Source organism: Gossypium raimondii, chromosome 9, assembly GCF_025698545.1.
Source record: "Gossypium raimondii isolate GPD5lz chromosome 9, ASM2569854v1, whole genome shotgun sequence".
NCBI lineage: Eukaryota > Viridiplantae > Streptophyta > Magnoliopsida > Malvales > Malvaceae > Gossypium > Gossypium raimondii.
In genome coordinates, this window is record NC_068573.1 from 10,810,908 (window position 1) to 10,882,996 (window position 72,089).

Genomic DNA, 72,089 nt, shown 5'->3' on the forward strand with positions numbered 1-72,089 from the left:
GCACTACCGAACCGGACGGGCCGTCACTGACTTGGATCGAACCGGCAATAGTCAAACTGGCTAGGGTTGTCGTGAGGGTGTCGCACCTGCGATGGCACCACTAGACACGACGATGCCGATGGCGGTGATGGCGGCATTCTGATGGCCGATGGCTGGTCCTTCGACGGTCGAGCAGTGAAGGAATCACACTCCTACTAGGACTCTACCGGATAATTTGATTTCATATTAACTATTCCAAAATAATATTATTTTAATATATTTAATATTTAATTTAATTTAATACTTATCTTAATAGTATTATATTTAATATTAAAGTGATTATCTTAATATTAAATTTAATCTAATATTTATCTTTATCAGTATTATATTAATTTAATATTAAAGTAATTAAGTTTAATCATAGTTGAATTCTCTAAACTCTCTCTATATAAAGAGAGTCTTAGGTCATTATTTTTCACATACTTGAATTCAAGAGAAAGTTGTAGAGATTCTGAAATAATTCTCTGAAAAAATTATTTTAGAAAATTTATAGAGATATTTGTCATATTTACAACTTGAAAGTTTAGAGAAATTGTAAAATTGCCCCATTGGTAATTTTTGTGAAAAAATTTTTGATTCGAAATGAGACTACACTCAGCAGATGTGAGCTTGAGGATAGAAGAAAAGACTACTCAGTCAAAGCGTTCATCCTAAATGAATCGAAAAAGTACAATTTTAATTAAATGTTTATTACTTTAGATACCACAATCAAGTTATTGTTTTGAAAAAAAATTTAAAACTTTGGTTTTCCCTATAATATATCTTCGGCTACGTTTTCCAAACCCAATTTTCTAACAATTGGTATCATGAGCTAGATTGTGCACTATCTATAAGTATAAACAGGTAACCAAAATAAATTTCTCTTCTTCTTGAATGATTCGATTACATAGAACGTGACATTATTTAGATCTTATGTATGTTTTGAGTTATATATGAGAATGAATGTTATATTCTATATTTATTATATAATTGTTATTTTTTGCCAAGGTTGTGGTTCTTAGGAAATAGAATGTGGGCTATCATCTCCACATAGAACTATTTTTTTAAAATTCATAGAATTCTTGCGAGCCGAAAACGGACATAAGACTTAAATGTAAATTTTCCAAAAGGAGTCCATGACGAGGAGAAGATAAAGCGATGATGATTGAAAACCCAATGAATGCCTCGTGGTGAAAAATTGTGTAATTTTTTTATTTATTTTCTAGAAATAGAACCATAGAAACATTGGTTGATAATGTTATTTTAATTACACATCTCCATATATATATATATGTTTTTATAATTTTTATAATATTTATATTATGTTATATTATAATTTTGATATATATGTATGGGATGATCCACAATTGATTGATTAAAAAATAAGAAGTGTGGTAATGAGAAAATACACATGTTATATTGTTTTATTCACTTCTTTAGGTTATTTGATTGCTGTGAAAAGTGTGGTAATGAGAATATGCATGTCTAGAATTGACTTTGGCAAGGAAAAACTTGGTTTTTAAGTGGTCAAATATTACTCACCTTCATTTCCTGATACCTTACCTAGTGCACAGTTCACATTCACTTCTTCAGTCTGTAAAGAATCAAAATTGTTTGCTTTTATGATTGATTGATTCTTGTGAATAAATAAATGTGAATATTATAAAATTGTCATACAATGTCATTCATATATTGGAAGCATGTCATATAAATTAGGTAAGAATGCCACTAGGACTATTGTATGATCATTCTTGAAATCTAGGATAAAAACCTTGCATGTTTTTAAAATATTGAGTGGGAGAAGGTCCTTGAACAAGACCTACAACCTACATTGATGGTTCTTAAGTTGATAGCATGATGAATTTTCGAGCTAGTTCCTACCCTGACTGCACCCTAAGGTAAACTTTATCATGTGGGCTCACTAGATGAGATTTTCTTTTAAAGACAACTAGTCATGCATGACTTTCAGTAAGATTGTCCCAAGATAACTCACAAATGAAAGCATGTTCATGATGGGTGTTGAGTCAATGGTTCTACACTCAAGATCATCTCTTATTAAATAGTTTCTTAAGAAATGATATTTAAGCTAGAGATGATGGCTAAACATTAAACGGTCATTGGTTCGTGTGGAGTCTTTAGAATTAAGATCACGAACTAATTGGATGTAATCCATGTTTTTGTTAGTTAATCACGGGACCCTCAGGAGACATGATTGATGGGTGTGAGAAAAATCGTAGCAACGGAAAAATGTTTTTCAAGGTTTTAATACATGACGCATACATCATACTACATTCTTGATATGCTGCTAAAATGAAAATGTTTGCTTAATACAAATAAAATAATTAGTGAATCTTTATTGTTTTTCAGTTCAAATATGTCTTCTACTCCTCTTATTAGCATTCTTACTGATAATAAATTGAATGGGGATAACTTTCGAGAATAGAAACGGAACTTGCTAATAATTCTTAGTTATGAGAAACACAAATTCATTTTTGACGGACCTTGCCCACTTGAAATTCAGCCCAAAACGAGAAATCACTGGAGAGATTTTGACTCGATTGCTCGATGTTATATGTTAGCAAGCATGAGTAGTGTGTTGCAAAAGTAACACGAGAATTTTCATACTGCTGAAGAGATCATGACAAATTTGGAGGATTTGCTCAAAGGCCAAGATGCATTGACTCGACAATCCGCTATTATAAATTTGATGAACTCTCAACAGAAACTTAACACTTCGATCAAAGAACATATGCTTAACCTAATGAGATTCTTTGTAGAACTGGAGGACAATGAGGCTGAACTAGATGTGAATACTCAGATTGAAATGGTGTTCAAATCCTTGACCAAGGAGTTCATTGGCTTTAGTGTCGTTTACAACTTGGGGAACAATGCACTTACCTTGAGTCAACTCATAAACGAATTACAATCTTATGAGTTGATGTTGAATGGTGGTAAGCCGATTCAGGAGAAACCTAAGGCAAACTTAGCTGTATGCCCTTCGTCCTCTAAGGGGAAACAAAAAGCTAAGGGAAAGAAAAAATCGAATAAGTCTTCGATTCCACCTCGTGTGGATAGGAAAAACACTAAGGGGTTGAAGGATCCTAAAAAGATCAAATGCTTCTTCTACAACAAGAAATGTCACTTCAGATGAAACTGTAAGGAGTATTTAGATTACCTATCCGAAAAAGGAAAAGGTATGAAATTTTTTTGTGGTTGAAAATTGCTTAGTGGAAGAATCAATTGACAATTGTGTTATTGATTCTAGAGCCACTAACCATGTGTGTGTTTCTTTATAAGGGTTTAGCGAAACGAGAAGTTTACGTGGCAGGTGCCTCTCATTGCAAACCAGAGATGTGAGCTATGTTTCAACCAAAGGAACAGGAAAAGTTATTTTACATTTTGATAATTTTAGGAATTTTTTTTTAAAGTATGTGTTTTATGTACCTCATTTTAAGAGAAACTTAATTTTTGTAGCATGTTTGTTTAATGACGGTTATTCTGTAACATTCAATAAAGGGATTGTTATTCACAAAAATTATTTTTTGATCTGTAATGGATGGATGGAAAACAATCTCTACTTTATCAAACCAAATAACTACTTGATACTTCAAACTGAAATGGTGAATAATAAGCTTAAAAATTCTCACTCTAATAAGGGGTACCTATGAAACTTAAGACTTGGTCATATTAACCAAGAAAGAATCACTAGACTCGTGAAAGATGATCCCTTAAGTATACTTAAGGAACTTAATCTTCCACAATGTGAATCTTGCTTAGAAGGTCAAATGACTAAGAGGTCTTTTAATGCGAAAGGTATAAGGGACAACCAACTTTTAGAACTTGTGCACACTAATGTATGTGGTCTCATGAGTATCGGTGCCCTAAAAGGTCACGATTATTACATGACTTTCATCGATGACTTTCACCATTGGCTATGTTGTCAAAGGAAAGGAATAAAAAGTTTGCAAACTACTAAGATTCATTTTTGGACTTAAACAGGCGCTCATGGACTAAAAGATTTGATCAGACGATCAAGACTTTTGGACTTGAGAAAAATGCCAATGAACTTTGTGTTTATAAGCGTATAAAGGACAAAAATGTAGTCTTCCTCGTTTTGTATATCGATGATATTCCACTTGTCGGAAACGATGTAGGAGAATTATTATCAATTAAACTGTGGCTAGCTCGATAGTTTAGCGTGAAAGACTTGGGTGAAGTTGGTTATATTCTTGGAATTCAAATACCTAGGGATCGAAAGAATAAAATGATAGCTCTATCACAAGCTTCATACATCGATAAGCTTCATACATCGTTTTGGCCCCCGGGCTCGTTTCCAATTGATTTGCACATAAGGTTACTTGTTTTTATCTATCACAAATCATTTATGCACACAATTCATCTCATATCATTATAACATCTCATTTATATGCTATTTACCAAGTTTACCAATTATATATCCCTATTAATGTGACTTGGACGAATATATGGATCATCCAACCAATACACTAAACTAGCACTGAACTGCATTATCAGATAGACCGAAGTAGGATAACCTGGCATGTAAAGTGCATACTGGTGCTTGAAACGTATCACTAGCGCACAAAGAGCATAGTGGCAACGAAGTGCATCCTAGCACACGAAAAACATCCTGGAACACAAGTTGCATCCTGACGCATAAGCGCATAATCTTGTACACAATCAAATCCTATGGCATGCCAACTATATCTAACTCGATCTGACTAGTTAATAGGGTATCAATGTTCAAGTATATTATACAACATGATACATATATCATTTATCATTCATATACATAATCATAAGCCTATTTCATCATCAAGCACATATATTTCGTATCATATGACATACCTTATTTCAATTCTCATTTTACATATCACAATTCATGTATTTCATATCATTTTCCATTTTATTCATTTTAGTCCTCTATTTCGATAATCTATACCAAAACAAATCAAAACCAATCACAACATCACCATGTACTGACCTTGACATATATTCATCTAATTAACACATATAGGCAATCAATTAATCTATCCCGAATCATAAAAGTACAAACCGTGGTCTCTCATCACTTGTCGATAACTCTCGTTTTTTCTTTCATTCTCTAAGGTTTTGTGCTAATGTTAACTACAATTAGCCATAAACCATAACATACTATCAATTTCCAGCCAATTCATAATCAAATATCAGTTTACACATATTTTTCAATTTCTTTAATTTAATCCCTAAAATTGAGACAAGTATAACTTTCAATCTAAAGCTCTAGATTAAAATCCAATTTCACATATATTCATTAGGAACCTTCTAGTTCCTATTCCTACCGAAATTTTATGAAAATTTTTCATTTTATTCAATTTGATCCCTAATGTACTAAACTAACAATTAAGCTTTACAATTTAGTCTTTATCTCAATTTAAGCTTAATTTCTAATAATTTTACACCTAAATCATTCTATTATCAGCAATGTAAACTGACTAAAATTTCACCAATTGATCAAATTGATCCATGGGCTAGCTTAATCAAACTCTCATGATAAAAAGTACAAAAAATATAAAGAAAAATGGCTAAGGACTTACTTGGAATCAAAACTGAAAGCTCAAGGACTAAAAAATGGCATCCTCCCTTAGGTTTTCTTACTTTGGCTAGTTGGAGAAGATGAATTATCATCTATCATTTCACTAATTTCCTTTTTATATTATGATTAAGTTTTAGTTAATCTTATTTAACTTTTAATTAATCATTTTCTTATGTTTCTTTAACTATAATTAATTAGTTAAATTACGAACCATCATTACATTCCACTATCATATATTCTAAAATAGTTTATTTTCTATTCTAATCCTTTGGATAATTGCTATCTAAGTCTCTAAGTCTTTTCTTAATTAAAATCTATAACGATTAAAATTTTACAATATAGTCCCTAGGCCTGAATTAACACATTTTCAACTAAATTGCTTAACCAAATTTTAATTCATCAATATAATAACTCTGTAAATATCTCTATTTAATATTTACGGACTTGATTTACGAAAGCAATGTCCCAAAACCGCATTTTCCAACACCACTGGCTGAATATATGAAAAATTAGAAACATACTAGGTATGAATTTGATTAATACATTACTCATACGATGAAAAAGTATATATGAAAAATTCATGTGGCTGATTGGTTGAAGCCCATACTTATCTAAATTTTGTTCAGTCAAGAGCCAAAATCAATGTTGACATCAAATCTCTCACCATCCTCGAAAAGATAGAATAAAATAAGTCAATCAAATAAATCATAATTAATCATAAATTAACTAATTAAAAAAATTAATTCAATATAAAGCATTAAATAAAAGAAACTTCCTGAAAGATTTTGCATCTTGTTGTCTATGATCTCAAAGAATAAATTTGATATTCAGTACTTGATTGAACAAATCTAATCAAATATGGATAAAAGGTTTTTATAAATTTCGTGGCATGTATAGCCTCAAGGCTGGAGTAGCTGAGTGGTTGAAAGCAATGATGATATTCAGAGGGCGCAGGTTCGATAAAGATGGAATGTTTACAATATTTCTTCAAATTCTATATTTATTAACATAAGAAGTATACATAATATAAAACTCTACTTCTAATAAATATTCGAGTCCTAAAATACATCAAACTTATCTTAATCTTGATAAACATCGCTTAATAATATAATATTCACAAAACAATATGTTTTTATTTGTTGTTAATAGCTCTAGCTAAAATACAATTACAATTTTCAAATTAATATTTTTGTTTAAAGTTTTAAACTATCATTTTCTTTTACCTACTACTATAAAAATTTAAAGTTCAAATAAATAGTTATTTTTCTAAATAATTTTTCAATTTTTTATAGATTTTATAAGAAAAAGTAATTCAAACTTAAGATATGTTAATTTTGATATAGAAATTTGCAAGTAATATATATTATATGTTATAAGGTTTAAGACTCAAAATTGATATGAACAATTTACTTAATTTACTTAACTAGCATGTGGATAATTATTATTTTTAAGAATTTTAAATAAATAAAATTTGAAAGGATTAGGTAAATTTTGAAGATTTTACATAATAAAAGAATGAAAATTGTAATATTATCATAAATATAAATGTAAATATTATTTAATTATCATTAATATAATTAATATGTATTTCAATATTTAAATTTTTATCATTCGATTTTAAAATTACCATATAATTTAATTTAATTTAATTTAAAGTAATTTTGACATTGTTTAAAATTTATTTAAATTACTGTATTAAATTTAAAAACTATCATAAAATATGTATTATTTAATTTAAATTTAAATTTAAATTTAAGATAATTAGATATATAAATTTTAATTTTAAAAATTCTAAAAAATCTATATAAATATTTTCAATTATTGTACAAAATCATTTTAAAAATTAGTATTTTAATTTCTTTATTTTTAACATATCTTTTTATTTTTATGTTCTTACTTTCAATTTTCTTTTATGTGTCATCAATTCTTTTAAATTCTTTAGTATTAAATTTAAAATAAATTGTATTTTAATTAATACAATCAATATGTGCATCACATGCGAAAGAAACTAGTATATATAATATAAAAAGGTACTAAAGCATAATATTATGACAAGTGACAAATTTCTATTTTTCTTTTAAAAGATAATTAAATAAATAATTTATTTTAAAAATCAAATTAAATAGATAAATTAAAATTTCCAAATATTTTTAATTAACTATTTATCTTCAAAATAAAGTTTTAAAATATTTTAATTAACTAATATCTTAAAATAAAAATGTATTTATCCATTTAATCTATAACAATAAATAAAAGTGAGACGGGAGCACGGTAGATGTGCCTATCCATGTATCTTATCTTACACATGTTTTCAAGTGATTTTTTTTTGTCATCTCAAATTCTCAATTCATCTAAGCTAAAATTTCACCTACGTTATTAAAAGTTTAAATTTGTTAACATTTTTAAGAAATATTTATTACTTAATTGTTTTTATTTTATTTTTAATTACATTTTATTTTTAACTAAAAATGGATTTAGAATTCACAAGTGATCAGTTAAGGAAAAAGTTCAAAAATATTCAAAAATTAATTATTTTAAATTTGGATAATGTATTCAAAGATTTTTGAATATTTACTTAGGATAGTATAGAATTTTCTGTAGTTTATTTGCTTGCAAATTATTATTTTATTAAATAACATATTTAAATGATTTAATCTGTTTAGCCACATATTTGTTTAATGTTACGTGGAGTTTTTTTTTTAATTTCACGAGTATGATTGAAAAAGTGATATATGTTTTATTTGTTTCTATATTTAATATTTAAATTTTACTATACTTTTTAAGAGAGGAATTATTAAATAAACTCATCCTTCTAGACCAACCATGGTCACGACTAAATTTCTAATAAATAGTGAAAATTTTTGAAATTTATCAAAGAATTACAAGAATAGGTCGATTTTGTAAAAATACTTTTACGAAGATGCGTTTTCAGGTGAAATGCGAAAAAACACTTCCAGCTTTTCTACCACATCAACACTAAAAGTGACAACACCAATATTTTTTCTTATTTCCTAGTACCACTTATTAATGTGGAAATGAAATTTACAAAACAGGTCTTTATATAGACCCAAAGTCTCGTTTCTCTTATTTTCTTAAGTGATGTGGGATATGAGATGTGAGATATAGATATATATATAGACTCATAATCCATTTGTAACTTGTTACTAGACAATGTGAGATTACTTTCTCATATACCAACATCTTTTCCCATGTTTGGTGTTGTAAATAAAGGAGTGTGTGTGTGTGTGAGATATTATTAAATAATAATTTAATTTAATTTAATTTAATTTTTAATATTATTAAAATTGTCATGTATCAACTCTTAATTAGTTGAAAGAATTTTTCTAACAAATATAATAGTATAGGTCATAATAGAATTTTTAATATTATTAAAAATTTGCTTCAGTAGTTGGCAAAGCCACTGTAGTTTGAAATGTCGCTTTCCAACTAATGACACAATTCCCAAAAGAAAATAGGTAACCTGTGAGAGACCTTCTTCGATCTAAGTCTCTTGCATAATCAAAATCAACAAATCTTACTAGACCCTTTTGAGTTCTTCCAAACTCTAAGCACATGTTAGAAGCACCCCGTAAATATCTGAAAATCCACTTAACTGTATGTCAATGTAACTTACCAGGATTTGCCATGTATCGACTAACAACACTAACAACATTTGAAATATCTAGACGAGTGTATACCATTGCATACATCAAACTTCCAACTGCGCTTGAATATGGTACTTTTGACATATACCTTTCATCTTCTTTTTTCTGTGGGGAATCTGAAATTGAGAGTTTAAAGTGTGTAACTAAAGGAGTACTTACCAGTTTTGCATTTTGCATCTCAAATAGTTAAAGGATCTTCTTGATGTACCTTTGTTGCGATAAAAATAATTTCCTAAAATGTCTATCTCTCAAAACTTCGATCCCAAAATTTTCTTTGTTGTACCTAAATCTTTCATCTCAAACTTAGAGTTAAGCATGATTTTAATATGATCAATTTCAGATGGATTATTAGCCGCAATTAACATATAATTAACATAAAGCAGTAAATATATAAAAGAACCATCATCAAGACATTATAGATAAATACAACAGTTATACTTACTTTGAGAAAAACCAATACTCAACATGAAGGAGTCAAACTTTTTATACCATTGCCAAGGATACTGCTTCAAACCGTACAATGACTTTTGTAAGAGACAAACATGATCTTTTTTACCTTTAAATTTAAAGTGTTCTGGTTGTTGCATGTGGATGTCCTCCTCAAATTCACCGTGAAGGAAAGCATTCATTACATCTAACTACTTTAACTCAGGATTATTTGATGCAATAAGGGCCAAAAGTGCCCGAATGGACGTATGTTTCACAATGGGAGAGGAAACATCTTGAAAATCAACTCCCTCCATTTGGCTACAGCCCTTTGCAACCAGTCTTGCCTTGTACCTAGTGTCGTTAGGACCCGAACCTTCTTTCTTTTTAAACATTCATTTGCAACCAACGATTCTTTTACCAATGGGTGGTTTAACTAGCCTCAAAGTCTCATTCTTTTGAAGTGATTCCATCTCTTCTTCCATTATAATGAGCCATTTGCTAGAACCGGAGGCTTGAACTACCTTACAATAACATGAAAGATCAGTTGAATCAATGCTCTCGGTAACACTTAGAATATAAGCCACTAGGTTTCCTTCACTGTATTTCTGTGGTGGTCAAATTTCTTGCATTTTCCTGTCACGAGCCAACTTATAATTAGTTAACTGAGATGGTGAAGATACCTAAGGATTGGATGGAGCTCCAACTAGATTCGAAATGACTTCAAACAGGTAAGAATCAGAATTTTGTTGTGCTGTCGCGAAGTCGTGTGACTCTTCGTCGGGACAAGACCTTTTTTTGCCGCGTTGTTACGACGTTGAGATTTGCTCGTCAGGACATCACTCCCTATTTCAATTTTTGACTCTACCTTGCTTGAGACACTCTGATATATTGTGTCTTTAAAAGTAAAAGTCCTCTTTTCTAATCGAAACATGGTATATTCATCAAATGTAACATCTCTTCTAACAATTATTTTTCCAAATTCTGAACACCATAACTTAAAACATTTTGTACCGACAGAGTATCCCAGAAAGATGCATTTAATGACCATTGGTTCGATCTTTCCCTGTACAAATTTAGCATAAGTAGGACAACCGAAAATTCTAAGGTTAGCATAATTAGTAGGATTACCTGACCATATCTCCTTTGGAACTTTATCGTTCAATGCTTGATGGGCGTCGAAACCACCAAATATAAATTCCTACGACAAGATAACACTAAATAGTAGTATAGAGCAGTAGGGTCGAACCCACAGGGACTAGTTATCCAATTTCGCCTTTTCTCGTGACTAGAATTACTGTCACTGTCATAGTCGTGCCCACGACCTGTGCGTAGCAATACTAAAAAATGAAAAGGGGGTTTTAGTTTATAAAGATAATAAAATAAATATGTAATGTAATAAAATGAACACATATTCAAAATTGCAAAAATAAATCTTAAGAAAATAAAATAAATGGGAAAATAAAATATTTTAAAGCTTAGCCTTAGCCTCGATACACCCCGAACTTGAACCGATCCTTGAAAGAAGGTTTTTTACTTCCAACCGATAAGCTAGTTATAGCGATCGAGGATGCCTCAAACCACTCGCTTTTCCTCTTGTAGTCTATTCTGGTACAACCTGCAAATCGACCCTTGTCGAATTTCTAACCACGTGGCACATGCCCGTAATTTAAGACTTCGACAACCTTGCGATCTGAAAAGCCCAACTCAAATCAACAGTCTCAACTGTGTGGGTTGTTTAAATTCGATCACTATCTCCCTTGATGGAATCCAACTAGCTTTTCCTACCTGAACACGCCAACTTGTTCGCGAGATTTTGAATACAGCACGACCGACTTAACTTCCCAATTGTACGCCAAATGATTCCAACCCAACGCGCGCTTTTTGAGTTGAAATTGAATCAACTTTAAGGGACGAATTTGTACTATTCCATATATCGGAGGGATAATGAATATCGAATTACAAAGTATTTAGTGTAGGTTCCTATCTCACGATTACTTTGTCGGAGCGATAACTGGATTAAGTCTAAAAAGGTGATTAGTTAAGCATGAAATTAATCATGATAGATGGAGTATAGAAATAGCTTTTTAATGGAAATGGTGGAAAGTGAAAAAGGGAAAGGACTTGGAAGGCAATTTAGCCAAAATGCTAAAAATGGAAAAAGAATGGCAGAATGTCAAATTCACTTACACATGAATAAAGAAAATAAAGGAATTGTTTTTATTCAAAAAGCCAAGTCTGCCTAGTAGTTATAGCCACCAGGTATTCATACATACTTCTAAGGCTAAAACTTACTTAGATTTTTCCTAAACATTATCACTAGATAAATCAAAATTTAAAAATCAAATTTAAACTAAAGATCAAATTTAAACTAATTACGAATCTTAACAATATAAAAAAATAAGTTGATCTTTATCCAACCAATTTCAAATATTTAATCTTTATCCAGCCAATTTCAAATATTCAATCTTTCAATTTACCCCTTATCTTTGCTTTTTGTTCCAATTTAGCCCATTTTTATATGATTTTGAATTTCAGCACACCAATTTCATTTCTAATAAGAAAAACCAAATTTAGTAGCATCTTATTCAATAATTAGCCAAAAATAAATACATTAAAAAGAAAAAAATTATCTTGCTATCAATGCTCGATGAGGAGATCGATTTACCAAATAACTTTCCAGGTTTACGGCTTCAGCCCCAAATTCTTTCCCTAAGCCTGCATTAGAAAGTATGCATCGAGCCTTTTCCAACAATGTTCTGTTTATTTTTTCTGCAGCTTTATTCTACTACGAAGTTCCAACAACGGTTCGATGTCTTTCGATTCCTTCCTGTTTGCAAAAATCATTAAACCCTGAAGAACAAAACTCAAGACCATTATCCGTTCTCAACCGCTTCACGAATTTTTCGGTTTGTTTTTCTAATAGTGCCTTCCACTATTTGAAGATTCCAAAGACGTCGCTTTTTTGTTTCAAGAAACAAACCCAAATTTTTCTAGAATGATCACTAATAAAAGTTAGGAAATATTTATTACCTCCTTTTGAGATGTCAGAAGATGGACCCCATAGATCAGAATGAATGTAATCTAGAATCCCTTTTATTTTGTACACTGCTGAATCGAAATGACTCAGGTTTATTTCCCGAAAATGTAATGCTCGCAAAAACCTAACTTACCAAATCCAGCGTCTTTGAGAAGATCTCTATTGCACAAGATTGTCATACTTTCTCACTCATATGACCTAGTCGCATATGTCAAAGTTTGGTTGAATCAGAATGGATGGAGAAAGAGTCATGTTGTGTCATCGCGGCATCAGGTTGATTCTTGTCGCGACGTGATGGTGATTTTGGCTTTTCTTCGATAATCATAGTTGCATCAATAATCGTTGACCTTTGCAGAACGTATAGGCTACCATTTTTCTATCCTCTCATCACAAGAATAGCCCCACAAGAAACTTTTAACTCTTTTGATTCAATGCCTATCCTGTAATCGTTAGAATCCAAAATTCCTAATGAGATAAGATTTTTCTTTAAATCAGGAACATACCTGACATCTCACAGTGTCAGAATAATTTTGTTGTGCATCCTAATTTGTATTTTTCTAATTCTAGATATTTTACATGGAGAGTTATTCCCCATCAGCACAACTCTATCTTCAATTGAACGATACATGGAGAACCAGTCTCTGTTGGGACACATGTGATAGGAGCACTTTGAATCTAAGATCCATTCAAAAGTAAGATGAGAGCTTTCGCTCGTTGACACCAACAAGAAATCATCATATCTGTTCTCGGCTACACTAGCATTAGTAACTTCGGCTTTCTGCTTATCTTTCTCGTTGTTTTCGACATCCCTTTTGATTTTATTTTGAAGTTTCCAACATTCTTTCTTAACGTGACCTACCTTTTTACAATAGCCACAATATTTGTCATGATTTCTGGATTTGGACCTTGCTTTAAACTTGTTTCGATCTGTCTTTCTGGTTTGTTGTTTGCCTCTTGCAACTAGAACTGAGGCTTGCCTGTCTGATTTTTCATTTGGGCCTAACTCATTGTTGATTTTATCCTTGCTCAAAAGATTCCCCTCCACATCCTCAAACGAGAGATTATCTCTCCCATAAATCAGAGTTCTCCTGAAAGTTTTATAAAAAGAGGGTAAAGAGTATAACAACAATATAGCTTGATCCTCGTCACTAATCTTTACTTTAAGATTCTTTAAGTCATTAATAAGGGTAACAAACTCACTAATATGAGTTCTAATAGGCTCACATTCGGTCATTCTGAATATGTAAAGGCGTTGTTTTAATACAAACCTATTGACCAGATATTTCGTCATATATAAGGCTTCTAGTTTCTTCCATAACACAGACAGTATTTTCTCCATCAGAACCTCTTGTAACACATTATTCGTGAGGCATAATTGAATAACGGATAGAGCCTTCTCATCAAGCTCTTCCTATTCTGGCTGATCCATATCTAGGGGCTTCTTCCTTGTAACGACCTTTTTCAAACCGTTCTGAACTAGTATTGTCGTCACCTGAACTTGCCATAAACTACAATTTGTAATTCCATCGAACTTCTCAATATTGAACCTTGACGTTGCCATATCCGAACGGGTTGATTGCCAAAATTGAACTAGCTCTGATACCAGCCTGTAGGGAATAAACCCGATTAAACAACGAATAAAGTGAAGAAAATAAGAATTGAAAAAATTGAACATGCAAATTTTACATGGAAAAACTCCTTAAAAAAAAGATAAAAAACCACGCGTAAAAGGAGATTTCACTACAATAAAGAAGAGTACAAAAAATGGAGAGAATTAAAGGAAAAATTCGAAGCCCCACAAAAAAAAACCCTTCAAAACAAAGAACAAAATTCTCTTAATCTAAATATTTTTTGTGTAAAACCTAGAGTAAGTAAGGTCTATTTGTAGGCTGAAAATTCGAGCATCTATGACTACAACTCAAGGTTAATTAGAATTAGGTGGAAAACTAAAAACAGAGTTTAACTGGGAGAAAAAAGTCAAAATAAAAATTTGATCAAAATAAGAGGCATTCTCCCACATAATATATAGCAAAAAATAAAAAAATTAAAAAACTTTTTTAAATGATTGTAGTTGTAAAAACTTTTTACGTCAACTTTTACTTCAATTATAATTATTTTAACTAAATGTTTTTAAGTAATATTTTAAATTAAAATATAAATATTTTTAAATATGTAATTATCACAATTTTTATTAAATTATAATTTTTTAAATATTTAATTACCACATATTCTATTTTATGTTAATTTTTAATAAATAATAATTCTAAGTTAAACATTATAATTATTTTTAAATGTCAATTTAATAATATATTAAAAATAAAAGGTATTCTGGTCGGTTGAAATTTTTTTCAAACTCATACTTTTATATATATTATAGATATATAGATTTTAAAACATTACTTTTAAATACACTATTTTAATCATATTATTAATTTAACCAATAATTATTTAATATCTTCTTTTCATGTTCTATATATTTCCAAGAAAATGACCAGCAACTCATGGCACGGTAAATGTGATTTATATTTATGAAATAATTTTGTTAAATTATTTGTTTTGTTGTAGAAACTTTATGTTAAATAAACATATATAATGTCAGACGAAATATTACTACAAATTTTGTACAAACAAACAATATTCTAAGAATTATTTTTATGTATAGTAATTCATGTTAAAATTGATATTTTAGATATTAAATTCCTTTTATATTAATTTATATTGATCAAATATAAATAAAAGTTTAATAAATAATTTTGTATTTAAATTTGACATTTTTTCTAATGTGGTACTTATGTTTTTTGTTATCTAATTTAATACCTATATTTACAAAATTTATATATTTTGATATCCATTATCTAATTGACTATTATTTGCACTTTCTTTTAACTCTTATTAATTGACCCAAATTAGTCCTTATATTATTAAAAAAATTTCAACAGAATTAGTATTTATTGTTCAAATAAATGTTTAACATAGTTAATATTTTGAAAATTTTAATAATTTTACAAATGATATATTTCGTTTGAAATTAAACTACAAATGAAAAAATAATTTTCATCAGAAATTTTAATTAATAAATATTAACTCTACAATATAGTTTTATTTAAAAAATTTAAGACATAAATTTCACAGACTGATGAGGTTATTTGTTGACTACAAAGCCTTTGCATTTTGTTGAATTGTGACCAAGGAAGTGTCAATGGTTTCGCACCACCAATTCTAATTTATGTTCAAAAAATAAGATAAAGAATTAGGTGCATCATTCATTACATCATCCCAATAATAATGGTTACACAACTACCACTTAATTGGTAGCTATTTTTTTTTGTTTAAAATTGCAAAGACATGAAGTAGGGAAGGCCCACTTTTTATTTTGTGTCATAAAATAACGTAACATTTTAATGAAATTATTGAAATTGATATATTCAACCTCGTCTTAGCACCCACGATCTTAACTGGATTCATCAAATCAAGGCCGCTCATCACGTGGAAAAAATGTTCTGATCCGATCTTTGTTTTTTTGGACAGCGACGGTTAGAAAGGGGCGTCTCCTTTTTATTATCCGCAATTTTGTTTTTTCTTTTCTGTTTGGGGGTTCAGTTGATTCGCAATTTTGTTAGCGCCAATAGTAAATTGGATTTCTTTATAACGTCGTCACCGTATACTTTTCGTATTTACAATATACTCCTTTGACTTTTGGATTTTTTTGTTTCAGCCCAAAATGAAAAAGATATTACTAAAGTATGCAAAAACTATGAGCCCATTTTAGCTATATTTTAAATTTTCTGTTATAAATATATTACTCCAGTTTGAATCTTATAAAAAATGAGTTTTATAGACTTAAATCTAATAAATTTATAAATTTGTATTTCATATATTATTGATGTATGAATTTATACAAAGATAGTGAAACACACCATAATACCTCGTTAAAATTACCATATAGAATCGGTGTCACCAATTAATCAAATATTAATATAGTTGAGAAATTACAAACTTTTTTCACAAAATAAAAATATTACTATGAGAGTATTTTTGTTTTATTTTATGTTAAATTTATAAAAAAAATCTAATTTAAACCCATAATGAATCTAGAAAATATTTATTATCTGAGTCATTATAATTTATATAGCATCAACTTTACCATTTCAACAATAGCTATTTTTTATAAATATATTTTTATATAATTTTTTGTCACTTTCATCATGGGTGTGTAATATATAATAAATTGTATCACATTTGTTTTGTATAAAGTAGAAACAGAAATTTCTTGGCAAAATAAAAATGTAAACAAAGTTAGAGGGGCATGAACATAAATACGGAGAATGAAGGTGGAAAATATGGAAAGGAAAAGACAAGTTATCGTATAACTACGGCGGCTGGTAAGAAAAGGATCCCACACTTTGAGACAAGGAGAGTTGGTGACAGAACAACAAGGGCGATACAAAGACTGCAATATAACCTCGAGCTCTGACACCCACTTTTCAAACCTTAACACCAAACTCATACCAAACACTCTTGCTCAATATATCTGCCTCTCTTTCTTTCTTTACAATTCTCAGGTTTCTGTTCTTTGAATACTGCTTTCAAGGTTTGTTTCACTTCTTTATCTCAGGTTCTTCATTCTTTCTTCCCAAACATGTTTTTATTGATATGATTGGTTTTCTCATTTGATCTGGGTTTTGAGTTTTTAATGTAAAGTCTGTTTCTTTATGGGATCCATGCAATGGAAAGTTTGCATATTTTTTGTATGTTTCTTTTGCATGTTCTTCACAAACCTTTGATTTCGTTGTCTTTATTAAGCCAACTGTCATTTAGTTGAGCGAAAATGAACTCTTTATGTCAAGCTCTGTTTCAGTTTTGGCAGATTAATCCAAATCATTTAATAGATATATGGGCAAAACGTGATTTTATTGAGCTTAATTTCATTGGTTTTCTCCTTTGATTTGGATTCTGAATCGAGTTTCGAGTTTTTCATTTAGAATTTGTTTCTTTTGAAAAGTTTGCAATTTTCTTTAACCTTTCTTTTGCATGTTGTTGATAAAAGTTGAGCAAAAATGAAGTCTTTTTGTTTTGCTTACAGCTTACATTTCTTTGAATACAGGTCATAATAGAAACAAAGAAAGGCAAAGCTTAGAAGATGGGATCAGGTGAATGGTGCCTTCAAAAACGAGATAGTTTCAAGAGTGAAACGCTTGTAGGCAATGAGACTGTGCCAGAAATTGGGTGCCTTTCGATTATTGTTCTTGGTGCCTCTGGTGATCTTGCCAAGAAGAAGACTTTCCCTGCCCTCTTTCATCTTTATTGCCAGGTTTAAGTGTTTTAGATTCATTGATCAACTTTGGCTTCCCTGATAAGGCTAACCTTAGATGGTAATTGTGTGTATGCAGGGATTTCTGCCACCAAATGAGGTGCACATTTTCGGCTATGCAAGGACTAAGATTTCAGATGACGAATTGAGAAATCGCATAAGTGGGTGAGACGTCTCCACCTATTACTAATCGGTTTTAGTCCAATGCTTAACATGGTATCAGAGTCCAGAGTTTGTTATGTTATTCTTCCTATCTAACCCCATGTGTGGTTGACTGCCCCTACGTGAGGTTGAGTGTTAAGTAGTGGTATCCCACATCCGTTTAGTATTAAAGTCAACTCCTTCCGTTATTATTGCTTGGTTTTAGGTTGGATGCTTAATGAATAGTTGCTCACACTTTAGCCAAATTGCGTTAATTTATGAATAATTGAAATGGCAGATATCTTGTGAGTGAAAGGAGTGCTTCACCATCAAAAGATGTATCAAAGTTCTTACAGCTGGTCAGTACAAGCCTAGTTATATGTTCAACATGCTTCACTCCTATTGTTTTTGCTTCTTAGCTTTTTACTAGCGATTGTTATGATTTGCAGATTAAATATGTAAGCGGATCATATGATGCCGCAGAGGGCTTTCAAACGTTAGACAAGGAGATTTCAAAGCATGAAACCTCGAAAAATAGCCTAGAAGGGTCATCTCGGAGGCTCTTTTATCTCGCACTTCCACCATCAGTATATCCATCTGTTTGCAGGATGATCAGGAGATATTGCATGAATAAATGTACGTACTTTTGATCCTCGAAGTTCTCCTTCATGATTAGAAGACAATATCTTATGTATGTCTTGTTTTCCAGCTAATCTTGGCGGATGGACTCGGATTGTTGTTGAGAAACCATTTGGAAGAGATTTAGGCTCCGCCGAGGAACTAAGTTCCCAGATTGGCAAGTTGTTTGATGAACCACAAATTTACCGTATTGATCACTATTTGGGAAAGGAATTGGTCCAGAACCTGGTAATGAATGTGTAAACAGTCGCTTTGTATTTCTTGATTTCTTTATCAGCTCGGCTCAAATCTGGCTTTGTGGCACTTGCAGCTGGTTCTCCGTTTTGCAAATCGCTTCTTCTTACCCCTTTGGAATCGTGACAACATTGATAATGTACAGGTGAGTATCCTTTGTTTAGGATATTGCAGATGTTCACACTATTGGTGGACTGCCGGAGCTTTGTTAATAAATTATGATTATTCTTTTGATATTAATCTCTATTTTCTTCGTTTCTTCGGATAGATTGTGTTCAGAGAGGACTTTGGAACTGAAGGTCGAGGTGGATATTTCGACGAATACGGGTGTGTTTGATGTCATTTATTTTCCCTAGCATCTTGTATGTGATTTCTATGTTAAGTATTTGCTTCTTAGTTCATTTTCCTTTTGTGCTCTTTGTGCAGCATTATCCGCGATATTATCCAAAATCACCTATTGCAGGTAATTGTTATAAACTGAAGTTCCTTAGATCTTTACCGAAACAAAAACAAGCTGGAGGAAAAACATGCTATGTACCGTTAGCCTACTTATTTATCGAGTTCATACCAACTGCAGGTCCTTTGTCTTGTTGCTATGGAGAAGCCTGTATCTCTCAAACCTGAGCACATTCGTGATGAAAAAGTGAAGGTGTGCATCTTATAACTCCATACTTTAGGAAGTGACTGCTAGTTGTTTCATAACTATGCCTGCAAAACAAGCCAATTATGTTCCTATCCATTTTGAAGTAGTATATGCTTGATGTAACGCTCCTAATTTCTATTTTTCCTTATATTTTAGGCGCTCTAAGTCCGTGCTTTCTTTACCATATGCTGATTATCATATGAAATCCAGGTTCTTCAATCGGTACTTCCAATTAAAGACGAAGAGGTTGTACTCGGACAATATGAAGGTTACAGAGATGATCCGACAGTTCCTGATCACTCAAACACCCCAACGTTTGCAACTGTTATTCTCCGTATACACAACGAAAGATGGGAAGGTAATAATTCTATACAAGTTTAAATTTAATTTAAATTTCTCTTCAGATTAGCTAATTTGACTTATTGGTTTGTTTCCAGGAGTTCCCTTTATACTAAAGGCAGGGAAAGCATTGAATTCGAGAAAGGCAGAGATTCGTGTTCAATTTAAGGATGTTCCTGGTGATATATTCAAATGTAAAACAATAAACCTTTAAGATTCTTTGTAACTTTGCTTATATTATTGCTTATTCCCACCGAGCTGCTTATGTAGTCTCTTCGATAAAATCATAAAGAGATGTGATGAATCTTTATTTAGGTAAAAAGCAAGGGAGAAATGAGTTCGTCATCCGCCTGCAACCTTCTGAAGCCATGTACATGAAGCTAATGGTGAGTTTTATAATCTTATTGTGTCGATCTGAAAGCTATTATAAACTTCAAAAACACTGCATATATGTTCCTCTGCTAAACTTGCATATTGACTAGTACTTCATCACCGATGCAGGTGAAGCAGCCTGGACTGGAGATGTCAACTGTTCAAAGTGAACTAGACTTGTCATACAGGCAACGCTATCAAGGTGTTACGATCCCAGAGGCTTATGAACGTCTCATTCTCGACACGTATGATCCTTGCCCTTTTTTATCCTTGAAATATTATTGTTTGCAATGCTTACCCTTACAGCTGGTAGGTTTGGTAATGTGGATCAGAAACTATGATAACTAGTTTCGTTTTCCGGTTTTATGTTTCCTGTGTAATGAACAGCAGAACTTTTTTTTTGGTTGTGTAGGATAAGAGGTGATCAGCAGCATTTTGTTCGTAGAGACGAGTTGAAGGTAAGAATTTGTATATACTCTGGAAGAAGATAATTTATAAGGGATTCAATCTGTAACATTCATATTGCTTTGTTCATAAGGCGGCATGGGAGATTTTCACGCCTCTTCTACATAGAATCGACAATGGTGAAATGAATCCGATTCCATACCAAGCAGGCAGCCGTGGACCGGCAGAAGCGGATGAGCTTTTGGAAAAAGCCGGTTACGTTCAAACACATGGATATATTTGGATTCCTCCCACCTTGTAGAAACTTGCTGTCTAGCTCGTGGTTTTCCATCACCATCACCATCTACATATAAGTTGAGGTTTGGTTAAAGGCCTCTTTGTAACACATCGAATAACCAGGCCTGCCGGTTGTAGTGAGTTTCGAAAATACTGTAAGCCTAAGAGCTGGTTACCCTACAATTTGATGTACCGTGTGTAGAGTATGATCCAATATCGTATTCGGAATGGTTCCGATCGGGGTCTAGGTTAACTAGACCCCGGAATAAAAAGCTCTTCCAAACCTGTTTATTTTCGAGTTCAGTTGGGTTCAAACTTGATCGAGTATTATTATTAAACTTAATCAAGTACTATTATACTTCGAGTTAAGCTTGTTTACACAAGTTGGAGCTTTCGAGTAGGCAAATGCCCACCCTTCCCTGAGGATATTTTATCAAACTAATACTTAGTAACAATCATTTTTATTTTTAATATTTTTTAAATTTATTGATGATTTCTCTTAATATGGAATATGAAACATAAAAAAATAATTAAAGCATGATAGAAAAATTATATAAAAAATAACACTATGTAACTATTATTAGTATGTTAAACTTTACATAATATATAATTTTTAAATATAATTATGATGAGATATGACAAATTTAAGTGTTCATTTTGGCACAAAATGGGGAAATTAATTAAGATACAGTATAAAAATAATATAAATATAACACAAATATACCAACATGTTAAAACGTAATTGAAAGGACTAATAAATTTTCAAATTTATAAAATATATAAGATATTATGCAATTATTATATAAAGCATAACATAAATATACATACATTTCTCTTTTCTCAATACCCTTCGCACCGAATTTATGTCTAAGATTACTTGTCCAAAGCACCACCCACTAATTGAAATTGAGAAACTCATTAGGGTTAAATGCTTTTATAAAATAATTAAATTTTTAATAAAAATGGCATTCAATTGAGGTCGTGATCATATAAATATTATCTAAAAGATCTAAAAGAATTTAAAATATATAAAATTAGTTTATTTTTGGCATGTGAAATCGATGGTTGCTATTCTTATCGTATCTAATTCTCTTCTAATTTTTCTTTTACACTTGGATTAGGAAATAAATAAATAGTGATTGTGGATTTGCATGAAAAACTAGAAAATGTTTGACATCTTTTTATAAATAGATAAGGTTGAAAATGTTAGATTTATAGATTGAACTCAATATTTTTATATCATGTAAAATAATAGAAATAAATAAATAATGATAGTGGATTTGTATGAAAAAACTAAAAAATGTTTGATTTATATATTTTTATAATTATAGATAAGGTTGAAAATGTTAAGACTTATTGATTCAACTCCAATTTTATAGCACTCAAAATAATAACAAAATAAAAAAAATATTCGAGGGACATTTTAGTAAAACTAAATTCAGTAAGTTTATTAATTAGCGTAAATGAAAACAAAAGACATGTCAAAGTAGATAGTTGAGAAAATTAAACTTAACGAGAAGATATCGTTAACTCTTTAATTGAATTATGAATTTTATTGTTGCTACTAAAATTATGTCATACATAAGTCATTTACCCAACATATCGAATATGGGCTCGATCATCTTTAGATATCGTCACTAATCATACGTATGTAACTAACTCAAGATTTAAGTAAATCATATCATAAACATCATAAGTAAATTAATTCACAAATAGATACAAAATTACATGATATTTGGTTCGCTGTAATCAGTATGCCATTACGCCTCTATTCCGTGGCCTCACCTATTCCGTCGTTTGGTTGGTGTAATGCCCTATTACGGGCTTATTACATTACCCCCTATTCCGTGCAATCTGCTGCTTTCTATTCCCGAAGGACAGCTCAGTTTTGCTTTCGTTTTGTTTCTCCCAATTTCTTCTGCCCTGTTTTACCCTCCCAACCCGAAAGCCACCTCCACCCTCTCTCCCTCCCAACATCAAACAGAACCGCCCCTTACATTTTCCTTCTTCTGTCCCGTCAAATTTTCTGCTTGTTTATTGTTTAAGCTCCAGGAAAATCGAAGAGGCCTTATCATTTTCGAGTTAGAACTAGGGCTCTGACAAGGTTTTTGATCTCAAAATTTTGACAAGGTTGCCTGTAAGTGGGGGTGTTTCTTTAACTTCAAACCTTGCAAATTGAGTCTCTTGTTTTGACTTTCTTGTTTGGTTCTTGATTAGGTCTCAAGATTTCCTTGATCTCCATCCTTTCTGGGTATGTTTTGAATTCCTTTTTGTCTGAAACTTGTAAAAAACAGTGTTTGCTTTTACCAATTGCATTGGTTTATTGATTGATTTTAATGGAAATTGAATGGTGTTGTTTGGTTTTATTGAAATATGGATCCCTTTTTGCTCATCCTTTCTGTATGTCTTCGATTCTTATATGGCTCCAACTCTTCATTTTTCTTGAAATTTTCGTGTTCGACATGTTTTTAGACATGGGTTTGGGGTATCAAACATTTATACCCGAATCTGAGCAACATAGCTTTGATGTGCCTGTGATAAAATTTTGTGTGTTTTATGTAGATTTTCTGAATAGACTTTTTAACTTTGATGCAACATATTCTTGCTTAATTTTGGATATTCCGTGGACTTTTTTGTTCGGTTCTTGATTGGCGTCAACTTCGTTTGCAGTAATTCTTGATTTTTAGTTTATACACATATGCGATACAGAACAGTTGCTGCATTCATAGGCTTCCATAGGCTTATGCAAGGCTCTTGTTTGCATTCATAGGCTTCCAAGACAAATTGATGAACAGCTTGGTAAACTGATCATAATATGGGAATTCTCTTCTTTTGCTACTGAAATGAAATTTAGTCGTGTATATATTGGTTGTGCCATAATTTGTTTTAAGGAAACTTCACAAGTTAGTTGATTCATTTATTTTGATCCCAATGAACCTTTCCTTCTTTTTCGTGCCCTTTTTTCCCAGATCTTCCATATTTTCCTTCTTATTTCTCCTTTTCCCAGTCATAGAAGGTTACTATTGAAGTGTTAGGAAAATATTTACCAGAACAACCAAGAAAAAAAAGACTGGTCTTGTTTCACATCAGTATAAGAAGTAGAGCAACTTGAGTTTGTACCTGTGTTACTTATGCTCAAATGTGTTCCAACACATGTATGTTCAATTTTCTATAATTTCCATGTATATGTGTTGGAAATAGATGTCGGACACACATATTTAAAGAATAATGAAGAGTTGGAGTAATGTAGATTTTCACTTGGTTGAATTCAGAAGTGTTGTTTGGTTTTGGAGAGATTTTCAAATTTTAACATAAAATTACTGATCAATACTTCTGCGAAGAATTATGACTTTTAAAGGCTTTCTTTGTGATCCATAAACATCACCACTTCTTTCTAAAAATTTGCAACGAGTGGTTTGGAGGGTTATTAGAGGCTGATTTAACATAATAAATTCTTGATTTTCATTTCATCATCATTTTTATCAGAATAGCTTGGTAGTTTAGTCTTCATTTAGCATTTAGGAAGGCAATTTCCTTGATGGGCTCAGGAAAGGAATGGCGATTTGGAGGTCTTTTAGCATTTGAGAATTCACTTTTATTGGTTATTTGAATTTCAGCCCATGGAGATGTTAAATAAAAAATGACTTTGCACCTTCTTAGCTATGTCTTTCACCTTCAAATTATAAGTCTGATGGAGGAATATAATCCAAGAAAGTGGCATGCTTTATCTTTGAAGGTCGTAATTTGAGAAGTTCTTTCTCATTTCTTGAACCCTATTTAGCGTACCATTTTCTTGGGCATGGCCAAAGTATCTGTTTGAGGCTCCACTAATGAAGTGAAATGTGAAGGGGTATTGCTGAAGGCAGTGATGCATGATTTGCCTATTATGATCTCATATATGGCATTACTGAGTGAAGCATGCTAGTGAGTTTAATAGCCTTTAAGACATGCTACAAGTTCTCTTGAACATTTGTCTCTTTCTGTGGTAAGCTTGAGCCTTATTTCTAGTGGTTTGTCTGTCACTGGTTTTCTCTCCTCCTGCCAGTGGTTATTGCTTGCTCTTACTATTTCCGAAAGTAAACCTCTCATAGAGTTTCCTTTCTTATGCTTCATGTGCTGCCAAATGTGTGAGTGCCTGGATAGTTTTACAAAACATTTTATGATGCCTAAAGTTGTAATACTGGACTTGCGCATCACAATTAACAACAGATCTTCAGCTTCATGTTTTTTCAATTTTACCTTCTTTTTTTCAATTGTAATACTGGACTTTTGCATCACAATCCATGGAACTTTTCTATTCTGCAGATAAAGCCAATCCCAAGTGAAAATCTGCCTCCTGGTTTTGATCCCGTTGAAGGTTGCAAGCTTAATTCTTTGCCTCTAGAAGGTACCTTTTTTTGAAGCAATGTAGGAATGGGATAGCAATGTAGGGTGTTGGATTTATTTTTTCTTAATCAATTTATATATATATGATTTTGAATTCGGTTTTATTTAAAATATTTATTTTGATTTTAATTTTAAATTGATTTCTTCGATTTTACCTTAGTTTAATATAGTTGGAGTTTTTTATTTATTATTGAAAAGAATTAAAACCACATTGATAAACTAACCAATTTTCCTAAAACAATTTACTTTTACCTCGACTTTAAGTGTGAAAAACGACAAAACACTATCGAAGTCCATTCATTTCTTTTCGTTAAAGTAAAACTTTTATTTATGCTTCATACCTATAAAATTATAGTAGATTGAAACCCATTAAATTGAGATTTTTTATCACCCTAATTGCGTCAATTTATCGTACATTTTATATATATTGAGAGAAATTTATGCTTAAAACCTAAAATATGGAACCATCTAAGTTTTAGTAAATTCCTATTTTCTTTTGATATATGAAAATAAAAAATTTAGTTCCTACAAATATATAATCTTTCATTTTATGTATGTTTAAAATATAAAATTTTAATAATATAAGTTGGCTACTTAACTCAATTCTATTTTATAATTAAAAATGTCATGATTTTGATAGTATAAGAAAGATAATAAATAAAGGTTCCATTTAAAAGCATGATATAAGAATATATATATATAAATAATATCATTTTATAATTATGATGTTTAAAATATGCTTTTATATATATAATAGTATGAGTTTGAATTTTTTATTTTAATTGACGAGAATATTTTGTACTTGTTATAATTATAAATTTAATGAGATATCCTTTCATCAAGTCGTAATGAAAAAATAATTAAATTTCAAGATTTTCCCTCTTCTTTTTTTCCCTTTATCAAGCTGTAATGAAACAAATATCCATATAAAGAAATGAATTTTAAGTTGCAAAGATAATTTTAATTTCTATTTTTTGCCTCGTAAAGATTCTAAATTTGTATTGCTATTTTTTCTTTGATAGTGTGTTATTGCTTCCTATTGAAGCGACTTGTTTGATTGTTTCCTCCACCCACAGTTGAGCGTCTTCTTTTCACACAATCACTGTAAATTTTTTGGCAATTAAATTATTTAATTTTATTTTACTGTTTTTTGGCAATTATGATTGGAACACATTAATATCTTGCAGTAATGGCTCGTCTGCCTTTAATTGCACAAAGTGTGAGGCGTATAAGAATTGGTATTGCATTGACAATATGGTTGCAAATCTGTAGAATTGCGAGTTGGTTCTTATTTACATTGGGTGCCAGCCATAGCCTACATACTTTTAGACCAAGGATTAGGTCCTATATTTTAGATTTTTATGCATAACGGGATTATGTGAAAAGGCTTATATATGCTAGTGACGAGACCTGTATTGAACAAGTTAGGATGAATAGATTTGTCTTTTTTAAACTATGTGAGATGTTACAAACGTTAGGGGATTGAAGTCGTCAAGGAACATGCTTGTTGATGAGCAAGTGGCAATGTTTTTACATATCATTTCTCATCACCTTAAAAATCGAGTTATCAAGCATCACTTCAATAGGTTTGGGAAAACTGTTAGCAAATCATTTCATAGTGTTTTAAATGCTGTCATACGCTTACAATGTGTTATTTAAAAAGGCAGAGCTAATTACAGCTAATTCTTCAGACACAAGGTGGAAATGGTTTAAGGTATTGGACTGAGTTTTATATATAGCTTGTACATAATTTAGATAATTTAGATTTAAATTTAGTATCCTAACTCAAGGTTTTATAACATGTGATATAGAATAGTATAGGTGCTCTTGATGGAACCCACATCAAGATTAGGATTCTAACAGTTGATAAACCTAGATATCGAACGCGAAAAGGTGGCATAGCAACAAATATGCTAGGTGTTTGTACACCTGATATGCAATTTGTTTATGTTCTTCCTGGTTGGAAAGGTTCTGTTGCTGATGGACGGGTTCTTCGAGATGCCATTAGTAGGAGACATGGACTAAAAGTTCCTCATGGTAAAGTGGATAGTTAGAGGACTTTGAATTATTCATTAAGATCAAAATTTTTGTGGTGAATTAATCATTTTAAAAAAAAAGTTTTTTTTAATAGATTGTTATTATCTAGTTGATTCTGGATACACTGGATACACAAATTGTGAGGGATTTCTTATACCTTTTAGAGGACAACGATATCATTTGAACGAGTGGCATCAGGGTTATCAGCCAAGTTCTCCACAGAAGTTTTTTTAATATGAAACATGCCTCAGCACGTAATGTTATTGAAGGATGCTTTGGGTTATTAAAACTTAGATGGGGAATATTTTGGAGTCCATCATTCTATCCTGTAAGGGTGCACAATAGAATCATTATTGCATGTTGTTTGCTCAATAATTTTATTCGAACCCATATGAGTATTGATCCTATTGAAGCGGATGTGGGAGAAGGATTACCTAGTAATGTGGTAGATGACGATGAACCGAATATCGTAAATATTCATCCATCAGATGCTTGGGCTATTTGGAGGATGGAACTAGCCAACCAAATGTTCAATGAATGGCAAGCATCTAGAAATTAGTTAGGTTTAGAGACAAAATGAGTTTGAGTTAATTTATTTATGTTATTTTATGTATCTAGTTTGTGAAACTTTGGTGGTGTTTGAATTATTTTTTGTATTGTACTAAACTTGTTGAATTATAATTTAATTTCTTTTCATTCATCATGTGTTATAATTTTATACGGTGTTGAGCTTTTGATTCATGATATTGAACTTAATTTTAATTTTATAAAGTGTTCACCTTTTGATTCATGATATTAATAGTAATTAATATAATTTGTTTTTTTTCTTAAGATAATTATATCAGGTGTTTCAGAATCAAATATTTCTTCTCAAGCTTCTCGAGGAACCAAAAGGAAATGGGTTCCAGAAGAAGATGCAGCATTGGTTTCCTGCATGGTGGACTTGCACAATGTTGGAACATTTAATGCTGATACCGGGTTCAAAGCTGGTTATTTAAACGAGTTGGAAAAAATGCTAGAAAAGGCTTCACCCAATGCAATGTTGAAGGCTAGACCTAATATTGAATCGAGGATTAGGTTACTAAAAAGGGATTAGTCAATCGTGTATGACATGCTTAATGGCCAAAACAATAGCGGTTTTGGTTGGGACGAGCATAGGCAGCTCGTTGTTGCTGAAGATGCGGTTTGAGACTCTTATTTAAATGTAAAAATTATTCAAGTCTTTATTATCTTATTTTTACCAAACTTATAACTAATATGATTTCCTCATTTTTATAGAGTCATAAAGAAGCCGGTCAATTCAGACATCGTAGTTTCCCTTACTACGACCAACTTACTGCTATATATGCAAGAGATCGAGCGACTGGGAAAGATGCTCAAACAGCCGCTGATGTTATTGAAGAAATAAATGTTCAGGATGTACATACTGCGGATATTAATGAAGAAAGAAACGAATTCTATGACTGCGAAGCTGATGTCTCTTTGGATGAGATGGATGTTTCTGCTACGGAGCCGCAAACAGATAGAAACCAAGGGGGTTCCTCATCTTCAAAGAAGAAAAAAAAGAATTCTGATGCAATTGATCATTTTTCTTCTTCATTTCATGATGCTGCCACTTTATTAGTGGAAAAGATGGGGGCCATTGGCGAACAAATCAATAGGAGTATTGCCTCCGATGTGGTAGTTCAACAAAAGTCAGAAGAATTCCAGATCATCCAAGAAAAAGCTACAAATTTATATTCAACCTTATGTGAAATAGAAGGTTTAACAGTGGATGAGCGGTATCGAGCATTGAGTAAAATTCCAGATCATCCAACTCAAATGCTCGTTTTCTTTAGTTTACCTTCTGATGTGTGGTTGGAATGGGTCAGAAGATTTCTTGCTGACCATTAAACTTCTTATTTCTGTTGATGATATTTTCGTAACTTTTTTTGTTTGTAATATTTGGGACGGTATGTCATTACAATCTTCTAACTTTTTTATGTTGTAAAATTGTATAACATATGGATTATGACATAAAATTTCATGAATTTCATTTAACCTTTTGTTAATATATGAAAATTATGTTTATGCAAAATATAATTCTCAAGTTATTTATTATCGCTAATATTTTTTATTGTAGAATAATTAAATTATTTGTTCCACTAATGATATTTTAGCACATTAAAATATGTATTACAATTTAAAAATAATAAAGTAGACTATAAATTATATTTAATAATAATTATTTTAAATTATATTTTATAGTTTTATATATTATGATTTTAATAAATTCATATAAGAATATTTAATACTAAAGAATTTTATCAAATTATATATTTTATTATATTATATTTAATAATAATTATTTTAAATTATATTTTATAGTATTATATATTATGATTTTAGTAAATTCATATAATAATATTTAATACTAAGAATTTTTTAAATTATATATTTTTATTAAATTATATTTAATAATAATTATTTTAAATTATATTTTATAGTATTATATATTATGATTTTAGTAAATTCATATAAGAATATTTAATACTAAGGATTTTATTAAATTATATATTTTTGTTAAATTATATTTAATAATAATTATTTTAAATTATATTTTATAGTATTATATATTATGATTTTAGTAAATTTATATATTTTATTAAATTATATTTAATAATTATTATTTTAAATTATATTTTATATTATTATATATTATGATTTTAGTAAATTCATATATTTTATTAAATTATATATTTTATTAAATTATATTTAATAATAATTATGTTAAAATATGATTAAATTATTTATTATTTATATTAATAATCTTATTAAAATTTAATAACAATAATCATCTACCTAAAAAAAATTCTGCTAAGGGTATTCTAGTCATTTTAGTTTTTTCCTTATGCTATTATAACATCATTCTATTCAACCAAACACAAGAATACCATTATGCCTCTATTCCATTCCATTCAACCAAACAAAAGGATTACCTACGCATCTATTCCATTACACCTCTATTCCATTACAGCGAACCAAACGTGCTCTTAATTCAACTTGGGTCCAATCCAATGTATCATTCTTCTAATGAGTACATCTATGTCTCTACCCGTGGAGTCAACTGCTCCAATAACCAAAACTAACCATCTCCCCAATTGAAATTGTAGATGATATAATAATCTTTCTTAAGTATTTGAATCAAATGCTCACTTTGATTCTTTTGCGAGATTACAGACTCGTTTAAATTATTTGCTGAAGTAAGTTGTCTTTCTCGCAATGTAAACATTCTTACAATGCCACTTATAATTAGTTTGAACTTAGACAATCAATGAGCTAATATTTGCTTGTCACAATTTCGTTATGCATGCAAAACATGAAAGACAAAAATATAAAAAAGATAATAGTGACATGTGAAATTAACTTTATTTATTCATTGTTCAAATACATAGAAAACAGTTACATGTTTACTACAATATGAGCATATTTCCCAACATCATCAATATAAAGCAGCAAATATATGAATGAACCATCATCAAGACATTGTAAAAATACACAATTGTCATGCTTACTCTGTGAAAAACCAATACTTAACATGAAAGAATCAAACTTTTTGTACCATTGCTGAGGAGACTGCTTCAAACCGTACATGATTTTTAAGAAGGCAAACATGATATTCATTTCCTTCAGTTCTAAAGCCTTTCGATTGCTGTATGTATGTGTCTTCCTCAAGGTCATCATGAAGGAAAGCAATCTTCACATTTAACTGCTTTAATTCAATATTGTTTTATGCAACAAGAGTCAAAAGTGCCCGAATGGACGTATGTTCTACAACGGAAGAGAAAACATCATGAAAACCAACTCCCTCCTCCACTTGAATTTAGCCCTTTGCAACCAATCTTGCTTTGTATCTATTTTTGTTTGGCTCGAACCTTCCTTCTTCTTAAACACTTATTTGCAGCCAACTATTTTCTTACCGATGGGTGGTTTTACTAGCCGCCAAGTCTCATTCTTTTGAAGTGATTTCATCTCTTTTTTCATAGCAACAAGCCATTTTCTAGAATCAAAGGCTTCAACTGCCTCGGAATAGCATGAAGGATCGGTCGAATTAATGTTCTCTGCAACACTTAAAGTATATGCCACTAAGTTTCCTTCACAGTACTTCTATGGTGGTCAAATTTCTCGCATTTTCTTGTCATGAGCCAACTTATAATTAGTTAACTGAGATGGTAAGGGTACCTAAGGGTCATATGAAGTTCCAAACGGATCCAAAATAGTTTCAATTTCGCAAGAATTTGGATTTCTTCGTGTTGTCGTGACGTCGCTTGCTTCCTCGTCGAGACGTTGCAACAAGGCTTTTCGTGTTGTTATGACGTCACCCCCTATTTTGGCATTTAACTCCTCCTTGCTTGAGACACTCTAATTTGTTGCATCTTTAAAAATAAGTGACTTTTTTTCTGATCAAAACATGACAGATTCATTGAACGTGACATATCTGCTAACAATAGTTTTGTTTGTTTCTGGACACCACAGTTTGAAACCTTTTGTACCGGCAAAGTAACCCAGATAAATGCACTTTACGACCCTTGAATCGAGCTTTCCCTAGATAACTTTAGCATAAGTAGGACAACCGAAAATTTTAAGATTAGAATAATTGGGAGGATTACCTAACCAAATCTACTCTGGAACTTTACCATTCAATTCTTGATGTGGAGGTCGATTTAACAAATAGCTTGCCAAATTTACGGCTTCAGCCCAAAACTACTTTCCTAGTCTTGCATTTGAAAGCATGCATCAGGCCTTTTCCAACAAGGTTCTGTTCATTATTTCTGCAACTCTATTCTGTTACAGAGTACCTAGAACGGTGCGATGTCTCTCTATCCCTTCTCGTTTGCAGTGGTCATTAAACTCAGATGAACAAAACTCAAGTCCATTGTCTGTTCTCAACCACTTCATAGACTTCTCGGTCTATTTTTCTAACAGTGTTTTCTACTACTTGAAGATTCCGAAGATTTTTTTCAGAAAATAAACCCAAACTTTTTTGGAATGGTCATTAATAAAAGTTAAAAAAAATATTTATTACCTCCTTTTGAGATGTCAAGAGTCGGACCCCATAAATCGAAATAGACGTAGTCAAGAGTCCTTTTTGTTTTGTGCACTGCTGAATCGAAACTTACTCCCGTTTACTTCCCACAAGTGCAGTGTTCACAAAAACCTAACTTACCAATTCCAGTGTCTTCTAGAAGACCTTGTTTGCACAATGTTGTCATACAATGTTGTCATACATTTCTCACTTATATGACCGAGTTGCATGTGCTAGAGTTTAGTTGAACTAGAATCTGTAGAGAAAGAATCACGTCGCATCATTGCGACGTCAGGTTGGTTCTCATCCTGGCATGGCAACGATTTTGGCTCATCTTCAGTAATTGCAACCGTACCAGTAACCGTTGACCCTTGCAAAATGTATAGGCTGCCCTTTTTATGTCCTCTCATTACAACGGGAGCTCCATAAGACACATTTAAGCCATTTGACTCAATGACTATTCTGCAAGCATTAGAATCCAAAATTCCCAACGATATGATATTTTTCTTTAAGTCGGGTACATACCTGACATCTGACAGTGTTCAAATAATTTCGTCGTGCATCTTGATTTGTACGATTCCTATTTCGATTATCTTACATGGATAATTATTCCCCATTAACACAACTCCACCTTTAACTGAACTATACGTGAAAAAAAAGTCTCTGTTGGGACACATGTAATAGGAGCATCCTAAATATAGGATCTATTCAGAAGTAAGCTTAGAGCTTTCACTCGTCGACACTAACAAGAAATCATCACCTTTATCTTCAACTACACTAGCATTAGCAACTTTGGCTTTTTGCTTATCTTTATCGTCGTTTTCGACATCCTTTTTAATTTTTTTGAAGTTTGTAGCATTCCGACTTGATGTGACACTTCTTATTGTAGTAGTTGCATTCTTTGTCTCAGTTTCTGGATTTAGATCTCATGCTAGACCTATTTTGATCTGGCTTTCTGGATTGTTGTCTACCTCTTACGGCTAGAACTGAGGTTTGCCCGTTTGACCTTTTGTTTGGGCCTAACTCGTTCTCAAGTTTATCCTTACTTAGTAGTTCCCTTTTTACGCCCTCCCCATAACTAAAAGTTTCTCTGAAAGTTTTACAAAAAGAGGGCAAAGAACATAACAATAACATAGTTTGATCCTTGTCTCTAATTTCTGCTTCGAGATTCTTTAGGTCATTTAGAAGGTAACAAACTCACTAATATGAGCTCTAATAGAGTCATCTTCAGCCATTCTGAACATGTAGATACGTTGTTTTAGCATTAACTTTTTGGCCAAGGATTTCGTCATGTACAAAGCTTCTAGTTTCTTCCATAATGTAAAAGTTGTTTTTTCCTTCAAAACCTCCTGTAATACATTATTTGTTAAACATAATTGAATTGTGGATAGAACTTTTTTTTATCTAACCTATCCCATTTTGACTATTCCATGTTAGCGTGCTTCTTCTCTGTAAGGATCCTCTCAAGATCACTCTAAATCAATATGGCTGACGTACGAACTTGCCACAGATTGAAATTTGCGATGTCGTTGAACTTATCAATATCAAATCTTGATGCTGCAATCTCTGAATGGGTTGAATGCGAAAATCGAACAAGCTTTGATACCAATTTGTAAGGAAATAACCCGTGTATGCAACGAACAAGTAAATAAACTAAAATTGACAAGATCAAACACTCAAATCTTACATAGAAAAACTCCTCAAAAGAGGATAAAAAAAATGAGAAAAAAGAGATTTTACTATAATAAAAATAGAGTACAAAAGATAAAGAGAATCAAAGAAAAACTTGAAACCTTGAAAAAAACTCGTTTAAAATAAAGAACAAAATTCTCTAATCTCAATATTTCTGTCATATGAAACTTAGAGTAACTAAGGCCCATTTATAGGTTAAAATTCGTAACATATGACTAAAATATCCCTAGGTTAATCAGAGTTTAAGTGGCAAACGAAAATAGAGTTTAACTGAGAGAATAAAATCGAGAAAACTTGAGAAACACGTCGCCATGCCGTGACGTGGCATTCGCGTCATCGGGAGGAAAGGGATGTCACATCGTCAGGATGAAAACTCTTTTCTCGTCGTGACGTCGGCTATTCGTCGGAACAAAGAACAGTTCCTTATTGTGACGTCACAAACTATTTAGCCTGAAAATGCGAGGCATAACTCCACACCTATGATTCAAAACTCTAGCTACTTCACACATAGTGCAAGTCTCAACCATAGAAACCTCAAACAATTAATCATAATCAAATTGGTCGCCAATCCTATACAACTTGAAGATTGCAGCTTCAAAGGAGAACAATAGCTTAGAAGCTCAAAGGTGGAGACGTTGATAAACTCAAGGGATCAACTTTAAGGTCTCTAGTGCATTTTGTTGAACGCAATGTAGGCAAGAAACTGTAGCAAGTTTTGGATAACCAAGTTAGATGATATCCAAATGAGGAGAAAAAAGATGGTCCAAACCAAGAAAAAGAAACTAAAAAAACAAGACTCTGGACAAGGGCTCGGGGGAAGACGAGACAAGAGCTCGTGGACAAAACTTCTTCTTGTTTTGTAAATAATATTTGAAAACCTAATTTTATTGCATGACATATCAATTTTTTTGGATTTTGTGGGTAAAAAAATATAGCATTTAAATTTTAATACTAGACTAGATAAAATGCCAATATCATGCTATTCTATGTTTTTTACATAATTTAAAAAATATGTATACCATGGAAAATTAATTTCCAGATTTTATTGCTCCTCCTTTTATCATTTCCCTCTAATTATCTAATATATTAAGTTATTAATTAAGATGGTGTTATAAGTCAATCGAACACCAATTCGGTTGGGTAATGATTAAAATATCATTGTTTTACAAAATAAATTATATTATTTTAAAGATACTTTTATTTTTTTATATCTTATATGTAAAAATTAGAAAAATAGAGACACATAATGAAATTTAAACATTAGACACCATAGCTTTTAACATCTTTGCTTAACTATTTCAACTGAACTCTTATTTGTTTTTTATATCAACATGTTTAATTGGGGGAAGGCTATTCAATTCCCCCACTTATTACATATGTAACAATAATTCGTTTGTTTGGATTTGAATTCTATTCCATTGAATGAGTTGTTCAACAATTTCGTTGAATAGTCAAACTCAAGGATAACATCCTAAATAGGATCAAAATCTTTAACATCATTTTAACCCCTACGACCCTCCACTATCAATCTTGTTATTGTTAATTTTCATATAAGCCAACATCTACCGTCTTTTCAAAAGAATGAAAATGAAATAGATAAAAGTAATAGGAAAAGCTTTTGTTATTGTTAATCATTTTTAACATGGTTAACCACATAAAGATAAGACAAAAGGGATAAACTAAAGAGACATATCAAATCAAATAAGGAAATTTTGAACCCAAAGTTTTGGAAAAAATAAAATTTTAGATCTTCTTTTGGATTTATAAAAAGAAACTATGCATTAAAAATCATATTGAAAAAAAATGATAAAAAAAAACAAATAAGAACCAAAAACCAATCATGGTGGTGGGATGAACTACAATGCTAAAATTTGGGGAGGGGAGAGAAATGAGATAAGAGAACATTTTAGCAACTTTATATTTTTAAGCGTAAAATATGAATTATATATAATATATTTAATTGTTTCGACTATAATATATTATTTGGTTGCAATCAGAACATCCATCATTGATAGCAATGACTAATTCCTTTGTCGTGGGTGTTCTTTGAAGAGGTAATCGGTTGACTATGAAATGTACTCTATTTCCATTGGCAAAAATCAAATTGCCCATGGGTCTGGTTGAGGCTTAGTTTCAAAAAAAATCCATGTCCAAGCCCACTTTTGGATTGAGGCAGCTCGCCCAAAAAACTTATTTTATTGTTCCAATAATAATAAAATATTAAAAAAAATATTTTTAATTGATATTTTATATATTTTACAATTAAATTTAAATTTTAAAATATTTTTATTATTTAAATTGAACTCCAACTCAGCTTGAAACACAGATTTTTTTTGTCCAAATTCAGTCCAAGTCGAGCCGAATGAGCTACTCGACGCTTGGACAGATTTAGGCGATGATACTATATAATATTTATAGATCTTAATTTTTCATACAATATTTTTATTAATATACATTTTTTTTTATTTTTTATCGAATACAATTCAAATTTATTTAATTATGATATAATAATATAAATGTATTATCGATTAGTTAATTAAATTTATAATTTACATATTCCTAAAATCATTTTATTTAACCAAACAATTCGATTTTTTTGCCATTAATCTATTCCTTATTTATTTCATTCCTACGGAATAACCATCCCATTCGTATTTTCTTTCAGTTTAGGGAACCAAACATACTATAATTTTATTTTTTTAGTGATGGGCATCTTTCAAATTTATGATATATAGAGTGGGCCTCTTTTATTTTCTTTTCGGTTCTTAAATTTGTTAATTCGATTGGGCCTTTATTCATTCTTTCGCAAACTCTGATAACCTAAAATTTTAATGTTCAATTAAGCAAATTTCAAATCAAATAAGTCAAAGTTTGGAGAATTATAAGAATTCGCTTTGAAATTAATTTGGGCATTTTTAAGAACAGTATTTTCCTCATTTTTTGTTGCCGCCATTGTTAGCACTTGAAGCTCTCCCTTTTCTTCTCATAAATTTTATTTTGCTTTCATCAGAAATATCTGCCCATGGAGAACGGAGAAATCCCAGAAAACGCCAATGAACGTATGTTTTCTCAGTCAATTTTGTGGATTACTTTTTTTTATATAGTTTATTCATTTTCTTCATTCCTCTTCAGATTGTCCGGGTCCTCAATCGGAGTCAGCTGGTAAATCCGATGCATGCCAAGGTTGCCCTAATCAAGAAGTTTGTGCCACCGCCCCTAAGGGCCCTGACCCGGGTTTACTCTTTCTTTCCAATATTTTCATTATATTTTCTAAGTTTGGGTTTTATTTTGTTTTTTCATTAAGTATTATTACTTTCATGGTGATCTGGTGACTTGTTTTTGGTAGCTAAAATAGAATTTATGGTTTCTTTAGCATGTGAAGCCTTATTATTTCTTTCTTTTTGTTCGAAGCATATGAAGCTTTACCAGAGAAAATAGCAGCTGTTGTAGATGTCACCAGTATGGTTCTCTCATAATCGATTGGAGCTAGAATTTGTTAATAACCTTTAGTGGTGATGGAGCTCTTATGTTTTCAATGATAAGTTATTGCTTCAAAAGTTCTAGTATTGTATGTTAGGGTAGCTTACTCATGAAGTGGGGTTGAATAGCTTAGCACTTTAATTGGAATTTCGGATCTTGTAGGAGATTGGAATTAGTATTAGATGATTTCGGATATTGACTCTTCGACATTCATATGCTATGGTGGTAGTTCAATAGTTTTTTAGTATTAAGTTGTATTGCATATACTAGTGCATCGGGTCTTATCTATACGAGGGCTTTGACTTTTGACACGGTTTATCACCCTTTAACTGTTCCATGTTTTGGTTGTCCTTGTAATTTCATTTCATTATTTTCACACTTCTTGATTTAAATTTTGATAATGGTCTGTAAAAATATGCTCTCTTATAATTGCTTTAACTGTCTAAAGCTCAATAGATTTTACCTCATATATTAATGAGGAGAACTGTTTGCAGTGAACATATATGCCATAAATGAGAAGTGATGAATTCTTTTGGGCTATGTAACTTGCTCTGTCCATTTTAGTTGCTATGTTGTTTTTTTCCTTTTTCATCTGTTCTATTTTATATTTGGCATGTTGTGGGTTTTATATGGAAGGATTATCATCTATCTTTGTATGGCTATATAGTTTATGAAACATAAAGTTCTTTGCTTCTTTCCTAGCTTGACCATGTTATCCAGAGTATGAATCTGTTATTGGACATACTAATATTTATAATGCTTTGCATTTTGCAGACTTGGTTGCAATTGCAGAGAGAATGGCTACTGTTAAGCATAAGATACTGGTTTTATCGGGGAAGGGAGGGGTTGGCAAAAGCACTTTCTCTGCCCAACTCTCATTTGCACTAGCAGCTAAGGATTTCCAGGTGGGTCTACTGGACATTGATATTTGTGGTCCAAGCATTCCGAAAATGCTTGGCCTAGAAGGTCAAGACATTCACCAGAGTAACCTTGGCTGGTCCCCTGTTTATGTTGAGTCCAACCTTGGCGTAATGTCAATTGGGTTCATGCTCCCCAACCCTGATGAAGCTGTCATTTGGAGAGGACCGCGTAAAAATGGGCTCATCAAACAATTCCTTAAAGATGTATACTGGGGAGAGCTTGATTTTTTGGTTGTTGATGCCCCTCCTGGGACCTCTGATGAGCACATCTCAATCGTTCAGTTCCTACAGGCTACTGGGATAGATGGAGCTATCATCGTCACTACGCCGCAGCAAGTCTCTTTGATTGATGTGCGTAAAGAAGTTAGTTTCTGCAAAAAAGTTGGAGTACCAGTTCTTGGAGTTGTTGAGAACATGAGTGGCTTGTGTCAGCCGTTGAAAGATTTCAGGTTTTTGAGGATGACAGAGAATGGTGAACATACTGATCTCACAGAGAAGGTTATTGAGTATATGAAGGAGAAAGCACCTGAAATGCTAGATCTCATTGCTGCCAGTGAAATCTTTGATAGCAGTGGTGGTGGTGCAGCAAAAATGTGTACAGAAATGGGAGTACCATTTCTCGGAAAGGTTCCATTGGATCCACAGCTTTGCAAGGCAGCTGAAGAAGGCAAATCTTGTTTTTCTGAACAGAAGTGCAGTATTAGCGCTCCTGCATTGAAGAGTATTGTTGAGAAGCTGATGGCAAAGTATTGGTGTAAAGAAATGTCTGTGGAACAGTAGCCCAGGGTGAACTAATGTTCAGCTGTACTTGGAGATCTTTGTGTAATAGAAGTTTGTTTGCATGTCATGTAATATTCATATAATTATTCCTTATTTTCTGGAATTTTCTGTGAGGTACAATACTTGAGTTATAGAAGTTCAGTACCCTACAGTCTGGACACCGAAACTTTACAAATTAGGACTGTAATTTTTTTTGGTAATTCTGAACTTTGTTTTTGTAATGTTTGCTTAATGGGATCACTCAGCCGTTAGAACAGATCTCCTGGTGCTCACCAGGATGCATTCATACACAACTGTCCTTTTAAGTTTATAGAGAGTTGGGTCGGTGTCAGGTGCTTTGTGGATTCTTGTGTAAAATGATTTTATGCTCTTACTTTGATGTGAAAAGCTTCGCCATTTGGTATGCAGCAGGTTACCGGTCAACAGCTAAACCAGATCAGGCATTAGATCATGGAGGTGACATTCCGGTCATTACTGTCACTAAGGTTTCTTCTTCCTCTCATTTTTGCTTTTATTCTTGGAACTTGATCAAGGGTACTGGGGGTACAACTAACGAAGCAGTTGTCTTTGCCTAGGTGATGAACTAAACAAGTGTTTGGTTAGAGGATGAGGACATCCTTTTAGGAAATCATGCTCTCCGTCTCGATAAGGGTATTTAACGTCCTTAACTTGCATTTCATATAATGAAATTGCAAAATTGTTCATCAGAAGCTGTCGTACAATCCTTGTGTTTGTTGGCAGGGAATGAATTGTGCCTTCAAACTGAATTTGAGTGCAAAACTATTGGCACTGTGGTTGTACACAAAAGATGGTCTCCATGCCTTGACTTGACAGGGTTAAGAGAGAGACAAACACAGATGCATCACATGTTGAAGCAAATGAAAGTAACGCATACCTCAAGCATGGTTAATCAATTGATTTCAAAGACGAAAGATGAAAGTTTTAACCAGAAGTAAAAAAAAAAAGAGAATTAGGATAGTCACAAAGTAGAGGCGAGGCGAATGTTCTTGAAGAAATTCAAGATATAACCTGTCGAAACTGTTTTTTTGAAAACAAAAATTTGGTTGTCGACTTTAAAAACGAAAATGGGAGTCGCCACCGATCCTTGATTAAGGTGTGATCGGCTCACCTTAAAAATGATTTTGGTCTACGAAATTTGAGAAAATGAGTTCGGGAGTCAGTTACGCACGAGGAAGGATTAGCACCCTCGTAACGCCCAAAATTGGTACCAAATTGATTCTTTAATGCCTTGGTGTGGAAAATTTGAAAAGATTTTAAGAGGAAACTTTTTATCCCATGAATGAATCAAAATAATAAGACATTCTTATTTCAAAGAAATAAAACACCACACTCAGTAAGTTAGGGCACAATATTTTAAATCTTCAAAATACGAATATTGCCTTTTGCTTTTGAAAATTCTTACTTGAGTAGTCAAAGTATCGGACCGAGAAGTTAGGACCCAACATTTTGAATTCCCGAGAATAAGCTTTTATTTAAAATTTGTGAATTTAATGCAAAATGAATACTTAGCGTTCTAAATTCATCGAAGAATAATCGCAATCCAGTAAGTTAGGACACGGTCTTTCTCGAGAATCATGTACACCAAGTACTTTGAAAATTTATAAAATATGATGATTTTAATGTTTTGTGAAACCAAAATACATATTTTCTAAAAGGTATGCTAAAAATTAATGTATAACATGAAACAAATGCTTTAATTTAAATATATATGTACATGTATTTACAAAATATATATATACAGCACAATATACAAGTAAAATTGAGAATCTGTGTATGCATATATTTAATACACATATACAAGTATACATATAAAAAGAAGGAATGGAATATATCAAACAAAAAACTAATAAAAAATGCATGTATATATGTGTTTGAAAATCGTGAAAATAAGATAAAAATATAAAAATATGTATTTGTGTATATGTTTAAAAATAATAAAATGTGTAAGTATATATATACATATAAAATATAAGGTATACAAAAGTTAAAAAGATAAAAGATAAAACAAAAAGAAATAAAAAGATTTATGAAGGACAATACAAAAGGTATACGTATACATATTTACAAAAAGAAAATTTGAAACTAAAATATAAGAGTACATATATATATATATATATATATAAATTAGGAATAAAATTGAAAATAAAACATATGAATAAAAATATATATAAACGTATACTAAAAACATATGTGCATTATATAAAAAATCTATGCGCATGTATATAGAGTAGTAATGATAATAATACTAATGGTATAATATAATAGAAATAATAACATTAAAAAAAAATAGTAACACAGTAAAAAAATGGACTAGATTGAATTAAAGATGAAAAAATAGGGTAGATTTGAAAATAGACAAAAAGAGACCGATTTGAATGCGCTAGCAATAACGGAGGACCAAAAGGGGAATTATTCCCGCCTTCCTAAACACTGCGCAGCACGGGACCGAATTGAAACAAAATTAAAATATGCGGCCCAAATTTAAAACAAGTAAAAAGGTTTAATTGAAACGCGCCACAAACAAGATGGCCTCAATGTGCAATTTACCCCTTAAAGCCCAACGCGCGGATCCTCCCCCTCCGGGTCGGGTCATCGCGTGGGTTATACTGGGGCTAAACGGCGCCGTTTCCTCTACTTATAAAAGGCCAAAATTTTTCACCAAAATTCACTTTTTCCCTTTTTTAAAAGCAATAGGTGGGTTTCTTTTCCATGCCGCCGCTGCTGCTCAAGCCATTCCACGGCCTCCGACGACGCCCCAGCCTTCGATTGCGACAGAGAGGGGTCACCGCGACGGCACGTCGGCCCCGGCGATTAGGTGAGTTTTCCTTCTCCTTTTTTGATTTTTGTTTACAAAATAAAAACAATAATAATAATAGAAAATATACAAAAAAGAGAAACCCGATTCACCTTTGTATTTTAGAAATTTCTCTGTGTTTTTTGCTTCTATTTTTGTATCTTTTTTACACTGAAAATCCCCCCCCCTTTTACATATTAAAAGTGGCCTTTTATAGGCCGAAAAGAAAAAAAGAAAATAAATCGATGATCTTGTTTCTTTGCTTGTTTTTCTCCTCCGGATTCTTTGAGTCCGCGATTGCAGGAGTTCGTGGAGCAAACGACGCGCGTGGGAGTGGAGGCCGGTTTAGGGTTTCAGCAATTTGATTTTTTTTAGGCTAGGGTCTGTATTGGGGCTAGGGTAATTGGGTTAATTTTGGGCCCATTTATTTGTTTGGGCCCGGGCATATTTGGGCTCTACATAACTAATTAGGGAACTCAAAAAGAGATTTAGATACTTGAAAATAAAAACGAAAACAATTAAAAATTTCGATGAATTATGTCAATACGATAAAATATAGAATCAAAATGAAAAAATTACCAACAACATTTATATATATAATGTTACTATCGAAATGATAAAAATAAATGAGGATTTTGAACATAAATAAAGCAATTGATTTGAGTCCTTGAATAGTTTTGAAGTTTCTTGTTAATTCCTTTATTTTGTCATCTTGGCTCTTATTTGGCATTATTTTTAGGTATTTTTGGAAAGAATTTCTTTGCTTGTATGTGAGGTTACTTTCAGAAGAGTGATATGTAACCATTGGAGCCATTGTTAGGGTTGTTGGATCTGGTGCTCTGGGTGTAATATATTCATTTGTAAACTTATAATTTTTACGAATAGATTAGTTAATAAAATAAATTCATAAATTACATTAATATACTTTTTATAATTGTCATCATATGGTTTTTGCACGCAAAGCAAAATAAAAAAATATTATCTTATTGGTTGTCTAATGTTTAAACTAATATTAAGCGATATTATGTGGTCGGATCGTAATACAAAAAGACAACTTATCTTAGTAAATGAACCTAAATATGTTATTAGTCTAATCAGAAATGAGTAAACCAATTTAAAGACTAATATGCCGTCTATAAAATGAAATGTTTTGTCTTGAGTATTAAAGCAGATGACTCCTAGAAGATATTATCAGATGTGACTGACTAGATTAATAATAAATCAATAAACTCAAGAAAATAAATCATTAATTCATTTATAGATTTATTCACTCTGTCCTCTTTGATTTTACGTTTTTACCCTTGCTTCTTCTTCTTCTCATCATCCTCCAAAGAACACGTGAGCAACGACCCCACTTTCCTCGTGAGAATCTCCGTCATTTCCCCTTTTCTATCATTCTGTCACCAATACTTCCTCTCATATATAAACAACCCCCCTTTTTACTCATTTTTTCCTCTCAATTCTCACTTCCTTTACCTCCGTTCTTTTGCCGTCGTATTTTTTTTTCCAGAGATTTGTTCTTTTCGCTTCTTTCGTTATGGGGAAGATCAAGATCGGAATCAACGGTACTCTTATTATTATTATTATTATTATTATTATTATTATGGATCTGATTTTCTTTTTCTGTTTGGTGAAGGATTTGGAAGGATCGGGCGTTTGGTTGCCAGAGTTGCTCTCCAAAGTGAAGATGTTGAGCTCGTTGCTGTTAACGATCCTTTCATCACCACCGATTACATGGTCCGTGCACTGTATTTTCCTTCCTATTTCTCACTTATTTACTAGGTTTTGGCATTAGTCTCCGTGCATGTTTGTGTTATATTGGTTTTAGTTTTAAGAAAGCTGATCTGATCTTCTCTGCTCTGAGATGAGTGCTGATCTGAATTTCTTTCTTTCTTTTTTTCTTGTGATATGGTTCTTGAACTTTTAGTGTTTCCTAACAGAGCATGATGAAATAGTTTAAATTTCAACTGGTAAACTGATGTATTTCATGTTCGGTCTTTAAGAGATTTATTATAAACTTACTGGTTCTGCTTGGGTGTTTTTTAGTGAGCGAATCTTGTGTCTAATTTGAAAAGAAAGGATGAAAAATGAAGAACCGTTTTAATCAGTTTTTTTAACGATTTAATTATTGATGTGATTTGATAATTGTATTTGTACAGACCTACATGTTTAAGTATGACAGTGTTCACGGTCAATGGAAGCACCATGAGCTTAAGGTGAAGGACCCAAAAACCCTTCTCTTTGGTGAAAAGCCTGTCACTGTTTTCGGCATCAGGTGATATCATGTGTTTCTTTTCAAAATGGGTTGTTGTAATTGACTTGAGGAACATGGTGAGTTTTTCCATTTAGGAGCTATTTTATTAATTGGCTTTTGATTTATGCCAGAAACCCTGAAGAAATCCCTTGGGGTGAGACTGGAGCTGATTATGTCGTTGAGTCTACTGGTGTTTTCACTGACAAGGACAAAGCTGCTGCCCATTTGAAGGTTTGTGATAATAATTTGATCCTATGTTTATTTTATGGTACCAGCTGAGTTCTCTTTTTTGGAGTTAAGGCCCCCAAAAGTTGTGTGTTTGGAACTTGATTTTCTTCTTCTTATCTTCGTGTATGGTATTCTCATCTGATCTATGCTTTTTCACTTTTTAGGGTGGTGCAAAGAAGGTAATCATCTCTGCTCCCAGTAAGGATGCTCCCATGTTTGTTGTGGGTGTCAATGAGAAGGAATACAAGCCTGACCTTCACATTGTATCCAATGCTAGCTGCACTACCAACTGCCTTGCTCCATTGGCTAAGGTAATAGTGGTTTCCCTTTTATTTGTTTTGGAGCTTCTGACAAATAGTTTTATCTTCATGGTAATAATGGTCTTGTAAACATGGTGGCAGGTCATCCATGACAAATTTGGCATTGTTGAGGGTCTTATGACCACTGTCCATTCGATTACTGGTAAGTATATATGGTGTTTTATTGCTTTCTGTTGCTATCAGTATGTATTGTTTATTGATTAGTCTCTTCACTTCAGCTACTCAAAAGACTGTTGATGGTCCATCAATGAAGGACTGGAGAGGTGGTAGAGCTGCTTCGTTCAATATCATTCCTAGCAGCACTGGAGCTGCCAAGGTATATAATCATCTTTAGATTTTCAAATACTAATAACTGTTTTCACCCTTAAATAAATGAATTACGATCAACAATGACTGTCTTTATTATTGTTAAATAGTCGTTGGATTTGAAGTTTGACAGTTTATATTGTAATTGTATAGGCTGTTGGCAAAGTGTTGCCATCATTGAATGGCAAGCTGACTGGAATGGCATTCCGTGTTCCCACAGTTGATGTCTCTGTGGTTGACCTCACGGTTAGGCTTGAGAAGAAGGCTTCTTATGAAGATATCAAGGGCGCTATCAAGTAAGGATTAGAATATTTTTATATTGTAATGATATTTTTAATATTTCAGAATATAATATTATCTATATAATGTACCTAAATAATATATATTTTTATGTAGGGCGGAATCTGAAACTAATTTGAAAGGAATTCTTGGCTACGTAGATGAAGACTTGGTATCGACTGACTTTGTTGGGGACAGCAGGTGTGAAGCTTAATTCTTAATGCCTTTCATAATGTTGATTTGCATGCTTGAGACAGTTCTTTGTTGATCAGTCAATTCTGACCTAAATCCGTAGAAGTCAACAATCAAACACGATAATGATTTGAACAAGAAATTACCTGAATTTGAAATAACCTGAACAACTAACTTAAATTGATCAAAACTTGAGTTTCAAAAATATGAAATTTCTCCAACTTGAAATGACCTAACCTAAAAACCCTGATTGTCGAACCTGAATGAGTTGAACTCAAAACTGCCCAAACTTGAATAGACCTAAACCTGAAGCAGCTTGAACTCGAAATTGACTTGAATACGAAATGATTTGACCTGAAAATGTCTCGAAAATTTTGACACTTAGATTGATCTTATCTAGATTTACCTGATCTGAAACCAATCCATTCTGTCCTATTGTGATTAAGGTGATACAAATATATAAATGGAACTTACCTTCTGTTGTATTCTAACAGGTCAAGCATCTTTGATGCCAAGGCTGGCATTGCATTAAATGACAATTTTGTTAAGCTTGTCGCGTGGTACGATAACGAATGGGGTTACAGGTAAACTAACATTTCATTATTAGCTTGAGATATATGTATATATATATGCTTGTTCTCCGCGGCTTTTTTGACGGTGTCATGATTTTCTATCACAGTTCTCGTGTGATCGACTTGATCCGGCACATGGCTTCTGCGTAAGTGAGTGATTTTGGTGAACCAAACTCATTTCATAATGGACTTTTTAATAATAGCCTCGTTCTTCTGCTTTAGCAAAATATAGAAGAGATGCTATGGGAATAATAATAGAAATTGCTCGGGATTCTGGGAGTTTCTAATTTTACACTGTAATTGTGTTCTGTCTGAAACACTTGTAATATATGTCAAAACCGTTTTTTGAAAACAAAAATTTTTAGTTTCGACTTAAAATAAAAACTGGAGTCGCCACCGATCCTTGATTAAGGTGTGATCGGCTCACTTTAAAAATGACTTTGGTCTGCGAAATTTGAGAAAATAGGTTCGGGAGTCAGTTACGCACGAGGAAGGATTAGCACCCTCGTAACGCCCAAAATTGATACCAAATTGATTTTTTAATGCCTCGGTGTCGAAAATTTGAAAAGATTTTAAAAGGAAACTTTTATTTCATGAATGGATTAAAATAAAAAGACACTCGTATTTCAAAGAAATAAAGCACCACACCCAGTGAGTTAGGGCACAATGTTTTTAAATCTTCAAAATACCCGAATATTGCCTTTTGTTTTTGAAAATTCTTACTTCGAGAAGAAAATGTCATGACCAGTAAGTTAGGACCTAACATTTTGAATTCCCGAGAATAAGCTTTTATTTAAAATTCGTGAATTTGTTGCAAAACAAATACTTGGCTTTCTAAATTCATCGAAAAATAATCGCGATCGAGAGTCATGAATGCCAAATATTTTGGAATTTATAAAATAGGATGATTTAAATACTTTGAGAAAATCAAAATTGATATTTTAAAGAGATGCCAAAAAAGGGTTAAGGCATAACATGAAATAAATACTCTAGTTTAAAACAAATATGAACAAATATTTACAAGTATATGTACAAGTAGGTAAAATATACAAATAAATTTACAATTATGCGTTAGCATATATTTAACACACATGTATAAGTGCATGTATAAAAGAAAGAATAAAGTGCATTAAACAAAAACACCAAAAGAATGCATGTGTATAAGTATATGAAGATCGTGAAAATAAAATAGAAGCATAAGACATGCCTATATGTAAAAAATGTATGAGTATATATACGTATAATGTAAAATACATAAACGTTAAAAAATGTATGTATATATCTTTATTTACAAAAGTGAAAAGAATTTGAAACTAAAATATAAAATACACATTTTAAAAAAATGTTTAGTATGTACAAAATTTATGCGGGATTTATAAAAAAATTAGAGAATGCATGTATGATTTAAATTGTAAAATATAGGAATAAATATGTTACAACAGTGTATACCTATATAAAATATGAATGCACGTAAAAGTATATGAAAGTTATGCGCATAGAATGATAATAAAATATATATGTAAGATGCATGTGTTTATAAAAATCGTTAAAAATGTTTATTGCAGAGAATATGCGAATGTGTATATACATATATAGAAAATATAAGGTATATAAAATATATAGGATAAAAAGATAAAATAAAGGAAATAAAATATATGTAAAACGTACAAAAACATATGCATGCATTTTAAAGCTTAAGAATATATATATATGCTAGTAATGAAAATATGAAAAGAAAATAATAAAAGTTATGCGTTTGCAAAAAAAAAAATCGAAATATAAAACAATATGTATATACACGTACACGAAAATCATAAATAGTATTAGTATAATAATAAGTGATAATAGTAATAACAAATGAGTAACAGTATATTAAAAAAAAAAAAAAAACTGAATAAAGTAAGAAAAAACCAAATTGAACAAAAGACCAAAAATTGGGGGCAAATTCATAAATAATAAAAAATGGATCGATTCGAACACGCGTGTGATAATGGGGGACTAAAAAGGAAATAATTCCTTCCCTTCCAAAACGCTGCGCAATGGGGTATCAAATTGAAATAAAAATGGAATACGCGGCCCAATTTCTAAAATAAGTAAAAAGGATTTAATTGAAAATCGTTGCAAAAAGAGAGGGGCCAAATGCGAAATTTCCCCTTTAGGCCAGATTTGCGCAGGTCATACCACCTAAACGGCGCCGTTTTACTTATAGAATTAAAACCCCAAATTTCCTTTCAAAAGAACATCTCTGCTTCATTTTTTTTGTTTTAAAACAATAAACAGAGGGGTGGGGAAATTTTGCTAGGGTTTTTCAACCCCCCAGCCCTCCATGCCGCCGCCGCCGCTCAAGCCATCCACGGCCTCCGTCGACGCCCCAGCCTCCGATTGCGACGGAGAGGGGTCACCGCAACGGCACGTCGGCTCCGGCGATTAGGTGAGTTTTCCTTCTCCTTTTTTGATTTTTGTTTACAAAAAAAAAACAATAATAATAATAGAAAATATACAAAAAAAAAGAAACCCGATTCACCTTTGTATTTTAGAAATTTCTCTGTGTTTTTTTTTGCTTCTATTTTCGTATTTTTTTTACACTAAAAAATCCCCTTTTTACAAACAATATTGGCCGTTTTATAGCCCGAGAACAACTTATTTCCCTCTTTCGCGTTGTTTTACATTGTTTGGACTCTTTGAATCCGTTTTGCAGGTGATCGTGGGAGCACGTGCGAGGAAGGCGTGCAAGGGCCGGCGACAAGGGTGGCTGCTGTTGAGGGTGGCTGCTGCTAGTTTTTCTGCTTAGGTTTTTCTTGATTTAATTTTGTGTTGGGCTAGGGTTAGTTTTTTAGGTTATTGGGCTTGGTAATTTGGGCCTGTTTTTATTTATTTTGGTATTTGTTTTAAATTTGTTTTTTTGGTTTTATTATTTGTATATGGGCTGGGCTAAATTGGGTATTACAATATATATAATTACGAGGAAACAAACAAACAAGGCAAGGCTAAGGTAAACTTGGGAACAAGAGCTAAACATTCTATTTAGCATCAAAACCTAAAGAATTTAATTTACTTATTTAAATCTAAAATCGGCGTACTGAAAATGGTTGAACGAGAATGTTAGACCTGTTTTTTATTATACACATTATTCCCAACGTAAGATGCTTCTAAGTTGAAACGTCACTAATTCAAAAAGAAAAAAAAAGGTTGAAACGTTAAAAGGCCTAAATTAAGGCATAAATGTCGATTTTAAAACTTAATTGAGTGATTAGGTCCATTTTTGTACGGGTTTTTCTCTCTTTGGTCGGATTTTGATTTTAGGGTTTGTTTGGTTTGTGTTAGGGTTTTGGTTAAGGTAGTAGTTGGATTTTAGGGTCTTGTTAGAGTTTTTAAGGGTTTAGGGAGGTTGATTTATTCGTGTTTGTGTTTGTGCTTTAGGTAGATATCAAAGGTATATTTCAATTGTCGGTGTCGGGATGAAACCATTGCCTTAGAAGTCGATATTGATAATAATTGTAGGAAAAATTTAGGGGCTTTCCTGTATAACCATATATTGTTTTTCTCTATCTCCACCAAAATGAGTATCGATAACCTACTTATTGTTTGAAACGGTGAAAGTGAGGTCAAGAAGTAAGTGTGTATTGATTGATTTGTTAGGTAGGTAGGAGAGGTCAAGAGGTAATATTGTTTAGTTAGTAATTAATCATCCTTAAAATCTGATTTCTCCTGTTAATTACAATCATTAAAGCAATTTAGTCTTCTACTTGTTAATCAGATATAGGCTAAAGCTCTCATTAGTGATGCCAGGAATAGGAAATTCTATTAGGTTAATTTAGGGTAATTAATTTAATTAATTAATTTAGTCTTTCAATTTGGATTCGCACTACTAACTTGTAAATCGATTAAATTAGTAATTATTTTTTGTAATTTATTTAATAATAATTTTTTTCAATCTGCAATCTCTTGGGTACGATATTTGGAATATTTACCGATGTTTCATTGTAACACTTCTATATATTACAATTTGACCTATTCTTTTGCAAATACCACACTTAATATATATATTATTTGCACGAATTTTACTCTGAATGGTTGCACGTTTAGAGGTGGTCAGTACACTGATCTAATCTTAATGCATGCCAACTATACTCAACTTTGCCCGAGACAGTTAATAGGATAACCAATGAATCAATACATTTATGTTCATTATCACATCTCATAGTTTCATACCATGCTCATTTATACTATGCTTGTCTTAATTTAAATTCTCGACATTCTATATCATCATATACAAACTAAATCATAAGACAATAGAATGCTTACCTCCATAAGCTAGTTTTTAACAAATCATGTATACATGCATATTGAACTCAAATCATAAAAATACAAATCGTATTTCCTTTACTCGTCTATGATCTCGTTTTTCCTTTCTCTCAAGATGACCCAACATCGTCTTAGTTACGTTAGATAATTTAATTAAGACAATGGCATTAGTTCGTATCCAAATCACATTCAAACTCAAAATCAACATATTTTACATTTTATTCATTTTAGTCCTTATATAATATATATGAAATACTCATTTTTCTTATATTTAACATCGGTTCAAAATTTGATTTCACATCCTTATATTAAGGACCCTATACTATTTATCTATAACATAATTTCATGATAGCTTTCACTTTATTTAATTTTGTCCCTAATGTCACAAAATCTTCTAACAAGCTTCACTTAATTTCTAACTTCATCTTTAACATAATCTAAATTCACTATTTAACAATCTCTTCAATTTCAAGCTTAATTTCATTAATTATGCTTTAATGACAACTTGCTAAACATCAAACGATTGAAGAAATTAACACATGAACTAACTAGATCAAATTCCCATGATTCAAATTCCATAAAAATATTAAAGATTTAGCTTAATTCCGTTAGTGAATTGGTGGCCGAATGTTTGCTTAAGAAAATTAAGGTTTTTCTTTCTTCTTAATAGTTTAGGCGATTGAAGGAAGGACAAGATGGGCGATGTTAATTTCTCTCTCCACTAACTTGCTTATATATTACTATCAACACTTAATTTATTTAATTTAATCATGTTTAGTTAAAGAAATTTTAAGCTTTTATTATATGTTATAATGATAATTGTAAAGTTAATTAATCACCGTCGTTATCATCCACTATAGTACAAGAAACCATGGTTTCGTAATTATTTAGGCTCTTTGGATAATTGCTAATTAAGTCCTCAAACATTTTCTAATTTAAAATTTAATAGTGATTGAACTTTTATAATTTAATCTTTGAGTTTTAATTAACGATTTTCTCTGTTAAATTACTTAACCGATCTTTAATATATTTTCATACTAATACCGTACATCTTCTAATTTTATCCTTACAAACTCAATTTATAGAAATAAAATTTCGAAACCGCATTTGTCGTCACCGAAAAAAATCGAATTGTTACATAGAGGCTATTGGGTGAATGATTTCATCAAAATTATAGGGAAATGCTCAGCCTTTGATGCAGAGCTATGGGACATATACGAGGGATTTTGAATGGCTTGGGAGCTGCGTATTAAGCAGCTAACCATTGAATCTGATAATATGAGTATTGTGCGGATGATCTCCAAGTGTGATGGCCATAGCAACCTACTACTGCGAAGAATTCGTTCGCTGTTACAATTGAACTGGACTGTGAGGCTATCGGGCACTGGGACTGAAAATCCCTCAATCACCACCGGATGTAGTCTTACAAGCTTTGCATGATGATATTAGTCAGATAGGAAATGCATAGGGTCTGTTTGGGTTACGTAGAAAATCAAAAAAAAGAAAGAAGCAAACGTTCGGATATGACGTGGAAGAGGACATTGGCGGTACAAGAAATGAAAAATGATCTCATTCAAGCTTTGAACCCACCTTCCAACTTACGCCCCCACTGGATGTAGAAGTACTAAAGAACTCAACAGGTACTTTTTATATTTTTATGGTTATTAGTCTTGCAAATTGCTTCAGTGAGATTTATACCAACAGACCATCAAGTATCCACTAGTGAACAACAATGATTAACTGATACCGTCGAAGAATTTTATTATCAATAAGCAACCTTACATGGTAAGATTAAGGAATACTTTGGGAACAATAAGAAGCGGACATATATTTAGCATCAAAACCATCTTTAAAGTTCTAAAATCACTGATTTCTACTAGTAATCTAATTCTAAAAAGCACATGTTCTCCAACTGGACATCAAAAACACCTTAAAGCTAAGCATGGTCCTTCAAACTTTATTTTCTTTTTCCTAGACATAAGATTGTTTCAAACATCACAAAGTTCCCATCAATGATAATGCAATAAAAATACGTAAATTCACAACCAGTCGAGCCTCGTTCCAAGTCATAAGCTCCTGCAACAACCAGAAGGGAAAACAAAAGCAGAACCATTAAAACAGCAGTAAAATATCATAGTCGATCTTCACCATAAGGCCTGAATTACAAATTGTAGAATTACACATACAGCCTTCTATGAAGGTATCATAATTGCATGAGCCATGTAATCAAAACAGAAAAAAAATACTAAATGATGTTAAAACCCGATTACATATTATAAATTTATGAGGAGAGCAGATGACTGTAGGCATTCGTACTTCTAAGCTACATCAAGTTCCCATTGAAATAGGATCCATACAAGGAAAATCACTTCCCATTCGTTGGTTATTAGCAGCACCCCGAAAAACATTTGAGTCAAAGTATCACTTTCAAATTAAGTTCTGAATTAGTAGATGCTGCCAAAGGGAGTGGCAATGCCATACGCGATAAGGAAGAGACTCATAGATTGGCAGAGGCAAATTTTGCCTTAGCAGCAAGGTATCAAATTTGGTTTATTTTACGTTGCTTCCTTTCTAAATCTATTACTTCCTTCATTCGTTAATTGTAACAGTTCTTTACTTGGAAGGTTCGAAATCTCCATTCTGTATGTATTCCATTCTGTATGTATTCATCCCTGAAACTGACATTTGGCATCTAATATCAAAATAGGAACAATGCATTAATAAGAGGATGTTGAAAGGAACCATACTTCATAATTAGTTGAAAAAATTCAGATGCAGACAAATATGACCTAATGAAAGCTAGAGGAAGTTGCTAAACAGCCTCACCGCAGATAAGCAAATATAATCTTCAAAAAATTCATTCTCTCGGTAACAGTTAAATCAAGTACTATGTAAAAACAACAGAAAATAAACACCAGTATCCATTTTCAGTCAGCAAATTCATGCAATGTTTGACACAGAGATTATTGAGAGAGCATGATAAGTAGTGATGTAACAATAACTGTAAATGCCATGACACATATATAGGTAATGAAAAAGGAAATTACCATCATGGCCTAGATGGATTCATAGCGAGAAGCATGTTTTGTCCACCAGGAATATATTGCACGTTGGGTGACTTAGCAAGGGTTCCAGCAATTTCCCTTGATGCCTCAATCCTCCTTAGCTCAATCAGTCCCATACCAGCAGTCAGAGTTGCTTCCGAAATTAACTTCGCAGCCTCACTTTCACCTTCTGCTCGGATAACAGCAGCCCTCCTTTCCTGATCAGCTTTCGCCACAACGTACCTCGACCGCTCTGCCTCCTGTTGTGCAACCTGTTTTTGCTCCACTGCTCTTGAGAATTCAGCACCATACGACAAGTGTGTAATCGCTACATCGGCTAGCTCAATGTTAAAGTCCCTCGCACGCTGTGTCAGTGAATTCCGGACCAATGCAGACACTTGGGGACGCTCGGTGAGAAGCTGATCAGCATTGAACTGTGCAACCACAGCTTTCAACACCTCATTTCCAATGGAGGGAAGCACTTTCTCATCGTACTCAAGACCAAGGCGTTGATAAATTTCAGGAAGCTTATCCACCTTTTTCGCAAAATACAACCAATCAAACAATAATCTTTAAATAACAAACTAAACCGTAGCATTCATCAAGCATACATACATGATCAAAACTACAATGTTAGTAGAATCAGAACTCCGGTCATAGCATCAAAAAAGCCTTTTCTTTTCTTAAAATGCAAAAAGCAAAAACCAGAACCTTCATTAACCCATTTCATAATTACATACAAAAAAGTCATGCCTAATCAAGATTTAGTTCTTCATACGTATACGTAAAAGAAAACCCATTTAATTTGAATAATAATAAAAAAAGGCTTTCTTGATTACCTTAGGTTTAGAAAGGACTCGAAGAGTGAGATTAACCATCTGGAGATCCTTGGTTCCGGAAATAGATGAGAAGGTGTGAGGCTTCATACGGATATCATAGATGAAAGGCTTCTGCAGCCATGGGACCAAAAAGTGGGTACCTTCTTCGGCCGTTTTGTCCAACACTCCTCTTAAACGATCAAAGATTACAGCTCTTTCGCCACCGTCCACGGTGTACATGGAGGCATTGAGGAGAGTTGCAGCGGCACCGAGGCCAAAAGCTGCGCGTGCGATGTTGGTTAAGAAAGACACTGCAGCTTGATTGCTTCCCATTTTTCTGGAATTCCTTGTTTGATTTGCTTTCTGCCGGTTGACAGGGATTTTTGATTTTTTTTTGGGCAAGTGGGGGTTATTATTAGGGTTTATCTACATATATTTATATAGAGAGGGGCTTAATGCATATTTTAGTCCCTAAAAATACTGTTTTTCTCACTTTGGTCTTTAAAGGTTTTTGTAGTTCAGTCCCTAACGTTATTATAAGTTCATAGGTTCAGTCATTTGGATGTAAAAAAAAAAAAGATGATATATCTAACCAATCATAAAATTATAAAAAAGTAGTAATTTATGATTTACTAAATATCTCAACGGAGGGTTTCTAAGGATTGAACTAATTGTTAACGTTAAGAATTGAAGTGGGCCAAAAAACATTTAAAGATCAAAATAGAAAAGGAAAATTACTTTAGGGACTAAAATAAGCATAAGCTATATTAATTTTTCAATTTCACACCTAAACTTCTTTTTGTACAGCTTTAGTTCTTAAATCACCAAATACATGCTACTTGACACATTCTTATTGGGTGCTAATAAATTTTCAGATAAATAATAATTCTCTTATTAAAGTGAGAAAATAGTATAATTCAAAGGCCTAATCATAAATAAAGCCGGATTTTAAAGTGGGTTGGCTTCCTATTTAAGCGCTAAACAATGAGCCCGAATTAGCCCAAAAGGATTCCAGTTTTCTTCATCTTCCGCTTACAGCTCTTTTCGTTTCAGTTTCAATCCAGAATAACCGTAAATCCCCAAATTTGAATCCAACAAAGGGAGGCGTAAGGATTCAATTTTACGAGCTCTCAAGAAAGGTAACTTCTTTTACTTGTATTTCTTTTTTATATTGTGCCATTAAACTCCTAGAAATCAAACAAAGGAAACTCATTTCCTTTTTTCATACACTACCCAGTTGATCTCTCTTCATTTTACTTCAAACCCCATAAGAAGAAGAAACACTTTTTCCTCTTTTCTTCTTTGTTGGGGTTGATTGATTTTTCTGCTGAATGGATGTTTCTTTGTTGGGGTTGATTAAATTCCTAGTACAGCGGCTCCATGACACTTTTACTATTTTTTGCTTTCAGACATTAATCAAAGTTGGCTAGTCTCAACACATTTCAATTTAATCAAAATTCTTTGCTCATAGGACTCAAGAATGGCTGGGAAAGCAGCACAATCTGTGGTGAAGGCAGTGGGAGAATACCAATACCCATGGCGTGAAAAGTTGGCTAAGTATAAAGTAGAGTTATCAAAGGGAGTATGGGCTATTGGGAACTTGGAGCTTGGAAGCCTCTAGGCATCAGCGCTAGGCGTCGACCCAGACTCTGAAAAGAAATGCTTCTAGCGGGCCAAGATTGGTCGTACGATCCAGAGGAGAAAGAGATGAGAAGCAAGATGAAAGGTCACAAGTGCGACAGAATAGCTGCTGAGAGAAGGGAGAATACTGCTAATTTGATGCAGAAAATGCCTGAGATGTTGCTTGCTTATAAGAAACGCAGGTGGGAGAAGAAAATAAAGGCAGAAGAGAAAGCTAAAGATAAATAAATCTGCATTTTTTCCTTATTTGGGTGGTTGAGAACAAAAAAAAAAAATGTTGAACCTTGTACTAATGAATTCAATGTTGGGTTTTTTTGTTTAAATTATTATGTATTGGCTGAATAATATTGATACATATGTTACTAATGAGATAGAGCTATGGGTTCTCAGATAACGAATTAAATGAATTCAGGTAGTTCAAAGAATAGTATGGGATATTATCATTTTGGAATATAAAATTGTTATTTGAACTTGTCCTAAATTTATACTCGAAATTTTTTTGTGACATTGGCCAATCGAGCGTTGTCACGTGGCATCCTCTTGTACTTATTTTTTTTTTTATTTTTCATCCTCCTCCCTTTTTCTTTTCTTTTCTTATGTTTATTTTCTTTTTCTGCCTTACTTCTACACATTTTCATCTTTCTTCTGCCAAAAACTTCTAAAATTTTCTCTCACTTTAATACCATCCAATCACCAACAAAATTGCATCTCTTCAACCCTTTTCATTTTCTTCTTCATTTTCCAACCACCAGCAACTAATCCCCACCACTTCCCCTCTCCTTTTCAAACTAACCCACAAAGACAAAATCTAATAGAAATATCACGATAGAAATTGTCGAAACCGTTTTTTGTGAAAATAAAAATTTTAGTTGTCGACTTAAAAAACAAAAATTGGAGTCACCACCGATCCTTTATTAATGTGTGATCGGCTCACCTTAAAATGATTTTGGTCTACGAATTTTGAGAAAACGAGTTCGGGAGTCAGTTACGCATGAGGAAGGGTTAGCACCCTCGTAACGCCCAAAATCGGTACCAAATTAATTATTTGATGTCTTAGTGTCGAAGGTTTTAAAAAAAATTTAAAATCAACTCAAATGATGAAATTTGAAAAAGGATAATCAATTGCTCAAGTCATGTAAAGAAATCGAGTCCCAATACGTTAGGGTACAATTCCTCAAAATCCCCGAACTTTGAATATCACTTTATTTTATGCGAAAATCTTCATTTTGAGAAAGTAACATGCCACACCCAATACGTTAGGACACGACAAGTTAAGTTCCCAAAAATGATTTTTATACTCATGCATTTTGAATAAAGAATATTCTCGGCTTTTTAAGATTGACAAAGAAAATCAGAACCCAATGCGTTAGGGCTCAATTTCCCTCGAAAATCCCAAACTTCGAATAATGCTTTTATTCAAAAAAAAAACTTTTGAATCAAGAAAATCACTTTGATATAAGGTTAAAATCAAAATATATTTTCAAAAGGGTATGTTGAAAAGTTAATGTACAATATGATGCAAATACTTTAATTTAAAACATATATGAATAAATATTTACTAATATACAAATACAAGTACAATATACAAGTAAATTTGAAAATATGTATGCATATATTTAACACACATACGATAGTACATATAAAAAGATGGAAAGCAATACATATAAAAAATGCATGTATGGGTGAATACGGAAATCGCAGAAAATGAAAAATGTACATACGTTAATGCACATATATAAGTGTACAAATAAAAACAAAATTTATAATGATTTCTAAAAAGCATGTATATGTAAAAAAATGCATATGAATTATAAAATGTAGGCATATATATATATATATATATACATATTTATTTATAAAAACTATGAAAGCATAATATATATAAAATGTATAAAATATGTGTATGTAAGAATTAAAGTATGTATGTATATATATGTATCTATTTTAAAATGTATAAGTATATATATGAAATATAAAGTATGAGAAGGTTAAAAAACTGAAAAACTGTAAAAAACAAGTTTAAAAAATGTATGAATGCATGTGTTAATGAAAACTAAAAATGTATATGTATTAAATAGGCATGTAGATTAAAATAGGCGTGTGTATGAATGAAATAATAATAGTAATAATAATATTAATAATAACAATAAATAAGATAAAATAAAAGATATAGCATAGTCATGATAAAAACAAAAAAAATGGATCAAATTGAGTTAAAAACGAAAAAATGGGGCAAATTTAGAATAAAATTTAAAAAAAGGGGCCCCCTTGAATGCGCGCGTAACAGGGGAGGACCAAAAGGGAAATTATCCCGTCCTTCCAAAACGCTGCGCATTAACACTGGCTAAAATGAACAGAAACATAAACATTTGGGCTAAATTTAAAAAAAACAAAAATTGGCTTAATAAAACATGACGCAAAAGAGGGAGGACTGATCGCGCAAATTCCCCCTCTGACGTTAGAACGCGCGGATCCTCCCCTCCGGGTCGAGTCACCGCGCGGATCGCACCTGGCTAAAACGGCGCCGTTTCACTTTTGTTATTTAAAACAATTTTTGTTTAAAAAAACAGCAGAAAGAGAGGAAAAAAAAATAAAAATTAAGAACCCTCTTCTAGGGTTTTCTTTTGACTCCTTTTTGCACCGCCGCCGCAACCAGCCTCCACCGCGCTTTCACCGATCGGAGATGCGACGCGATGGGCTCCAAAGGTAAGTTTCTTTCTTTTATTTCTTTTTATTATTTTTAAAAAGCGATGGAAATAAAAATAAAGAATAAAACGCGAAAAAAAAACCCGATTTCACCTTGAACAAAAATCTGTATTCTCAATGCTCTTTTCCAATTTTCTTGTGTATTCTCCCTATTTCTTTTTCTCCCTCTCTTTACAAAATCAAACGGCTTTATATAGCCCGAAAAAAGAAAAACTAAATCGAATAAATCTATTATTTTGCTGTTTTCTCTCTATTGGACTCCTTGAGTTCGTTTTGCAGGTATTCGTGGAGAGAAACGTGTGCGTGGAGGAGCTAGTCCCGAAACGTGCACCGATCGGGGTCTATTGGAGACGGGGAGGCTGCTGCGGCTAGGTTGAGTGGCGCTAGGGTTTCTGCTTTCAGTGTTTTTGGGCTGGGGTTTGTATTGGGCTAGGGTAATTATTGGGCCACTTATTTGTTGGGTTAGAACTGTTTTCTTTTTGTGTTTGGACCCAGCCGATTGGGCCTTATTACAGAAATATTTCAGTTCTTTCTTCTATTTCTTTTTGCAGTTACACGAAAATTATATATGATATTATCATTCACATTTATGTTCAAGTTTGAAACTTTAATTTTTTTTGTAAATAAAGTCGACTTCAAATTTTAGATTTTAATTTTTTATTAAATTATTTATTAACCAAAATAATAAAAACAAAAGAAAATAAAAAATTCTTTAAACCTAAAATCCTTAAAAAAATTAAACCCATTAGTTGGAAGAAAATTAACATCACAAAAAAACCATAAATATCCCCAAGAACACAAAACCTAGAAAATTTTCAAACCCTAACAAACATGTTGGTGGGGACTTCAAAGTGATGGCATAGGTGAGCGAAGAGCGTGGTGGTTTTGGTTGTAACACCCCAGATCTGACAAGTCTAAAGTTTTAGGCGTATAGCAGTAAATAGTCTGTTTGGCGAAGTGTTATCCGTCCAAATGATTATTTTGGCGTATAGTAATCGCCATATGAGTTTGTAACAAGTTGACTTCATGATATTCTGCTATATTAAAGAGAAGTTCTTGTTAATTGATAAAAGGGTAAGTATGGAATAAGTATTTGCCAAAGGTATAGTATGCCTGGTTTGTATGGAATACTGTGTTAGTTAGATTCCAAGTAATTTGGTTAGAAATCAACTAGTTAGCCTAACTTGATAATTGTGATTGGAAGGTGTTTATTTATATTTCGCTTAGAATCTCTATGCCATTAAGAAGACAAGTTTTGAAATGTATGACACTTGTTAAATTCCACTAAGTGGAGTCATATTTATATATGAGAGATGAGTTCTGAAAGGGTTTTTCTTTCTTCTTCCTCTTCCTTAAGTGGTATTTACTGATACCTACCTTAAGTTTGAATTATCTTACATCGATGATCTAGAAGCTATGGTTCTTTTATGACCAAAGGTTATTTCGTATCAGGGTAAGCATTTTAGCTCTGCATGTTAAGTTTTGGATGAGTAAATCTGTATGTGGTGATCGAACTGTAAGACTGTAAGTATAAGGTTTCCGTATGAGATTGTCAACGATTAATATGATAAGTCTTTCGTATGTACAAAAGTGGTAATAGTGAAATTTTGTTTCTAAGAAGTGGTTGTTACTGGTTTGAGATGATATCTGGATTTGGAGTTTTAAACTGCAGTAAGTGTGAATCAGGTGGGTCTTTACTTTAAATCTTACATGTGAACAATGCCAGTAAATAATTTAAATAGTGATGAATTTTGAGTATTTAGTGAATGAGTAAAACATAAGAAAGATGTTGCATGTGCAAATATAATATGTACAAAGTATTTTAGGAATAGGAAGTTGAATGATAAGTATGCAGGAAAGTTCAATATGGAAAGGTAAGAATCAGTCAGGTGAGTTTCTACTCTGGCTCTTGTACGTATGAAGAGTGTTATGAAATTATGAAATCTTGGGTCTGGGATATGTCTGGTTTGTAGAGTTTGTAAGGTGAGTCGACCATGGTGGTAAATAAGAAAATTCGTCGGGACAGTAAACACGAACTCTGATATGAAACTCTGAAGAAAAAATTCCATGGCTATGACATACTCTGAAAAAGAAATGTTGAATGTCAATTTATCTAATAGGGTTCTTTGTATGTCCCAGGGCGGTGATGGGCAAATCTCACTCTTTGTGAGTTTAAGAAAATCCATATCGTAAACATGACTATTTTGGGATGCCTATGTGGCATCTTGTCAGCCTTTGTGGCATACTCTGAATGAATCGCCTTTGGGGCATACTTTGTACGGATCACCTTTGTGGCGTACTCTGATTAAATTGCTTTAAAGCGTATTCTTTAATAAGGACTTATGGTGCATTCGATATATGTTTGTTTGCCTCTGATGTGTTCTGACCGGGACAGTAACAAGAGGTTCTATATGATTGCCTGTATGGCGTGCTTTGTTAGGTCTACATGGCGTGAACTGTTAGGAATGTCTGGAATGATTTGAGTGTAAATATCTGTCTCTATGGTAAAATAGAAGCAAATTCTTGTAATTCTATAATAAATATAGTTAAGAGGAGGTATTGATGTGTTCTGAGTTAAGAATGAATAAGTCTTAAGGGTTTCCATGAAAAAGAGATGTGTATTTGTATGTTAAGAAGGGTATCTGTTATGATGATTTATAAATGTGGAAAGTGAAGGGGTATTTAATCTTCTTCTAGAATTATTTTGAATCTGAATTAGTGGTATCTTGAGTTATGGGATTTTGATATAATACGATATGGAATCGAATGAATGGTCTAGCAGTACTCTTCTACACGAGTATGAGCAGTGTTGAACCAGGATATGTCTGAAGATGAAATTGATGGTATCTAGTTCTACATAGGAATTTGCCAAACATTTATGTATCCGTCCGTGATAAATGTTATTGAAAAACTATTTGAAATAAGAGTATGTGTTAAGATATGTTTTTTGGAAGTGGACTCGGAGGGTATGTCTGCAAAGAATTTATTTTGTGACTAGATTTATGGAAGTTTTGGACGGATTCCTCAGTTAATTGGATAGGAAGATTGAATATGACAAGAGCATGATAATTGGAGTATAAGAATATGATAAAATTGTAGTGGTATCTGCCGAAATAAATGATGCAGAATAATGGTTGACACAATAGTTCATATAAGATTTCAATTATCCATCAAGGTATTGTTATGTTAAGCTCACTAAGTACTCGTGTACTTACAAGATTTGTTACTGCTTTTCAGGTACTTGAGATGAGACATCGCTTGAAGGGACAATGATAGGAGTACGCTAAAATGGTTGCGGAGTGGGCTATTATGCATACAATGGAGATGTGGCGTAGTCTAGGAATACGCCTTTTGAGTCAGTATTAAATAAACTTCCATTTTGTAAGGATTTGTATTGAGTCTATTGTAATAAGATTATTTCAAGTTACTTCCCTTGTTTTCATACAGTAAGTTTCTAATTAAAATGTCAAATAGCATGCTTAAAGAAATGTGAAATTGTAAATTGTTTTCATTAATGGTTTAACTTTGTGAAGTAGCACATGAAATTCAGACCTAGTGAATCGGGTTAGGTTTGGGGCATTGCACTGGCGGTGTTCAAAAAGTTGTTTTGACCAAACCTTGGTTGGAAAGAAAATGTTGGAGAAAACCCAATTGTTGACCCTAAAGATCTCATGTATTGAAATGCTTTCTATTTTTTAATTGGAAGAATAACAAAAAGAAACAAAGGCTGTAGAATGTGAAAAATCTTCTTGAAGATCAATTTTGTGAGTAGATTTTGTCTATGCTTTTGGTTTGGTTTAAATTAATTAATGGTGAATCTTGAAAGTGGGATGACAAACAAAAGCAGCCATGGAAGTTGGTGAGGGTTGGTTGATGGTGGTTGGAAAATGGGGAGAAAAATGAAAGGGGTTTAAGAGGTGTGATTTTGGTGGTGATTGGATGGTGAGAAAGTGAACGAAAATTTGGGGGCGGGGAGGTTGACAGAAGAAAGAAAGAAGAAAGATGAAGAATTGTAGAAACAAGGCTAGAAAAAGAAAAAAGGGAAGAAAATGAGGGAAAACAAAAAGAAAAAGAGGTACAAGAGGACGCCACGTGGTGGCGTGTGATTGGTCAGCGCTGCCACGTCAGCAAAAAATTAACAACGTTAGATTTGAGTACCAATTTAGTTGACTGAAAAAAGTTCGAGTATTAATCTGGGACAAAAAAAACCATAAGTATCAATCTGAGAGAAATGGACAAGTTCAGGTACCAATTTTATATTTAACCCTTTTGAAAATGGTTAGCTGATTTTAGCTGTTTTTTTGTAGAGTTAATATATACAAAGGTGCCTGGACTTGACAATTTATTCTTATTTGATACTTAAGGTTTTTTTAACCAATTTAACACCTAGGGCACGTTTGGTTCGTTGTAATGGAATAGAACTGTAATGGAATAGAGGCGTAATAGTAATTCAATTGTTTGGTTGAATGTAATGGACTAGAGGCGTAATAGTATTCTTGTGTTTGGTTGAATGGAATGATGTTGTAATAGCATAAGGAAAAAAACTAAAATGACTAGAATACCCTTAGTAGAAATTTTTTTAGGTAGATGATTATTGTTATTAAATTTTAATAAGATTATTAATATAAATAATAAATAATAAATAATTTAATCATATATTAACATAGTTATTATTAAATATAATTTAATAAAATATATAATTTAATAAAATTCTTAATATTAAATATTCTTATATGAATTTTCTAAAATCATAATATATAATACTATAAAATATAATTTAACATAATTATTATTAAATATAATTTATAAAAATATATAATTTAATAAAATTCTTAATATTAAATATTCTCATATGAATTTTCTAAAATCATAATATGTAATACTATAAAATATAATTTAACATAATTATTATTAAATATAATTTAATAAAAATATATAATTTAATAAAATTCTTAATATTAAATAGTCTTAAATGAATTTACTAAAATCATAATATATAATAATATAAAATATAATTTAACATAATTATTATTAAATATAATTTAATAAAATATATAATTTAATAAAATTCTTAATATTAAATAGTCTTAAATGAATTTACTAAAATCATAATATATAATACTATAAAATATAATTTAAAATAATAATTATTAAAAATATAATTTAGTAAAAATATATAATTTAATAAAATTCTTAATATTAAATATTATTAGAATTTACTAAAATCATAATATATAATACTATAAAATATAATTTAAATTAATTATTTTTAAATATAATTTAATAAAAATATATAATTTAATAAAACTCTTAATATTAAATATTCTTAAATGAATTTACTAAAATCATAATATATAACACTATAAAATATAATTTAAAATAATAATTATTAAAATATAATTTAGTAAAAATATATAATTTAATAAAATTATTAATATTAAATATTTTAGAATTTACTAAAATCATAATCTATAATACTATAAAATATAATTTAAATTAATTATTTTTAAATATAATTTAATAAAATATATAATTTAATAAAATTCTTAATATTAAATATTCTTATATGAATTTACTAAAATCATAATATATAATACTATAAAATATAATTTAAAATAATTATTATTAAGTATAATTTATTAAAATATATAATTTAATAAAATTCTTAATATTAAATATTCTTATATGAATTTACTATAATCATAATATATAATACTATAAAATATAATCTAAAATAATTATTATTAAATATAATTTAATAAAATATATAATTTAATAAAATTCTTAATATTAAATATTCTTATATGAATTTACTAAAATCATAATATACAATACTATAAAATATAATTTATAATCTACTTTATTATTTTTAAACGCAATACATATTTAATGTGCTAAAATATCATTAGTGAAACAAATAATTTAATTATTCTACAATAAAAAAATTAGAAGTAATAAATAACTTGAGAATTATATTTTGCATAAACATAATATTCATATATTAACAAAAGGTTACATGAAATTCATGAAATTCTATGTCATAATCCATATGTTATATAGTTTTACAACATCACAAAGTTAGAACATTGTAATGACATACCATCCCAAATATTACAAACAGAAAAAGTTACGAAAATATCATCAACAGAACCATGATTTTTAATGGTCAGCAAGAAATCTTCTGACCCATTCCAACCGCACATCAGAAGGTAAACTAAAGAAAACGAGCATTTGAGTTGGATGATATGGAATTTTGCTCAATGCTCGATAGCGCTCATCCACAGTTAAACCTTCTATTTCACATAATGTTGGATATAAATTTGTAGCTTTTTCTTGGATGATCTGGAATTCTTCTGACTTTTGTTGAACTACCACATCGGAGGTAATACTCCTACTGATTTGTTCGCCAATGGCCCGCATGTTTTTTGCCAATAAAGTGGCAGCATCATGAAATGAAGAAGAAATATGATCACTTGCATCAAAATTCTTTTTTTCTTCTTCTTTGAAGATGTGGAACCCCACTTGGTTTCTATCTGGTTGCGGTTCCGTAGCAGAAACATCCATGTCATCCAAAGAGACATCAGCTTCGTAGTCATAGAATTCATTTCTTTCTTCATTAATATCTGTAGTAGGTACATCCTGAACATTTATTTCTTCAATAACATCAGCGTCTGTTTGAGCATCTCTCCCAGTCGCTCGATCTCTTGCATAGATGGCAGTAAGTTGGTCGTAGTAAGGAAAACTACGATGTCTGAATTGACCGGCTTCTTTATGACTCTATAAAAAAGAGGAAATCATATTAGTTATAAGTTTGGTAAAAATAAGATAATAAAGACTTGAAATAATTCTTACATTTAAATAAGAGTTCCAAACCGCATCTTCAGCAACAACGATCTGCCTATGCTCATCCCAACAAAAACCGCTATTGTTTTGGCCATTAAGCATGTCATACACGATTGACCAATCCTTTTTTAGTAACCCAATCCTCGATTCAATATTAGGTCTAGCCTTCAACATTACATTGGGTAAAGCCTTTTCTAACATTTTTTCCAACTCGTTTAAATAACCGGCTTTGAACCCCGTATCAGCATTAAAGGTTCCAACATTGTGCAAGTCCACCATGCAAGAAACCAATGCCGCATCTTCTTCTGGAACCCATTTCCTTTTGGTTCCTCGAGAAGCTTGGGAAGAAACATTTGATTCTGAAACACCTGACATAATTATCTTAAGAAAAAAAAACTAATTAAAATTAAGTATAATATCATGAATCAAAAGGTGAACACTTTATAAAATTAAAATTAAGTTCAATATCATGAATCAAAAGCTCAAGACTTTATAAAATTATAACACATGATGAATGAAAAGAAATTAAATTATAATTCAACAAGTTTAGTACAATACAAAAAATAATTCAAACACCACCAAAGTTTCACAAACTAGATACATAAAATAACATAAACAAATTAACTTAAACTCATTTTGTCCCTAAACCTAACTAATTTCTAGATGCTTGCCATTCATCGAACATTTGGTTGGCTAGTTCCATCCTCTAAGTAGCCCATGCATCCGATGGATGAATATTTACGATATTCGGTTCATCGTCATCTACCACATTACTAGGTAATCCTTCTCCCACCTCCGATTCAATAGGATCAATACTCATATGGGTTCGAATAAAATTATGGAGCAAACAGCATGTAATAATGATTCTATTATGCACCTTACAGGATAGAATGATGGACTCCTAAGTATTCCCCATCTAAGTTTTAATAACCCAAAGCATCTTTCAATAACATTACGTGCTGAGGCATGTTTCATATTAAAAAATTCTTGGGGAGTACTTGGCTAATAACCCTGACACCACTCAGTCAAATGATATCGTTGTCCTCTAAAAGGTGCAAGAAATCCCTCACAATTTGTGTATCCAGTATCAACTAGATAATAAGAACCTATATATATTTTTTAAAATGATTAATTCCCTAAAAAAAGTTTGATCTTAATGAATAATTCAAAGTCCTCTAACTATCCAGTTTACCATGAGGAAATTTTAGTTCATGTCTCCTACTAATGGCATCTCGAAGAACCCGTCCATCAACAACAGAACCTTCCGAACCAGGAAAAACATAAACAAATTGCATATCAGGTGTACAAACACCTAGCATATTTGTTGCTATGTCACCTTTTCGCGTTCTATATCTAGGTTTATCAACTGTTGGAACCCTAATCTTGATGTGGGTTCCATCAAGAGCACCTAAGCAGTTCTATATCACATGTTATAAAACCTTGAGTTAGGATACTAAACTTAAATCTAAATCAACTAAATTATGTACAAGCTATATATAAAACTCAATCCAATACCTTAAACCATTTCCACCTTGTGTAGTAATTGGCTCTTCCTTTTTAAATAACACAACTTGTAAGCTTATGACAACATTTAAAACACTATGAAATGATCTGCTAACTGTTTCCCCGGACCTATTAAAGTGATGCTTGATAACTCGATTTTTAAGGTGATGGGAAATGATATGTAAAAACATTGCCACTTGCTAATCAACAAGCATGTTCCTTGACGACTTCAATCCCCCTAACGTTTGTAACATCTCACATAGTTTAAAAAAGGCAAATCTATTCATCCTAACTTGTTCAATACAGGTCTCGTCACTAGCATATATAAGTCTTTTCACATAATCCCGTTTTGCATAAAAATATAAAATATAGGACCTAATCCTTGGTCTATAAGTATGTAGGCTATGGCTGGCACCCAATGTAAGTAAGAACCAACTCGCAATTCTACAGATTTGCAACCATATTGTCAATGCAATACCAATTCTTTTACGCCTCACACTTTGTGCAATTAAAGGCAGACGAGCCATTACTGCAACATATTAAAGTGTTCTATAGCTTGAGATCATAGTAAAAGGGTCACATTTCTCCAATCATAATTTCAATAACAGTAAGATAAAATTAAATAATTTAATTGCCAAATAACTTACAGTGATTATGTGAATAGAATACGCTTAACTGTGGGTGGAGGAAGCAATCAAACAAGCCAAAGAATTCAAGTTACAATAACACACTATCAAAGAAAAATGAACAATACAAATTTAGAATCTTTACGAAGCAAAAAATAGAAATTAAAATTATCTTTGCAACTTGAAATTCATTTCTTTATCAAATTAGTTGTCATGATATAAAAGCACTTTAGGCCTTGATAATACAATCACAGATGGCATGCCTAGTCTATTAACCAAAACCTTATGTAGAAATAGACTATCCTTGTGAGGTGAACAAATTTTGAAAATAGTCTAAAGCAATTTTCATAAATTCATCTATATATTGAATTAAAATTAAAATTATATTTATACAATTGCATTCAGAATGTAACAATCCAATCTCAATCCAAAATAGCAAGCAACAAGGGAAAAAGAAGAGAACAGATTGAAGACCTAACATTCTCCCAACATGGTATGTATAAAAATACGGGCATAGTTTGTTGTTAGACGGTAAAAAAATAGGCCAAAAATAGAGAGGAGCCCCATTCGATAACATCTTCCTCATTAATATTCATTTATATCTGAAGCTCACATCCAAGTCCAAATAACAAATTGAAGGATGTCCTATCCCCAAAACAAATTTTTTTGTATTTAGTTCCACCAATAAAGTCAGCATAACTTCAACTGTCAATCATAACTATATAGACTAAGTTGCTTGATCAACCAGTAATAAAGGATATGTTAGGAAGTTTCTAAGATCGTTCACTATCTTTCTTAGTTTTTCTTTGTTTGTGCGCCGAGGAAACATAATCTATCACCATCATACCATATTATTAATTTTAGTTCCAAAAGCTCATAAGGCAATGTAGAGAAGAAAATTCAACAAATATCGTTCACTTCATCACTGAGAACATGTACCATTCTTCCAAAGCAATAATCGTTATCCATTAAGCAGACACTATTGACATTTTTCATAGAAACAAACAAACAAAAATTAGACACAAACAAAATCCACCAACTAATCCCAAACTTTTGAACTAAAGTAAAACAAAAACAGTAACACCCACTTGCAATTTTCATGTCAAATAAAACATTTCAAAATTAAAATGTGCACTTTTATGCCATTAAAAACAAAAGATAATCAATTTATACACACCAAAGTAATATATCCATTTTCTATGTTCATGCCAAGAATGAAAAAAAAATCATTGAAACCTCAAATGAACCATAAACAAAAAGGACCCATTTTTCATCTTCATCTAAAAACTGTAAAAAAAATAAAAATAAAAATCCATAGAAACCTCAAAATGAAGCAATCCTAAAAACAAAAACAGGAAGTACCCATTTTCAATCTTCATCTAAAAAATGTAATAAACAACAATTCGAACATTAAATGAACTATCTCAACACACACCAAAAGAAAAGAAAAACGAACAAACCCTCATCTAAGAATGTAGTGAATCATTCGAACTGTAAAACTACTCATATCTAAACAAACAAATAGATAATATGCCAAAAATTAAAAGCCATTTGACATTCATGTAAACAATGTCCTTAATAAACATCCACTCCAACCTTCAAATATCCCATTAAAAAACTGCATATACCAATGCACATATACAAACAAAATACACTCATTTGCCAACACAATCCCAGAGACGATACAAACCATTCAAAAATTAAAGTGCACCATTAGAATTCAAAAACACAAAAAATAAAACAAACCCATTCTCCAGATTCTTTTTAAAAGGAACATTCTAATTGATCGATCAAAATAAATAAATAACTCAAACCCGATGCTCTAATAAACATTCCAATAACAGAAACAACACCATTCAAAAAGATAAAAAGAACCAAAAATTGATCAATCAAAATTCTCAAAAGCCACATGCAAACATATCTTCCAATCTACATTACACAGATTAAGCAAATAATCATAACAAAAAACATACCCAATGACAAAGCGAAAACCACCTCGTACCTTTCTTTGAAGACGACCAGACGGGCCACCAAATAAGAAAACGATGGAAGAAGAAGCAGAAATTGATGGAAGAAGAAGCAAAAATTACCTCTGCAATATCGATGGAAGAAGAAGCAGAAATCGATGAGGGCAGAAAAAGGAAATGAAAATAAGAAACGGGTAAGGAATCCCTAATCGGCGCTGAATGGGGGAATGCCTATTACGGGATGTGGGCGTATTAGGGACGGAATGGATTCGGGACATAATAGCATTAAGGGCAACCAAACGCTCGTTTGGTGGTGGGCCCGCATAATAGGGGGAATGCATTCCTATTCCCCCCAACCAAACAACCCGCTAGGAAATTGTAAGTTAATTAGGTAGTTTTTTAAGTATCTAATTAATACTATCAAATATAATTATATAGTATTGATGATCAATAACATGGTAGCAACTCACAGTTTGACATGTGACAAAAAAATAATGTTTATAGTACACTTTTTTATTCACTCAGAGCATAAACTTGGAAGTCATTTTTTGAAGCTCTTTCTAGGTTTTGAACCTTTTGAGGAATTATATACTCATGGCATTTCATTCATGTTGGAGAAAGTTACTATGGTTTATTAAATAATTTGGGGTCACCTATTGATGTTTAGCTTCCCTCCTCATGGCCATCTTTTCTCCAAATTTATCAATGGATTATATAAATCCATAATTTGCCAATTTTGCTCATATATAAAAACTTACGAAATGAACACATAAAGCTAGAAGTTATTTTAAATGACAACCATTGATTGTTTTCATTCTCAATGTTTTCCCATAGCATAAATAATTTTGGGTTTAATTTGAAGCGAAGACTTGATTTCATGGTAGTCAGTTTAGGCTGAAATTTGTTTGTACGTTACTTTGATTCTTAAGTTGTTTAAACCTTGAAATTTGTGTATTTGATCTTTGGAAATGGGGATGTTCAGTCGGTTAACCGACCCGAAATAACATTAATCGAATTAACTGACCTTTCAAAATTTTTAACCGTTAATCGAACCGAAAATTTTTTTAAAAAATTAACCGAAACGAAATTTTTTCAGTTAATTCGGTCGGTTAACTAAATTAACTTAAAATTATATGTTTTTTATTTTTGGTTAAAAATTAACCGAATTAACTGAATTACCAGAATTAACTGAATTACCCGAATTAACCAAATTGAATCACTACATAATTAAAAACATTACATAAGTCTTGAAATTAACACATAATTGAAAATTTATTTTTATTTATTAAATTATTTGTAATTTTTATGATCGGGTTGGGTTGGATACTTGGGTTTGGATTGGGTTTAGGTGAATAGTGGGCCTATTTATATATTATAATTTTATTTATTAATTTTTTCGGTTAAATCGAAAAAATTCAGTTAACCGACCGGTTTTGAACCGAATTAACCGTTAACCGATAAATCAAAAAATAATTAATCGACCCCCGACCGAAAAAATTCGATTAACTGACCGATTAACTGAATTCGGCCGGTTAACCGAATTTTTTCGATTTTACCCGAATTTTGCACACCCATGCTTAGAAATATGGATTGAAGTTGGATTTTTTTAAAAATTAAAATTCTGAAATTAGACTATAGGGAGAGTTGTCGTATTGATTGAAGTAGAGTTTGACCGAAACTGTGTATTTTATGAAGTGGACATTCATTTCCATAGAATGTTATATGAAAAATTATCATAAAATATAAATCCATGAATGGTATGGTAAGTTTCAAAGTTATTAAAATGAGTATTCCAATATAAATATTCAATTTCCATACATGTGGATATAGGGCAATTTATAGTTTTAAAAAATGTGAATATTTTGTATATTTATTTTAAATTAATGTAAAATAAAGAGAAATATAATTAATGTGGCAAAAAAACAGAGAAATATAATTAATAGTTGTATTTGGTTTGGAATGAGAATATTTATTTTATTAGTTTTAACTAAAAATTGAGTCAACAGTACAAATAAAATGAGCAAGTAACTAAAAAAATGAAAAGTATAAACCCGCATGGGACATGCTAATTTATTATGAATTTGAAAAAAGAATTATTTAAACATTAAAATATTTTTAATTAATGTAGTAGCACATTCAAATAATAAAATTAAAATATATATCTTCTTTTAAACTATAATTAATATTATTAAGATGGTACTTTTTTAT

General features: G+C 31.7%; 6 protein-coding genes, 2 long non-coding RNA genes and 1 pseudogene across 10 annotated transcripts; 7 read left to right on the top strand and 2 right to left on the bottom strand.

Annotated features, from left to right (window-relative positions):
- The first annotated feature begins 2,656 nt into the window (after positions 1-2,656).
- Positions 2,657-3,169, top strand: LOC105797468 (uncharacterized). The gene has a single exon (XM_012627433.1). It carries the CDS (start codon positions 2,657-2,659, stop codon positions 3,167-3,169), a length of 513 nt encoding a protein of 170 aa, XP_012482887.1.
- Positions 3,170-17,158: 13,989 nt separating this feature from the next.
- On the top strand, positions 17,159-21,405 carry LOC105798412 (glucose-6-phosphate 1-dehydrogenase, cytoplasmic isoform). Of its 2 annotated transcripts, none has more exons than XM_012628465.2 (16): positions 17,159-17,357; positions 17,847-18,053; positions 18,133-18,218; positions 18,493-18,553; positions 18,644-18,830; positions 18,904-19,061; positions 19,144-19,212; positions 19,336-19,394; positions 19,494-19,530; positions 19,645-19,716; positions 19,921-20,068; positions 20,148-20,243; positions 20,365-20,435; positions 20,551-20,666; positions 20,834-20,879; positions 20,960-21,405. In XM_012628465.2, exons 2-16 carry the CDS (start codon positions 17,883-17,885, stop codon positions 21,125-21,127), a joined length of 1,545 nt encoding a protein of 514 aa, XP_012483919.1. In that variant the 5' UTR covers positions 17,159-17,357; positions 17,847-17,882; the 3' UTR covers positions 21,128-21,405. The 2 variants fall into 2 exon arrangements, with proteins under 2 accessions (XP_012483919.1, XP_012483918.1); XM_012628464.2 differs by having other exon boundaries at positions 17,160-17,333.
- A 1,542-nt stretch (positions 21,406-22,947) lies between these two features.
- On the top strand, positions 22,948-29,565 carry LOC105798413 (uncharacterized). The gene is made up of 5 exons (XR_008188872.1): positions 22,948-23,239; positions 23,320-23,353; positions 25,408-25,489; positions 28,358-28,729; positions 28,804-29,565. It is a non-coding gene; the product is annotated as an uncharacterized LOC105798413 (long non-coding RNA).
- Positions 29,566-37,127: 7,562 nt separating this feature from the next.
- LOC105798415 (cytosolic Fe-S cluster assembly factor NBP35) lies at positions 37,128-39,718 on the top strand. Its single transcript, XM_012628468.2, has 3 exons — positions 37,128-37,341; positions 37,415-37,516; positions 38,537-39,718. The coding sequence occupies exons 1-3, from the start codon at positions 37,305-37,307 to the stop codon at positions 39,460-39,462; spliced, it is 1,065 nt and encodes a 354-aa protein (XP_012483922.1). The 5' UTR covers positions 37,128-37,304; the 3' UTR covers positions 39,463-39,718.
- A 3,955-nt stretch (positions 39,719-43,673) lies between these two features.
- LOC105798416 (glyceraldehyde-3-phosphate dehydrogenase 2, cytosolic) lies at positions 43,674-46,786 on the top strand. Its single transcript, XM_012628470.2, has 11 exons — positions 43,674-43,842; positions 43,914-44,014; positions 44,437-44,552; positions 44,663-44,762; positions 44,924-45,070; positions 45,161-45,221; positions 45,298-45,395; positions 45,539-45,681; positions 45,782-45,865; positions 46,351-46,440; positions 46,536-46,786. Exons 1-11 carry the CDS (start codon positions 43,815-43,817, stop codon positions 46,576-46,578), a joined length of 1,011 nt encoding a protein of 336 aa, XP_012483924.1. The 5' UTR covers positions 43,674-43,814; the 3' UTR covers positions 46,579-46,786.
- A 1,891-nt stretch (positions 46,787-48,677) lies between these two features.
- Positions 48,678-49,425, top strand: LOC128032752 (uncharacterized). The gene is made up of 2 exons (XR_008189057.1): positions 48,678-48,859; positions 49,127-49,425. It is a non-coding gene; the product is annotated as an uncharacterized LOC128032752 (long non-coding RNA).
- Positions 49,426-52,469: 3,044 nt separating this feature from the next.
- Positions 52,470-55,014, bottom strand: LOC105797469 (prohibitin-3, mitochondrial). Of its 2 annotated transcripts, XR_008189056.1 has the most exons (4): positions 54,617-55,014; positions 53,781-54,313; positions 53,351-53,411; positions 52,470-52,809 (listed from the first exon to the last, which is right to left on the bottom strand). XR_008189056.1 is itself a non-coding variant. In XM_052621464.1 (3 exons), exons 1-2 carry the CDS (start codon positions 54,926-54,928, stop codon positions 53,783-53,785), a joined length of 843 nt encoding a protein of 280 aa, XP_052477424.1. In that variant the 5' UTR covers positions 54,929-55,013; the 3' UTR covers positions 52,470-52,809; positions 53,781-53,782. The 2 variants fall into 2 exon arrangements, 1 of the variants encoding a protein (XP_052477424.1); XM_052621464.1 differs by lacking the exon at positions 53,351-53,411 and having other exon boundaries at positions 54,617-55,013.
- Positions 55,015-55,573: 559 nt separating this feature from the next.
- Positions 55,574-56,602, top strand: LOC105798417 (uncharacterized; annotated as a pseudogene).
- An 8,292-nt stretch (positions 56,603-64,894) lies between these two features.
- Positions 64,895-65,908, bottom strand: LOC105798418 (uncharacterized protein At2g29880-like). The gene is made up of 2 exons (XM_012628472.2): positions 65,795-65,908; positions 64,895-65,719 (listed from the first exon to the last, which is right to left on the bottom strand). Exons 1-2 carry the CDS (start codon positions 65,885-65,887, stop codon positions 65,102-65,104), a joined length of 711 nt encoding a protein of 236 aa, XP_012483926.2. The 5' UTR covers positions 65,888-65,908; the 3' UTR covers positions 64,895-65,101.
- Between the last annotated feature and the right edge of the window lie 6,181 nt (positions 65,909-72,089).

Coding starts and splice junctions, on each gene's coding strand:
- LOC105797468 (XM_012627433.1), top strand. CDS start 2,657: ATGACAAATTTGGAGGATTTGCTCAAAGGCCAAGATGCATTGACTCGA.
- LOC105798412 (XM_012628465.2), top strand. CDS start 17,883: ATGGGATCAGGTGAATGGTGCCTTCAAAAACGAGATAGTTTCAAGAGT. Junction 18,831..18,903: donor GAGATATTGCATGAATAAAT/GTACGTACTTTT, acceptor CTTGTTTTCCAG/CTAATCTTGGCGGATGGACT. Junction 20,436..20,550: donor CCATGTACATGAAGCTAATG/GTGAGTTTTATA, acceptor TCACCGATGCAG/GTGAAGCAGCCTGGACTGGA.
- LOC105798415 (XM_012628468.2), top strand. CDS start 37,305: ATGGAGAACGGAGAAATCCCAGAAAACGCCAATGAAC. Junction 37,342..37,414: donor CCCAGAAAACGCCAATGAAC/GTATGTTTTCTC, acceptor ATTCCTCTTCAG/ATTGTCCGGGTCCTCAATCG. Junction 37,517..38,536: donor CCCTAAGGGCCCTGACCCGG/GTTTACTCTTTC, acceptor TGCATTTTGCAG/ACTTGGTTGCAATTGCAGAG.
- LOC105798416 (XM_012628470.2), top strand. CDS start 43,815: ATGGGGAAGATCAAGATCGGAATCAACG. Junction 44,553..44,662: donor GTCACTGTTTTCGGCATCAG/GTGATATCATGT, acceptor GATTTATGCCAG/AAACCCTGAAGAAATCCCTT. Junction 45,222..45,297: donor CACTGTCCATTCGATTACTG/GTAAGTATATAT, acceptor TCTTCACTTCAG/CTACTCAAAAGACTGTTGAT.
- LOC105797469 (XM_052621464.1), bottom strand. CDS start 54,928: ATGGGAAGCAATCAAGCTGCAGTGTCTTTCTTAACCAACATCGCACGC. Junction 54,314..54,616: donor GAGTCCTTTCTAAACCTAAG/GTAATCAAGAAA, acceptor TTTGCGAAAAAG/GTGGATAAGCTTCCTGAAAT.
- LOC105798418 (XM_012628472.2), bottom strand. CDS start 65,887: ATGCTTAATGGCCAAAACAATAGCGGTTTTTGTTGGGATGAGCATAGG. Junction 65,720..65,794: donor TTTGGAACTCTTATTTAAAT/GTAAGAATTATT, acceptor TCTTTTTTATAG/AGTCATAAAGAAGCCGGTCA.